Consider the following 65,633-nt stretch of genomic DNA (forward strand, 5'->3'; position numbering starts at 1 on the left):
CTCAGTGTAAATCTAACTGTGAGAGAGGAGGGGGGGGGGCAGCACCAGATGGGAACAGCTCAGTGTAAATCTAACTGTGAGAGAGGAGGGAGGGCAGCACCAGATGGGAACAGCTCAGTGTAAATCTAACTGTGAGAGAGGAGGGGAGGCAGCACCAGATGGGAACAGCTCAGTGTAAATCTAACCGTGAGAGAGGAGGGGGGGCAGCACCAGATGGGAACAGCTCAGTGTAAATCTAACCGTGAGAGAGGAGGGGGGGCAGCACCAGATGGGAACAGCTCAGTGTAAATCTAACCGTGAGAGAGGAGGGGGGGCAGCACCAGATGGGAACAGCTCAGTGTAAATCTAACCGTGAGAGAGGAGGGGGGGGCAGCACCAGATGGGAACAGCTCAGTGTAAATCTAACCGTGAGAGAGGAGGGGGGGGCAGCACAAGATGGGAACAGCTCAGTGTAAATCTAACCGTGAGAGAGGAGGGGGGGGCAGCACCAGATGGGAACAGCTCAGTGTAAATCTAACTGTGAGAGAGGAGGGGGGGCAGCACCAGATGGGAACAGCTCAGTGTAAATCTAACAGTGAGAGAGGAGGAGGGGCAACACCAGATGGGAACAGCTCAGTGTAAATCTAACTGTGAGAGAGGAGGGGGGGGGGCAGCACCAGATGGGAACAGCTCAGTGTAAATCTAACCGTGAGAGAGGAGGGGGGGCAGCACCAGATGGGAACAGCTCAGTGTAAATCTAACCGTGAGAGAGGAGGGAGGGCAGCACCAGATGGGAACAGCTCAGTGTAAATCTAACTGTGAGAGAGGAGGGGGGGGGCAGCACCAGATGGGAACAGCTCAGTGTAAATCTAACTGTGAGAGAGGAGGGGGGGCCAGCACCAGATGGGAACAGCTCAGTGTAAATCTAACCGTGAGAGAGGAAGGGGGGGCAGCACCAGATGGGAACACCTCAGTGTAAATCTAACCGTGAGAGAGGAGGGGGGGCAGCACCAGATCGGAACAGCTCAGTGTAAATCTAACTGTGAGAGAGGAGGGGGGGCCAGCACCAGATGGGAACAGCTCAGTGTAAATCTAACCGTGAGAGAGGAAGGGGGGGCAGCACCAGATGGGAACAGCTCAGTGTAAATCTAACCGTGAGAGAGGAGGGGGGGCAGCACCAGATGGGAACAGCTCAGTGTAAATCTAACCGTGAAAGAGGAGGGGGGGCAGCACCAGATGGGAACAGCTCAGTGTAAATCTAACTGTGAGAGAGGAGGGGGGGGGGGGCAGCACCAGATGGGAACAGCTCAGTGTAAATCTAACTGTGAGAGAGGAGGGGGGGGGGCAGCACCAGATGGGAACAGCTCAGTGTAAATCTAACTGTGAGAGAGGAGGGAGGGCAGCACCAGATGGGAACAGCTCAGTGTAAATCTAACTGTGAGAGAGGAGGGGAGGCAGCACCAGATGGGAACAGCTCAGTGTAAATCTAACTGTGAGAGAGGAGGGGGGGCAGCACCAGATGGGAACAGCTCAGTGTAAATCTAACCGTGAGAGAGGAGGGGGGGGCAGCACCAGATGGGAACAGCTCAGTGTAAATCTAACCGTGAGAGAGGAGGGGGGGCAGCACCAGATGGGAACAGCTCAGTGTAAATCTAACCGTGAGAGAGGAGGGGGGGGCAGCACCAGATGGGAACAGCTCAGTGTAAATCTAACCGTGAGAGAGGAGGGGGGGGCAGCACCAGATGGGAACAGCTCAGTGTAAATCTAACCGTGAGAGAGGAGGGGGGGCAGCACCAGATGGGAACAGCTCAGTGTAAATCTAACTGTGAGAGAGGAGGGGGGGCAGCACCAGATGGGAACAGCTCAGTGTAAATCTAACTGTGAGAGAGGAGGGGGGGCAGCACCAGATGGGAACAGCTCAGTGTAAATCTAACCGTGAGAGAGGAGGGGGGGCAGCACCAGATGGGAACAGCTCAGTGTAAATCTAACCGTGAGAGAGGAGGGGGGGGCAGCACCAGATGGGAACAGCTCAGTGTAAATCTAACTGTGAGAGAGGAGGGGGGGCAGCACCAGATGGGAACAGCTCAGTGTAAATCTAACAGTGAGAGAGGAGGGGGGGCAACACCAGATGGGAACAGCTCAGTGTAAATCTAACTGTGAGAGAGGAGGGGGGGGGCAGCACCAGATGGGAACAGCTCAGTGTAAATCTAACCGTGAGAGAGGAGGGGGGGCAGCACCAGATGGGAACAGCTCAGTGTAAATCTAACCGTGAGAGAGGAGGGAGGGCAGCACCAGATGGGAACAGCTCAGTGTAAATCTAACTTTGAGAGAGGAGGGGGGGGGCAGCACCAGATGGGAACAGCTCAGTGTAAATCTAACTGTGAGAGAGGAGGGGGGGGCCAGCAACAGATGGGAACAGCTCAGTGTAAATCTAACCGTGAGAGAGGAAGGGGGGGCAGCACCAGATGGGAACACCTCAGTGTAAATCTAACCGTGAGAGAGGAGGGGGGGCAGCACCAGATCGGAACAGCTCAGTGTAAATCTAACTGTGAGAGAGGAGGGGGGGCCAGCACCAGATGGGAACAGCTCAGTGTAAATCTAACCGTGAGAGAGGAAGGGGGGGCAGCACCAGATGGGAACAGCTCAGTGTAAATCTAACCGTGAGAGAGGAGGGGGGGCAGCACCAGATGGGAACAGCTCAGTGTAAATCTAACCGTGAAAGAGGAGGGGGGGCAGCACCAGATGGGAACAGCTCAGTGTAAATCTAACTGTGAGAGAGGAGGGGGGGGGGGCAGCACCAGATGGGAACAGCTCAGTGTAAATCTAACTGTGAGAGAGGAGGGGGGGGCAGCACCAGATGGGAACAGCTCAGTGTAAATCTAACTGTGAGAGAGGAGGGAGGGCAGCACCAGATGGGAACAGCTCAGTGTAAATCTAACTGTGAGAGAGGAGGGGAGGCAGCACCAGATGGGAACAGCTCAGTGTAAATCTAACTGTGAGAGAGGAGGGGGGGCAGCACCAGATGGGAACAGCTCAGTGTAAATCTAACCGTGAGAGAGGAGGGGGGGGGCAGCACCAGATGGGAACAGCTCAGTGTAAATCTAACCGTGAGAGAGGAGGGGGGGCAGCACCAGATGGGAACAGCTCAGTGTAAATCTAACCGTGAGAGAGGAGGGGGGGGCAGCACCAGATGGGAACAGCTCAGTGTAAATCTAACCGTGAGAGAGGAGGGGGGGGCAGCACCAGATGGGAACAGCTCAGTGTAAATCTAACCGTGAGAGAGGAGGGGGGGCAGCACCAGATGGGAACAGCTCAGTGTAAATCTAACTGTGAGAGAGGAGGGAGGGCAGCACCAGATGGGAACAGCTCAGTGTAAATCTAACTGTGAGAGAGGAGGGGGGGCAGCACCAGATGGGAACAGCTCAGTGTAAATCTAACCGTGAGAGAGGAGGGGGGGCAGCACCAGATGGGAACAGCTCAGTGTAAATCTAACTGTGAGAGAGGAGGGGGGGGGCAGCACCAGATGGGAACAGCTCAGTGTAAATCTAGCCGTGAGAGAGGAGGGGGGGCAGCACCAGATGGGAACAGCTCAGTGTAAATCTAACCTGTGAGAGAGGAGGGAGGGCAGCACCAGATGGGAACAGCTCAGTGGTAAATCTAACCGTGAGAGAGGAGGGGGGGCCAGCACCAGATGGGAACAGCTCAGTGTAAATCTAACCGTGAGAGAGGAAGGGGGGGCAGCACCAGATGGGAACAGCTCCAGTGTAAATCTAACCGTGAGAGAGGAGGGGGGGCAGCACCAGATGGGAACAGCTCAGTGTAAATCTAACCCGTGAGAGAGGAGGGGGGGCAGCACCAGATGGGAACAGCTCAGTGTAAATCTAACCGTGAGAGAGGAGGGGGGGGCAGCACCAGATGGGAACAGCTCAGTGTAAATCTAACCGTGAGAGAGGGAGGGGGGGCAGCACCAGATGGGAACAGCTCAGTGTAAATCTAACTGTGAGAGAGGAGGGGGGGCAGGCACCAGATGGGAACAGCTCAGTGTAAATCTAACCGTGAGAGAGGAGGGGGGGCAGCACCAGATGGGAACAGCTCAGTGTAAATCTAACTGTGAGAGAGGAGGGGGGGGCAGCACCAGATGGGAACAGCTCAGTGTAAATCTAGCCGTGAGAGAGGAGGGGGGGCAGCACCAGATGGGAACAGCTCAGTGTAAATCTAACCGTGAGAGAGGAGGGAGGGCAGCACCAGATGGGAACAGCTCAGTGTAAATCTAACCGTGAGAGAGGGGGGGGGGGCCAGCACCAGATGGGAACAGGCTCAGTGTAAATCTAACCGTGAGAGAGGAAGGGGGGGCAGCACCAGATGGGAACAGCTCAGTGTAAATCTAACCGTGAGAGAGGAGGGGGGGCAGCACCAGATGGGAACAGCTCAGTGTAAATCTAACTGTGAGAGAGGAGGGAGGGCAGCACCAGATGGGAACAGCTCAGTGTAAATCTAACCGTGAGAGAGGAGGGGGGGGGCAGCACCAGATGGGAACAGCTCAGTGTAAATCTAACTGTGAGAGAGGAGGGGAGGCAGCACCAGATGGGAACAGCTCAGTGTAAATCTAACTGTGAGAGAGGAGGGGGGGGCAGCACCAGATGGGAACAGCTCAGTGTAAATCTAACCGTGAGAGAGGAGGGGGGGGCAGCACCAGATGGGAACAGCTCAGTGTAAATCTAACCGTGAGAGAGGAGGGGGGGGGCAGCACCAGATGGGAACAGCTCAGTGTAAATCTAACCGTGAGAGAGGAGGGGGGGGCAGCACCAGATGGGAACAGCTCAGTGTAAATCTAACTGTGAGAGAGGAGGGGAGGGCAGCACCAGATGGGAACAGCTCAGTGTAAATCTAACTGTGAGAGAGGAGGGGAGGGCAGCACCAGATGGGAACAGCTCAGTGTAAATCTAACTGTGAGAGAGGAGGGGGTGGCAGCACCAGATGGGAACAGCTCAGTGTAAATCTAACCGTGAGAGAGGAGGGGGGGCAGCACCAGATGGGAACAGCTCAGTGTAAATCTAACCGTGAGAGAGGAGGGGGGGGGGCATCACCAGATGGGAACAGCTCAGTGTAAATCTAACTCATACCAGATATAGTAAACAGTAGTGAAAAGGAAGAGAGTGATAAATGAAATATGTGATATTGTTACATTTTATTATAGTCACAAAACACCTGTGTGTCAATTCACCAGGAAAAACTCGTCATCAAATTCCACTCCAGCGATTCCAAATGTCTCAGCGGAGAGACACTGTTCCACACAGAGACAGTTACTGCAGTGAATCTGACAGCAACTGAAAGCCAAAGCCTCCGCATCCTCACGAGACAAACGAGACTGACATAGCTCAGGTCACAGACTGCTATTTGTGACTTACCAAGCAACAAATAAATAAACAGAGAGAAAAAAGACAGAAATAAAAAGCCAAATCTTTATTGATCTCTCTCTCCGGCCCCAGAATCTGTCCAGTCATCAAACATGAACATCTGTCTGGATGAATTTTAATTTTTTTTAAAAAGGCCCTAAACTTCAACTCAACACCACAAATCATGTGACAACAAACTTTGAAATATATGCAAATATAATAATCTTATCATGTATCTTTAACGCTGATGATTTCCGTATGTTTTGCGTTCTGCGTTATGTAAGCCATGTAATTGGACAAGCTCTTGGCTCGACCCTGCTGTGAACGATCTCTCCGCTTACGTCCCAGATGGAACCCTATTCCCTATGTAGTGCACTACTTTTTTTTTGGGGGGGGGGGGGGACCAGAAGCCCTATTATGTGGGACCTGCTCAATAAGTAGTGTACTGTAAAAAAGGGGGGATAGTGCTCCGTCTGGGACGGAGCCTAGTGTGTAGGGGGATAGTGCTCCGTCTGGGACGGAGCCTAGTGTGTAGGGGGATAGTGCTCCGTCTGGGACGGAGCCTAGTGTGTAGGGGGATAGTGCTCCGTCTGGGACGGAGCCTAGTGTGTAGGGGGGATAGTGCTCCGTCTGGGACGGAGCCTAGTGTGTAGGGGGATAGTGCTCCGTCTGGGACGGAGCCTAGTGTGTAGGCGTTATGTTGGAGAGATGCATCATGGGTTTTTTTTTCCTTTCTTCTTCTTTTCTTTCTAGGGACCATAACCTATGACCTTTCTAAGTGTGCTGTTCTCTTGGCTGTCCTCTTCCTGCTCCCCCACCTCCCCTCGGCAGCGGGAGCAAGACTGAAGAGCCTCACGTTACCCCGCGGTTACCGGCAGATTATGAGCCTGCCAGTCAAACTTCACTTCATATGAGGTCTTGATCCATTTTCCCAAAAACCAAACGGGACGACGGGGACAGGGACAAAATAACAAAACTTATCTCCCACTCCACTTTCTCCTTCTCCATCTTTTACTGAATTCCCTACTATCCCCTCAAGTGGAAAGCCCCCCCCCCCCCCCCCCCCTTCTGCTTCTCCACATGCAGGGGAAGTTAATGACCAATGAATGCACTCTGGAGGATTCTCCCAATCCAATTTTTAGAGAGATTTACTGTTTAGAGAGGGGGAGAGGGGTGTATGTTGGGGGGAGAGGGGTGTATGTTGGGGGGAACAGGGTTGGAGGGAGACGAGATAGAGGGGGTGTATGTATTGAGGGTGATATGGGGAGAGGGGTGTGGGAGAAGGGATGTGAGGAGGGAGTTGGTTTGGTCCAACAGGGTGATATGGGGAGAGGGGTGTGGGAGAAGGGATGTGAGGAGGGAGTTGGTTTGGTCCAACAGTATACTGAAGACAGATCAATAGACATGCCTTCAGTGTTGGACTAGTTTGGCCAGGTCCAGACTTTACTAGAGTTGCGCAAAAATAAAACATTTGGACACATATGGGCCCAAATCACAGCCTGAATCCTGGGAGGCATGGCATAATTAGGGACCATGTTTACTCTTCAGCTCCATCATGAAGCAAAGTTTGAGGAAAAGCTACCAGTCCTCCAAGTGTCTGCTAGCAATCAAGGTCTGCATGATTGACTTTGCTGAAGTGAAACACATCTTAACGGATGTCAAAGTGAATTATGTTATTGGGAGGGGGGGAAACCCCTACATCTGATTGATGGTTGGGTTGATACCGTGGCTTGGAGTTTGGCCTGCTCAGTGGAGAAACCAGTCTTCTTCACTTAGCAAGGATGGTTAGAGATTTATTCATTGTTTCACAACACCAAAAAAACACTCAAGATGTTGTTCCAGTCTTGGGTAGGTACGTAAAAATGACCTCAAATGAAGGAAACGCATCTCTGTATAGACCTAGGCCTTACATACGTAAACACACATGATCCTGACCTGTCCAGTCAAAGACCTGATGAAGACATGAATTAGTCAAGATATCTCCTGTCCAGTCAAAGACCTGATGAAGACATGAATTAGTCAAGATATCTCCTGTCCAGTCAAAGACCTGATGAAGACATTATTAGTCAAGATATCTCCTGTCCAGTCAAAGACCTGATGAAGACATTATTAGTCAAGATATCTCCTGTCCAGTCAAAGACCTGATGAAGACATGAATTAGTCAAGATATCTCCTGTCCAGTCAAAGACCTGATGAAGACATGAATTAGTCAAGATATCTCCTGTCCAGTCAAAGACCTGATGAAGACATTATTAGTCAAGATATCTCCTGTCCAGTCAAAGACCTGATGAAGACATTATTAGTCAAGATATCTCCTGTCCAGTCAAAGACCTGATGAAGACATGAATTAGTCAAGATATCTCCTGTCCAGTCAAAGACCTGATGAAGACATGAATTAGTCCAGATATCTCCTGTCCAGTCAAAGACCTGATGAAGACATTATTAGTCCAGATATCTCCTGTCCAGTCAAAGACCTGATGAAGACATGAATTAGTCAAGATATCTCCTGTCCAGTCAAAGACCTAGTGAAAACATGAATTAGTCCAGATATCTCGTGTCCAGTCCAGTGTGTTGAGGGTAACTGGATTAGTCCAGATATCTCCTGTCCAGTCCAGTGTGTTGAGGGTAACTGTATTAGTCCAGGTATCTCCTGTCCAGTCCAGTGTGTTGAGGGTAACTGTATTAGTCCAGATATCTCCTGTCCAGTCCAGTGTGTTGAGGGTAACTGTATTAGTCCAGGTATCTCCTGTCCAGTCCAGTGTGTTGAGGGTAACTGTATTAGTCCAGGTATCTCCTGTCCAGTCCAGTGTGTTGAGGGTAACTGTATTAGTCCAGGTATCTCCTGTCCAGTCCAGTGTGTTGAGGGTAACTGTATTAGTCCAGATATCTCCTGTCCAGTCCAGTGTGTTGAGGGTAACTGTATTAGTCCAGGTATCTCCTGGCCAGTCCAGTGTGTTGAGGGTAACTGTATTAGTCCAGATATCTCCTGTCCAGTCCAGTGTGTTGAGGGTAACTGTATTAGTCCAGGTATCTCCTGTCCAGCCCAGTGGTTTCCAGTGTGTTGAGGGTAACTGTATTAGTCCAGATATCTCCTGTCCAGTCCAGTCTGTTGAGGGTAACTGTATTAGTCCAGATATCTCCTGTCCAGTCCAGTGGTTTCCAGTGTGTTGAGGGTAACTGTATTAGTCCAGGTATCTCCTGTCCAGTCCAGTGTGTTGAGGGTAACTGTATTAGTCCAGATATCTCCTGTCCAGTCCAGTGTGTTGAGGGTAACTGTATTAGTCCAGATATCTCCTGTCCAGTCCAGTGTGTTGAGGGTAACTGTATTAGTCCAGGTATCTCCTGTCCAGTCCAGTGTGTTGAGGGTAACTGTATTAGTCCAGGTATCTCCTGTCCAGTCCAGTGTGTTGAGGGTAACTGTATTAGTCCAGATATCTCCTGTCCAGTCCAGTGTGTTGAGGGTAACTGTATTAGTCCAGATATCTCCTGTCCAGTCCAGTGTGTTGAGGGTAACTGTATTAGTCCAGATATCTCCTGTCCAGTCCAGTGTGTTGAGGGTAACTGTATTAGTCCAGATATCTCCTGTCCAGTCCAGTGTGTTGAGGGTAACTGTATTAGTCCAGGTATCTCCTGTCCAGTCCAGTGTGTTGAGGGTAACTGTATTAGTCCAGGTATCTCCTGTCCAGTCCAGTGTGTTGAGGGTAACTATATTAGTCCAGATATCTCCTGTCCAGTCCAGTGGTTTCCAGTGTGTTTATAGCTAGAGATCAGTTTAGTCCAGGTATCTCCTGTCCAGTCCAGTGTGTTGAGGGTAACTGTATTAGTCCAGATATCTCCTGTCCAGTCCAGTGTGTTGAGGGTAACTGTATTAGTCCAGGTATCTCCTGTCCAGTCCAGTGTGTTGAGGGTAACTGTATTAGTCCATATATCTCCTGTCCAGTCCAGTGTGTTGAGGGTAACTGTATTAGTCCAGGTATCTCCTGTCCAGTCCAGTGTGTTGAGGGTAACTGTATTAGTCCAGATATCTCCTGTCCAGTCCAGTGTGTTGAGGGTAACTGTATTAGTCCAGATATCTCCTGTCCAGTCCAGTGTGTTGAGGGTAACTGTATTAGTCCAGATATCTCCCGTCCATTCCAGTGTGTTGAGGGTAACTGTATTAGTCCAGATATCTCCCGTCCAGTCCAGTGTGTTGAGGGTAACTGTATTAGTCCAGGTATCTCCTGTCCAGTCCAGTGTGTTGAGGGTAACTATATTAGTCCAGATATCTCCTGTCCAGTCCAGTGGTTTCCAGTGTGTTTATAGCTAGAGATCAGTTTAGTCCAGGTATCTCCTGTCCAGTCCAGTGTGTTGAGGGTAACTGTATTAGTCCAGATATCTCCTGTCCAGTCCAGTGTGTTGAGGGTAACTGTATTAGTCCAGGTATCTCCTGTCCAGTCCAGTGTGTTGAGGGTAACTGTATTAGTCCATATATCTCCTGTCCAGTCCAGTGTGTTGAGGGTAACTGTATTAGTCCAGGTATCTCCTGTCCAGTCCAGTGTGTTGAGGGTAACTGTATTAGTCCAGATATCTCCTGTCCAGTCCAGTGTGTTGAGTGTAACTGTATTAGTCCAGATATCTCCTGTCCAGTCCAGTGTGTTGAGGGTAACTGTATTAGTCCAGATATCTCCCGTCCATTCCAGTGTGTTGAGGGTAACTGTATTAGTCCAGATATCTCCCGTCCAGTCCAGTGTGTTGAGGGTAACTGTATTAGTCCAGGTATCTCCTGTCCAGTCCAGTGTGTTGAGGGTAACTGTATTAGTCCAGGTATCTCCTGTCCAGTCCAGTGTGTTGAGGGTAACTGTATTAGTCCAGATATCTCCTGTCCAGTCCAGTGGTTTCCAGTGTGTTTATAGCTAGAGATCAGTTTAGTCCAGGTATCTCCTGTCCAGTCCAGTGTGTTGAGGGTAACTGTATTAGTCCAGATATCTCCTGTCCAGTCCAGTGTGTTGAGGGTAACTGTATTAGTCCAGGTAACTCCTGTCCAGTCCAGTGTGTTGAGGGTAACTGTATTAGTCCATATATCTCCTGTCCAGTCCAGTGTGTTGAGGGTAACTGTATTAGTCCAGGTATCTCCTGTCCAGTCCAGTGGTTTCCAGTGTGTTGAGGGTAACTGTATTAGTCCAGATATCTCCTGTCCAGTCCAGTGTGTTGAGGGTAACTGTATTAGTCCAGGTATCTCTTGTCCAGTCCAGTGTGTTGAGGGTAACTGTATTAGTCCAGGTATCTCCTGTCCAGTCCAGTGTGTTGAGGGTAACTGTATTAGTCCAGATATCTCCTGTCCAGTCCAGTGTGTTGAGGGTAACTGTATTAGTCCACATATCTCCTGTCCAGTCCAGTGTGTTGAGGGTAACTGTATTAGTCCAGATATCTCCTGTCCAGTCCAGTGTGTTGAGGGTAACTGTATTAGTCCAGATATCTCCCGTCCAGTCCAGTGTGTTGAGGGTAACTGTATTAGTCCAGGTATCTCCTGTCCAGTCCAGTGTGTTGAGGGTAACTGTATTAGTCCAGATATCTCCCGTCCAGTCCAGTGTGTTGAGGGTAACTGTATTAGTCCAGGTATCTCCTGTCCAGTCCAGTGTGTTGAGGGTAACTGTATTAGTCCAGGTATCTCCTGTCCAGTCCAGTGTGTTGAGGGTAACTGTATTAGTCCAGGTATCTCCTGTCCAGTCCAGTGTGTTGAGGGTAACTGTATTAGTCCATATATCTCCTGTCCAGTCCAGTGTGTTGAGGGTAACTGTATTAGTCCAGGTATCTCCTGTCCAGTCCAGTGGTTTCCAGTGTGTTGAGGGTAACTGTATTAGTCCAGGTATCTCCTGTCCAGTCCAGTGGTTTCCAGTGTGTTGAGGGTAACTGTATTAGTCCAGGTATCTCCTGTCCAGTCCAGTGTGTTGAGGGTAACTGTATTAGTCCAGGTATCTCCTGTCCAGTCCAGTGTGTTGAGGGTAACTGTATTAGTCCAGATATCTCCTGTCCAGTCCAGTGTGTTGAGGGTAACTGTATTAGTCCAGGTATCTCCTGTCCAGTCCAGTGTGTTGAGGGTAACTGTATTAGTCCAGATATCTCCTGTCCAGTCCAGTGTGTTGAGGGTAACTGTATTAGTCCAGGTATCTCCTGTCCAGTCCAGTGTGTTGAGGGTAACTGTATTAGTCCAGGTATCTCCTGTCCAGTCCAGTGTGTTGAGGGTAACTGTATTAGTCCAGGTATCTCCTGTCCAGTCCAGTGTGTTGAGGGTAACTGTATTAGTCCAGGTATCTCCTGTCCAGTCCAGTGTGTTGAGGGTAACTGTATTAGTCCAGGTATCTCCTGTCCAGTCCAGTGTGTTGAGGGTAACTGTATTAGTCCAGGTATCTCCTGTCCAGTCCAGTGTGTTGAGGGTAACTGTATTAGTCCAGGTATCTCCTGTCCAGTCCAGTGTGTTGAGGGTAACTGTATTAGTCCAGGTATCTCCTGTCCAGTCCAGTGTGTTGAGGGTAACTGTATTAGTCCAGGTATCTCCTGTCCAGTCCAGTGTGTTGAGGGTAACTGTATTAGTCCAGGTATCTCCTGTCCAGTCCAGTGTGTTGAGGGTAACTGTATTAGTCCAGGTATCTCCTGTCCAGTCCAGTGTGTTGAGGGTAACTGTACTAGTCCAGGTATCTCCTGTCCAGTCCAGTGTGTTGAGGGTAACTGTATTAGTCCAGGTATCTCCTGTCCAGTCCAGTGTGTTGAGGGTAACTGTATTAGTCCAGGTATCTCCTGTCCAGTCCAGTGTGTTGAGGGTAACTGTATTAGTCCAGGTATCTCCTGTCCAGTCCAGTGTGTTGAGGGTAACTGTATTAGTCCAGGTATCTCCTGTCCAGTCCAGTGTGTTGAGGGTAACTGTATTAGTCCAGGTATCTCCTGTCCAGTCCAGTGTGTTGAGGGTAACTGTATTAGTCCAGGTATCTCCTGTCCAGTCCAGTGTGTTGAGGGTAACTGTATTAGTCCAGGTATCTCCATGTCCAGTCCAGTGTGTTGAGGGTAACTGTATTAGTCCAGGTATCTCCTGTCCAGTCCAGTGTGTTGAGGGTAACTGTATTAGTCCAGATATCTCCCGTCCAGTCCAGTGTGTTGAGGGTAACTGTATTAGTCCAGGTATCTCCTGTCCAGTCCAGTGTGTTGAGGGTAACTGTATTAGTCCAGGTATCTCCTGTCCAGTCCAGTGTGTTGAGGGTAACTGTATTAGTCCAGGTATCTCCTGTCCAGTCCAGTGTGTTTATAGCTAGAGATCAGTTTAGTCCAGGGGCTTTAGATAACTGTAGAGGTTTGTATAGAAAATAATTGGGTTTACGTCCCCAAATAGCACCCTATTCCCTATATAGTGCACTACTTTCGACCAGGGTCCACAGTGCTCTGGTCCAAAGTAGTGCACCATATCGAAAATATATGGGGAATAGGGTTCCATTTGGGACGTATATTGGAGGGATTAGTAGACCTGTCCTCAGATGGATCAGTAATTACCTCAGTATTTAACACCAGACTGATGGGCTGTTGGAGTAGAGGGGTTAGTAGACCTGTCCTCAGATGGATCAGTAATTACCTCAGTATTTAACACCAGATTGATGGGCTGTTGGAGTAGAGGGGTTAGTAGACCTGATGGATGATGGATCAGTAATTACCTCAGTATTTAACACTAGACTGATGGGCTGTTGGAGTAGAGGGCTGGAGTAAACAAACAAATGTGTAGGGAATAGGGTGCCATTTTGGGATGCACTTAGAGGGTTCTAATAATGGTATTAGTTGTGGTGGTAGAGTAATGAGACTATGAAACGTTTGACAGCAGGGAGGGACGAGGAGTAAACAGCCTCGACATACCTTACATTCCTCATAGACAGGTTCATCGCTCAGACAGACACCACACCTTCAGTACATTCTACCATAACATGGGTTCAGGTTCATCACTCAGAAACACCTTCAATACATTCTACCATAACATGGGTTTAGGTTCAACGCTCAGACAGACACCACACCTTCAGTACATTCTACCATAACATGGGTTCATCGCTCAGAGAAACACCTTCAATACATTCTACCATAACATGGGTTCATCGCTCAGAGAAACACCTTCAATACATTCTACCATAACATGGGTTCATCGCTCAGAGAAACACCTTCAGTACATTCTACCATAACATGGGATCATCGCTCAGAGAAACACCTTCAATACATTCTACCATAACATGGCTTCACCAGGACTTCACTAGGACTTCACCAGGACTTCACTAGGACTTCACCAGGACTTCACTAGGACTTCACCAGGACTTCACTAGGACTTCACCAGGACTTCACTAGGACTTTATTAGGACTTTACTAGGACAGACCATCTGGAGACGCTTTCCAGTCTATCAGTAACATTTCAACTAACTACTAACCCTAACTACTAACCTTAACTACTAACCCTAACTACTAACCCTAACTACTAACCTTAACTACTAACCTTAACTACTAACCCTAACTACTAACCTTAACTACTAACCCTAACTACTAACCCTAACTACTAACCTTAACTACTAACCCTAACTACTAACCCTAACTACTAACCCTAACTACTACTAACCCTAACTACTAACCCTAACTACTAACCTTAACTACTAACCCTAACTACTAACCCTAACTACTAACCCTGACTACTAACCCTAACTACTAACCCTAACTACTAACCTTAACTACTAACCTTAACTACTAACCCTGACTACTAACCCTAACTACTAACCCTGACTACTAACCCTAACTACTAACCCTGACTACTAACTCTAACTACTAACCCTAACTACTACTAACCCTAACTACTAACCCTAACTACTAACCTTAACTACTAACCCTAACTACTAACCTTAACTACTAACCCTAACTACTAACCCTAACTACTAACCCTAACCTTAACTACTAACCTTAACTACTAATCCTAACTACTAACCCTAACTACTAACCTTAACTACTAACCCTAACTACTAACCTTAACTACTAACCCTAACTACTAACCCTAACTACTAACCTTAACTACTAACCCTAACTACTAACCTTAACTACTAACCCTAACTACTAACCCTAACTACTAACCTTAACTACTAACCCTAACTACTAACCTTAACTACTAACCCTAACTACTAACCCTAACTACTAACCCTGACTACTAACCCTAACTACTAACCCTAACTACTAACCTTAACTACTAACCTTAACTACTAACCCTGACTACTAACCCTAACTACTAACCCTGACTACTAACCCTAACTACTAACCCTGACTACTAACTCTAACTACTAACCCTAACTACTACTAACCCTAACTACTAACCCTAACTACTAACCTTAACTACTAACCCTAACTACTAACCTTAACTACTAACCCTAACTACTAACCTTAACTACTAATCCTAACTACTAACCCTAACTACTAACCTTAACTACTAACCCTAACTACTAACCTTAACTACTAACCCTAACTACTAACCTTAACTACTAACCCTAACTACTAACCCTAACTACTAACCTTAACTACTAACCCTAACTACTAACCTTAACTACTAACCCTAACTACTAACCCTAACTACTAACCCTAACTACTAACCCTAACTACTAACCTTAACTACTAACCCTAACTACTAACCCTAACTACTAACCCTGACTACTAACCCTAACTACTAACCCTAACTACTAACCTTAACTACTAACCTTAACTACTAACCCTGACTACTAACCCTAACTACTAACCCTGACTACTAACCCTAACTACTAACCCTGACTACTAACTCTAACTACTAACCCTAACTACTACTAACCCTAACTACTAACCCTAACTACTAACCTTAACTACTAACCCTAACTACTAACCTTAACTACTAACCCTAACTACTAACCCTAACTACTAACCCTAACCTTAACTACTAACCTTAACTACTAACCCTAACTACTAACCCTAACTACTAACCTTAACTACTAACCCTAACTACTAACCTTAACTACTAACCCTAACTACTAACCCTAACTACTAACCTTAACTACTAACCCTAACTACTAACCTTAACTACTAACCCTAACTACTAACCCTTACTACTAACCTTAACTACTAACCCTAACTACTAACCTTAACTACTAACCCTAACTACTAACCCTAACCTTAACTACTAACCTTAACTACTAACCCTAACTACTAACCTTAACTACTAACCTTAACTACTAACCCTAACTACTAACCCTAACTACTAACCTTAACTACTAACCCTAACTACTAACCCTAACTACTAACCTTAACTACTAACCCTAACTACTAACCTTAACTACTAACCTTAACTACTAACCCTGACTACTAACCCTAACTACTAACCCTGACTACTAACCCTAACTACTAACCCTGACTACTAACTCTAACTACTAACCCTAACTACTACTAACCCTAACTACTAACCCTAACTACTAACCCTAACCTTAACTACTAACCCTAACTACTAACCCTAACTACTAACCTTAACTACTAACCCTAACTACTAACCTTAACTACTAACCTTAACTACTAACCCTGACTACTAACCCTAACTACTAACCCTGACTACTAACCCTAACTACTAACCCTGACTACTAACTCTAACTACTAACCCTAACTACTACTAACCCTAACTACTAACCCTAACTACTAACCCTAACCTTAACTACTAACCTTAACTACTAACCCTAACTACTAACCTTAACTACTAACCTTAACTAGTAACCCTAACTACTAACCCTAACTACTAACCTTAACTACTAACCTTAACTACTAACCTTAACTACTAACCTTAATTACTACTAACCTTAACTACTACTAACCCTAACTACTAACCCTAACTACTAACCCTAACTACTAACCTTAACTACTAACCTTAACTACTAACCTTAATTACTACTAACCTTAACTACTACTAACCCTAACTACTAACCTTAACCCTTTTTGTATGTACCAGGTCATTGTTCTTAAAAAATTTCCTATCTGACATACCTGCTTATTATGCAGAACATTCAGAAAGTATTCTGACCCCTTGACCTTTTCCACATTTTGTTACCTAAAATTGGGTTAGGTTTTTTTTTCTCATCAATTTACACACAATACCCCATAATGACAGAGCAAAAACAGGTTTGTAGAAATGTTTTCACCTTTATGAAAATAAAAAAACTGAAATATAACATTTACATAAGTATTCAGACCCTTTACTCAGTACTTTGTTGAAGCACTTTTGGCAGCGATTACAGCCTCAAGTCTTCTTGGGTATGACGCTACAAGCTTGGCACACCTGCGTTTGGGGAGTTTCTCCCATTCTTCTCTGCAGATCCTCTCAAGCTCTGTCAGATTTGATGGGGAGTGTCGCTGCACAGGTATTGTAACGTTCGTCGCCTGGTGACGAGGAAGCGGACCAAAACGCAGCTGGGAGCGAACACATGTTTATTCAACACACTGGAATTAAACATGTACACAAAAATCAAGAAAAAAGCAGATACGTTACGTGCTCAAACAAAGAGACAACACCCCACCAACAGCGTGGGGAAAACAGCAACTTAAATGTGATCCCAATCAGAGACAATTAGCGACAGCTGTCTCTGATTGGGAATCAACAGAACCCAACATAGAAATAACCCACCTAGAGCCTACACAAGGCTAAAACGTAAACCAAACACAAACCAATGAAAAATACCTAACATGACACACCCTGACCCAATATACCCGAGTTCACCTGGTCAGGGCGTGACAGGTATTGTCTCCAGAGATGTTCGATCAGATCTGGGCTCTGGCTGGGCCTCTCAAGGACATTCAGAGATACTTGTCCCGAAGCTTCTCCTGCGTTGTCTTGGCTGTGTGCTTAGGGCCGTTGTCCTGTTAGCCCCAGTCTGTACTAGGTTTTCATAAAGGATCTCTCTGTACTTTGCTCCGTTCATCTTTCCCTCGATCCCGACTAATCTCCCAGTCCCTGCCGCTGAACAACATCCCCACAGCATGATGCTGCCACCGCCATGCTTCACCGTAGGGATGGTGCCAGGTTTCCTCCAGACGTAACACTTGGCATTCAAGCCAAAGAGTTAAATCTTGGTCTGAGAGTCTTTAGGTGCCTTTTGGCAAATTCCAAGTGGGCTGTCGTGTGTCTTTTACTGAGGAGTGGCTTCTGTCTGGCCACTCTACCATAAAGGCCTGATTGGTGGAGTGCTGCAGAGATGGTTATCCTTCTGGAAGGTTCTTCCATCTCCAAAGAGGAACTCTGGAGCTCTGTCAGAGTGACCATCGGGTTCTTGGTCACCGCCTCAGATCTGTGCCTTGACACAATCCTGTCTCGGAGCTCTACGGACAATTCCTTCGACCTCATGGCTTGGTTTTTGCTCTGACATGCACTGTCAACTGTGGGACCTTATATTGACAGGTGTGTGCCTTTCCAAATCATGTCCAATCAATTGAATTTACCACAGGTGGACTCCAATCAAGTTGTAGAAACATCTCAAGGATGATCAATGGAAACAGAATGCACCTGAGCTCAATTTCAAGTCTCATAACAAAGGATCTGAATACTTATGTAAATAAAGTATTACTGTATTATTATTTTAAAAAAAATTTAAACATTTGCACAAATTTCTAAAAAACTTGTTTTCACGTTGTCATTATTGGATATTGTGTGTAGATTGACGAGGAAATTATTATATTTAATCCATTTTAGAATAACGTAACAGAATGTGGAAATGGGAAAGGTGTCCGAACGCACTGGAAGAACAAATTCTAAAAGTTACATAGAAAGTCTGGGGGTTTTTTTGTAGCAGGTTTCTATTGTAAAATGCCTGACATAGCCGATTTATATAAGCGCACCTTTTAAAAAAAAACGTGAAATTGAAGTTAATCAATAGGTAAAGTTCTGTGTTTCCAGATCCTGCCTTATCTACGTTAAGTCGTAGTAATAAACACCCAGCTAACTCCTTGTTAAACACAGTTATCGCTGGACAGACATGGATAAGGCAAGCAAGCGGGAAGCAAACGTCACATCTACGTCCAGCGCATGTTTACAAGGTCTACGTCCCAAATGGCACCCTATTCCCTACGTAGTGCACTACTTTAGACCAGAGCCCTATGGCACCCTATTCCCTATATAGTGCACAACTTTAGACCAGAGCCCTATGGCACCCTATTCCCTATATATAGTGCACTACTTTAGACCAGAGCCCTATGCCACCCTATTCCCTATATATAGTGCACTACTTTAGACCAGAGCCCTATGCCACCCTATTGCCTATATAGTGCACTACTTTAGACCAGAGCCCTATGGCACCCTATTCCCTATATATAGTGCACTACTTTAGACCAGAGCCCTATGGCACCCTATTCCCTATATATAGTGCACTACTTTAGACCAGAGCCCTATGGCACCCTATTCCCTACATAGTGCACTACTTTAGACCAGAGCCCTATGGCACCCTATTCCCTATATAGTGCACTACTTTAGACCAGGATCCATAGGGCTCTTTTCAATTTTAAAATGTAATTAAAAAAGTATAAAAGTAATGTTCTCTGTTTTAAAGAACACCTATTCCCTACGTAGTGCCCTACTTTTGGGTCCTGGTCAACAGTAGGGCACTAAATAGGGAACAGGGCGGCATTCAGGACACTGTCAAGGAAACATTCTTCTGAGGGGAAAAACAATGATAAAGCACGTTTTATTTTTAGATTCGATGTTGAAAGATCTGGTCAGGATATTTATAGTACCAATGGTACATGGGAGGATGGGTGTGTGTGTGTGTGTCTATGTGTGTGTGTGTGTGTGTGTGTGTGTGTGTGTGTGTGTGTGTGTGTGTGTGTGTGTGTGTGTGTGTGTGTGTGTATGTGTGTGTGTGTGTGTATGTGTGTGTGTGTGTGTGTGTGTGTATGTGTGTGTGTGTGTGTGAGTGTGTGTGTGTGTATGAGAATGGGTGTGTGACAGATAGATCGAGAGAGAGAGGTTTTTTCTCTTCAATTCACATTTATGACAGGTTAGTTAGTGGTTAGTTAGTGGTTAGTTAGTGGTTAGTTAGTGGTTAGTTAGGGGTTAGTTAGTGGTTAGTTAGTGGTTAGTTAGTGGTTAGTTAGTGGTTAGTTAGGGGTTAGTTAGTGGTTAGTTAGTGGTTAGTTAGTGGTTAGTTAGGGGATAGTTAGTGGTTAGTTAGTGGTTAGTTAGGGGTTAGTTAGTGGTTAGTTAGGGGTTAGTTAGTGGTTAGTTAGTGGTTAGTTAGGGGTTAGTTAGTGGTTAGTTAGGGGTTAGTTAGTGGTCAGTTAGTGGTCAGTTAGGGGTTAGTTAGTGGTTAGTTAGTGGTCAGTTAGTGGTTAGTTAGGGGTTAGTTAGGGGTTAGTTAGTGGTTAGTTAGTGGTTAGTTAGGGGTTAGTTAGTGGTTAGTTAGGGGTTAGTTAGTGGTCAGTTAGTGGTTAGTTAGTGGTTTAATGACATGGCTCCATTGTTCTCCGCTGACCTTAAATAAAACACCTGACAGGTTAGTTAGTGGTTAGTTAGTGGTTAGTTAGTGGTTAGTTAGGGGTTAGTTAGTGGTTAGTTAGTGGTTAGTTAGTGGTTAGTTAGTGGTTAGTTAGGGGTTAGTTAGTGGTTAGTTAGGGGTTAGTTAGTGGTTAGTTAGTGGTTAGTTAGGGGTTAGTTAGTGGTTAGTTAAGGGTTAGTTAGTGGTCAGTTAGTGGTTAGTTAGGGGTTAGTTAGTGGTTAGTTAGGGGTTAGTTAGTGGTTAGTTAGGGGTTAGTTAGTGGTCAGTTAGTGTTCAGTTAGGGGTTAGTTAGTGGTTAGTTAGTGGTTAGTTAGGGGTTAGTTAGTGGTTAGTTAGTGGTTAGTTAGGGGTTAGTTAGTGGTTAGTTAGGGGTTAGTTAGTGGTTAGTTAGGGGTTAGTTAGGGGTTAGTTAGTGGTTAGTTAGTGGTTAGTTAGGGGTTAGTTAGTGGTTAGTTAGTGGTTAGTTAGGGGTTAGTTAGTGGTTAGTTAGTGGTTAGTTAGGGGTTAGTTAGTGGTTTAATGACATGGCTCCATTGTTCTCTGCTGACCTTAAATAAAACACCTGACAGGTTAGTTAGTGGTTAGTTAGTGGTTAGTTAGTGGTTAGTTAGGGGTTAGTTAGTGGTTAGTTAGTGGTTAGTTAGTGGTTAGTTAGTGGTTAGTTAGGGGTTAGTTAGTGGTTTAATGACATGGCTCCATAGTTCTCCGCTGACCTTAAATAAAACACCTGACAGGTTAGTTAGTGGTTAGTTAGTGGTTAGTTAGTGGTTAGTTAGGGGTTAGTTAGTGGTTAGTTAGTGGTTAAACGCCCCATATCGTTCCAGTAACCACTAGGTTGTGATGTCACAGCCATGTTACTCATTAACAGTCTGACTGACTATGTCAGACTTCATTTGATATACATAATCAAAGCAAAGTGGACACCTCTGTAATACCTGGGGACCATCAGGTGAAAGGACACCTCTGTAATACCTGGGGGACCATCAGGTGAAAGGACACCTCTGTAATACCTGGGGACCATCAGGTGAAGGACACCTCTGTAATACCTGGGGGACCATCAGGTGAAGGACACCTCTGTAATACCTGGGGACCCTCAGGTGAAAGGACACCTCTGTAATACCTGGGGGACCATCAGGTGAAAGGACACCTCTGTAATACCTGGGGGACCATCAGGTGAAAGGACACCTCTGTAATACCTGGGGACCATCAGGTGAAGGACACCTCTGTAATACCTGGGGGACCATCAGGTGAAGGACACCTCTGTAATACCTGGGGGACCATCAGGTGAAAGGACACCTCTGTAATACCTGGGGGACCATCAGGTGAAGAACACCTCTGTAATACCTGGGGACCATCAGGTGAAAGGACACCTCTGTAATACCTGGGGACCATCAGGTGAAAGGACACCTCTGTAATACCTGGGGGACCATCAGGTGAAAGGACACCTCTGTAATACCTGGGGACCATCAGGTGAAGGACACCTCTGTAATACCTGGGGACCATCAGGTGAAAGGACACCTCTGTAATACCTGGGGACCACCAGGTGAAAGGACACCTGTCACGTCCTGATCAGTAAAAGGGGTTATTTGTTATTGTAGTTTGGTCAGGGCGTGGCAGGGGGTGTTTGTTTTATGTGTTTCGGGGTTTTCGGTTTATGTTTTCTATTTCTATGTGGGTTTTCTAGTTTGTCTATTTCTATGTTAGTTTTGGGAAACGACCTCCAATTAGAAGCAGCTGGTTGTCGTTGCCTCTAATTGGAGGCCATATTTAGGTGGGTTTATTTTCTCTCTTGTGTTTGTGGGTGGTTGTTCCATGTATAGTCTATGTACCTTACAGGACCCGTTTTTTTCGTCGTGCTTTTTCTTCAGCGTTCATTTCTTTAATAAATCAAGAAGATGATTCACATCCCCGCTGCAGTTTGGTCCGATCATTGCGACGCTTATGACAACACCTCTGAAATAGCAGGTTTCAATAGTCATTCATCTATTATCATGTAATCAGAAACAGACACCTCATCTCTCTGTAATACCTAGGAAACTGGCAGCTAGTCAACATCCTGGTCCCAAGGGACAACCTATTCCCTATCTAGTTCACTAGTTTTGATCAGAGTCCATAGGGTGAGTGATATTTGGTACACACCTTATCTATGATCTAGAACCCTAGACTGGCAGCTATTCAGAAGCCTGGCTGTCGTGGCAATGAGACACAGCTAGTCGACTGGAAAGGACAACGGTGTATTGTCCTGGAGGTGACGTCATCATTTCTTATCTCCTGTACAGAACTCTTCCACACAGCAGCAGGTGACCTGGTTTGTCTGTCTCTGGGGGAAGACTGTTTCAGCAGGTGACCTGGTGTGTCTGTCTCTGGGGAAGACTGTTTCAGCAGGTGACCTGGTGTGTCTGTCTCTGGGGGAAGACTGTTTCAGCAGGTGACCTGGGAAGACTGTTTCAGCAGGTGACCTGGTTTGTCTGTCTCTGAGGAAGACTGTTTCAGCAGGTGACCTGGTGTGTCTGTCTCTGGGGAAGACTGTTTCAGCAGGTGACCTGGTTTGTCTGTCTCTTGGGAAGACTGTTTCAGCAGGTGACCTGGGAAGACTGTTTCAGCAGGTGACCTGGGAAGAGTGTTTCAGCAGGTGACCTGGTGTCTCTGTCTCTGGGGAAGACTGTTTCAGCAGGTGACCTGGTTTGTCTGTCTCTGGGGAAGACTGTTTCAGCAGGTGACCTTGTTTGTCTGTCTCTGGGGAAGACTGTTTCAGCAGGTGACCTGGTTTGTCTGTCTCTGGGGAAGACTGTTTCAGCAGGTGACCTGGTGTGTCTGTCTCTGGGGGAAGACTGTTTCAGCAGGTGACCTGGTGTGTCTGTCTCTGGGGGAAGACTGTTTCAGCAGGTGACCTGGTGTGTCTGTCTCTGGGGGAAGACTGTTTCAGCAGGTGACCTGGTGTGTCTGTCTCTGGGGGAAGACTGTTTCAGCAGGTGACCTGGTGTGTCTGTCTCTGGGGAAGACAGGTGACCTGGTTTGTCTGTTTCCAAGCTAGGTATTTGACCAGGCATGCATCTCTCTCTTTCTCACCCTCCCTCTCTCCCTCCCTACCTCCATCCCTCTCTTTCTCACCCTCCCTCTCTCCCTCCCTACCTCCATCCCTCTCTTTCTCACCCTCCCTCTCTCCCTCCCTACCTCCATCCCTCTCTTTCTCACCCTCCCTCTCTCCCTCCCTACCTCCATCCCTCTCTTTCTCACCCTCCCTCTCTCCCTCCCTACCTCCATCCCTCTCTTTCTCTCTCTCTCTCTCCCACACGTTGGCCAGGAGAGTGTAGCTGTTTGTCACGTCTGCAGTCAGTCAGTCAGTCAGTCAGTCAGTCAGCCAGTCAATCACACCACTGAAGCTTTCGGGGTAAGAGAGAAGACACCTGAACACGCAGCACGAATCACTGAACAGCAGCAGAACCTGTTCAACAGCTGCTTGAAGAGGGTGGGGAGAGAAGTAGTTCACTACATTTAGTAGATTATTGAGAAGAAGTCCACTACATTTAGTAGATTTACAGGAGAGAAGTAGTTCACTACATTTAGTAGATTTAGAGAGAAGAAGTTCACTACATTTAGTAGATTTAGAGAGAAGTAGTTCACTACATTTAGTAGATTATTGAGAAGAAGTCCACTACATTTAGTAGATTTACAGGAGAGAAGTAGTTCACTACATTTAGTAGATTTAGAGAGAAGAAGTTCACTACATTTAGTAGATTTAGAGAGAAGTAGTTCACTACATTTAGTAGATTTAGAGGAGAGAAGTAGTTCACTACATTTAGTAGATTTACAGGAGAGAAGTAGTTCACTACATTTAGTAGATTTACAAGAGAGAAGTAGTTCACTACATTTAGTAGATTTACAGGAGAGAAGTAGTTCACTACATTTAGTAGATTTACAAGAGAGAAGTAGTTCACTACATTTAGTAGATTTAGAGGAGAGAAGTAGTTCACTACATTTAGTAGATTTACAAGAGAGAAGTAGTTCACTACATTTAGTAGATTTACAGGAGAGAAGTAGTTCACTACATTTAGTAGATTTAGAGGAGAGAAGTAGTTCACTACATTTAGTAGATTTACAGGAGAGAAGTAGTTCACTACATTTAGTAGATTTACAAGAGAGAAGTAGTTCACTACATTTAGTAGATTTACAGGAGAGAAGTAGTTCACTACATTTGTTGTATTCCTAGTTGTTTGGTCCAGTACCCAGGGTTCTGTATGATTTAATGGTTAACAAGGTGACTGTCTTAACTAGAGCGTTATCTCTGTCCTGTTCACTATATCATGTATGAGGGTTTTGTGTGGGAAGCATTTACAGTAGAGGGTGTTGTACGGATTCCAGGAGTTTTTAGTTACTGGGTATCTCTGGAGTTTCCAACATTGTGCAGGCCTATGAATGGGTTGTTGTTGGGGAAGGCTAGTACAGGCTAGTTGCTGGGTAGAATTGAATATTGGGATATATTGTATATCAGGGCTTCTGAGAAAAGCGTTTACGTTAGCGAGTGAGTTAGGATTTCAGGAGTTTTATTGCAGAAGTGTTAGCTTGTTGCTGGGTAGATTCTTGTCTTGTGACGGCCTCGGGTAAAGCAGGGATACCCCTCCCCCTTCCCTTCCCTTCCCTCCATCTAACCCAGAAACAAAACACTTCAGGGACTACAGCACCGCTATGAATATTCATAAACACGTGCTTAGCATGCATCTTATTACTGTACTTCTGTATTCATCGTATGCTAATTTTTACCTAGAGAGAGTCAGGATTAACCTTGTGTTTATGGGTAACAAGTGTATGAATCAAGTGTTTCAGAGAAGGAATTCTGATTTAGGGTCAGGTCTAGGATCAGGTCCTCAGGGTAGGAGTGGTGGTCTAGGATCAGGTCTCAGAGTAGGAGTGGTGGTCTAGGATCAGGTCTAGGATCAGGTAACAGGGTAGGAGTGGTTGTCTAGGATCAGGTCTAGGATCAGGTCTAGGATCAGGTCTCAGGGTAGGAGTGGTGGTCTAGGATCAGGTCTCAGGGTAGGAGTGGTGGTCTAGGATCAGGGCTCAGGGTAGCAGTGGTGGTCTAGGATCAGGTAACAGGGTAGGAGTGGTGGTCTAGGATCAGGTCTCAGGGTAGGAATGGTGGTCTAGGATCAGGTCTTAGTGTATGAGTGGCGATCTAGGATCAGGGTTCAGGGTAGAAGTGGTGGTCTAGGATCAGGTCTAGGATCAGGTCTCAGGGTAGGAATGGTGGTCTAGGATCAGGTCTCAGGGTAGGAATGGTGGACTAGGATCAGGTCTAGGATCAGGTCTCAGGGTAGGAATGGTGGACTAGGATCAGGTCTCAGGGTAGAAGTGGTGGTCTAGGATCAGGTCTAGGATCAGGTCTCAGGGTAGGAGTGGTGGTCTAGGATCAGGTATCAGGGTAGGAGTGGTGGTCTAGGATCAGGTCTAGGATCAGGTCTCAGGGTAGGAGTGGTGGTCTAGGATCAGGTCTCAGGGTAGGAGTGGTGGTCTAGGATCAGCCTCAGGGTAGGAGTGGTGGTCTAGGATCAGGGCTCAGGGTAGGATTGCTGATCTAGGATCAGGGCTCAGGGTAGGAGTGCTGGTCTAGGATCAGGGCTCAGGGTAGGAGTGCTGGTCTAGGATCAGTTCAGCCTTTTAGATCATCGTTAATAGATTAAACAGACCAGGGGAGACCTGATCCCAGATCAGCAGCACTGTTCTGAGATGCTTCATATTGTATATCCAGTCCCAGCCATGTGTCCAGTTATTCTGCAGGGTGTGGGTTATACAGGTATTCTGACTCATAACTCATAACATTAAATGGGCCCTCCAAGTCCAATAACTGGTTTGACTATTGAAGATGCACAGTTCCTTTGATTCATACTCTGGTCTGAGAGCCTGAGATTTGTCCTCCACTCCTTAAAGGAGACTTATCAGCTCAGCTGTGAGAACACACCAGGAGGGAGGGAGGGAGGGAGGGAGGGAGGGAGGGAGGGAGGGAGGGGGAACGGGAGGGGGAACGGGAGGGAGAACGGGAGGGAGAACGGGAGAGAGGGAGGGAGGGAGAACGGGAGGGAGGGAGAACGGGAGGGGGAACGGGAGGGAGGGAGAACGGGAGGGAGAACGGGAGGGAGGGAGGGAGGGAGGGAGGGAGGGAGGGAGGGAGGGAGGGGGAACGGGAGGGAGGGAGGGAGGGAGGGAGGGAGGGAGGGAGGGAGGGGGAACGGGAGGGGGAACGGGAGGGAGAACGGGAGGGAGGGAGGGAGGGAGGGAGGGGGAACGGGAGGGGGAACGGGAGGGGGAACGGGAGGGAGGGAGAACGGGAGGGAGAACGGGAGGGAGAACGGGAGGGAGAACGGGAGGGAGAACGGGAGGGAGGGAGGGAGGGAGGGAGAACGGCAGGGAGGGAGGGAGGGAGGGAGAACGGCAGGGAGGGAGGGAGAACGGCAGGGAGAACGGGAGGGAGGGAGAACGGCAGGGAGGGAGGGAGAACGGGACGGAGGATGATACTGGCAGGATAGATCTCTCTCCTTGGCAGGACCCACTGAGGAGAGATGCAGAGACACGTAGAGGTAGAGACAGAGGTAGAGACAGAGGTAGAGACAGAGACAGAGGTAGAGACAGAGACAGAGGTAGAGACAGAGGTAGAGACAGAGACAGAGGTAGAGACAGAGACAGAGGTAGAGACAGAGACAGAGGTAGAGACAGAGGTAGACAGAGACAGAGACAGAGGTAGACAGAGATAGAGACAGAGATAGAGACAGAGGTAGAGACAGAGGTAGAGATAGAGACATAGTGGAACCATCATCCATGTATATAACAGACAGTAATACACAGTGGAACCATCATCCATGTATATAACTAACAGTAATACACAGTGGAACCATCATCCATGTAAAAAAGTCAAGGGGTCTGAAAACGTTCTGAATGCACTGTACACCTTACACACCCTAATTGATAAACATGTCCACCAAAAAAAAGGTGACAAATCTTTGCTTGCTTTATTGGCTTTAAAAAGCATTCGATTTTATTTGGCACAAAGGTCTATTCTATAAAATTCTCCAAAGTGGGCTTTGTGGTGAGGTGTGAATGACTTAATAAAATGTATGTACACAGAAAACATATGTGCAATAAAAATTTAAAAAAACATCATTATTTTTGCAACGTCGAGGTGTGAGACAAGGCTGCAGTTTGAGTCCAAACCTTTTCAACATTTATATCAATGAATTAGCAGACATGTTGGAACATTCTCCAGCCCCAGGACTCACACTATTTAACACAGAGGTGAAATACCTGCTATATGCTGATGACTTGGTACTTCTATCACCAAACACAGAAGATCTTCAACAGAACCTTAACATTCTAGAGCAATATTGCTATAATTGGCCCCTGGCAGGAAATTTAAAAAAAAACTCAAATCATGATTTTCCAAAAGAATCCAAATGTCAGGAACACAAATATGAATTCACCTTGAACAACACCATAATTGAACATACAAAAAATTGACTCATACCTTGGTCTGACCATATCTGCATGTGGAAACTTTAATATGGCAGTGAACGCACTCAAAGACAAAGCCTGCAGAGAATTGTACGCAATAAAAAATCAAATGATCCAAAATCAACATTCCACCAAAAATATTTGACAGCGTAAACCTACCAATAGCTCTTTACGGAAGTGAGGCTTGTGGGCCAATCAAAAAAACTGGACTTGAAAATGTGGGACAAATTGAAGCCCTTACATGCAAAATTCTGTCTTAAAATTTTACAAGTCCAAAGAAATACACCAACTAATGCATGTAGGGCAGAATTGAGCCGCTTTCCAGTGGTGATGAAAATGCTAAAAAATATATTTAAATTTTGGCTGCACCAAAAAAAATTCAAGTCCAAATTCAAGTCTCCAATTTAAAGCAGTTCAAACCCAAGAGCAGAGGCCAGAAACAAGACCTCTCAATCAACTGGTGCTTTAAAGAATCCAAGTAAAGAATATCATGAACCAAACAAAGGACATATTTATTTATTGGATAAATTAAACAAAGTCTCAAAATGAACTCAACAGCGTTCTGACCCTAAACAGAGAATATGAATTGGCTGATTATCTCTACTCTGTTCAGAGATACGAAGCAGAGACAGATCCTTACCAAGGACAGGCTGAGTGACCACCGATTGGCAATACAAACCGGCAGACATAAAAAGACATGGCTACCCAAAGAGGAGTGTGTATTTTTTATTTAACTAGGGCAAATCAGTTAAGAACAAATTGTTATTTACAATGACAGTCTAGGAACAGTGAGTTAACTGCCTTGTTCAGGGGCAGAACGACTGATTTTTACCTTGTCAGCTCAGGGATTCGATCAAGCAACCTTTCGGTTATTGGCCCTCCACTCTAACCACTAGGCTACCTGCTGGTTACTGGCCCAATGCTCTAACCACTAGGCTACCTGCTGGTTACTGGCCCAACGCTCTAACCACTAGTCTACCTGCTGGTTACTGGTCCAACACTCTAACCACTAGACTACCTGCTGGTTACTGGCCCAACACTCTAACCACTAGGCAACCTGCTGGTTACTGGCCCAACGCTCTAGCCACTAGGCTACCTGCTGGTTACTGGCCCAACGCTCTAACCACTAGTCTACCTGCTGGTTACTGGCCCAACACTCTAACCACTAGACTACCTGCTGGTTACTGGCCCAACACTCTAACCACTAGGCTACCTGCTGGTTACTGACCCAACGCTCTAACCACTAGGCTACCTGCCACCCCTCCACTCTAACCACTAGTCTACCTACTGGTTACTGGCCCAACGCTCTAATCACTAGGCTACCTGCTGTTTACTGGCCCAACGCTCTAACCACTAGGCTACCTGCTGGTTACTGGCCCAACGCTCTAACCACTAGGCTACCTGCTGGTTACTGACCCAAAGCTCTAACCACTAGACTACCTGCTGGTTACCGGCCCTATGCTCTAACCACTAGGCTACCTGCTGGTTACTGGCCCAACACTCTAACCACTAGGCTACCTGCTGGTTACTGACCCAAAGCTCTAACCACTAGGCTACCTGCCACCCCTCCACTCTAACCACTAGGCTACCTGCTGGTTACTGGCCCAAAGCTCTAACCACTAGGCTACCTGCTGGTTACTGGCCCAACGCTCTAACCACTAGGTTACCTGCTGGTTACTGGCCCAAAGCTCTAACCACTAGGCTACCTGCTGGTTACTGGCCCAACGCTCTAACCACTAGGCCACCTGCTGGTTACTGGCCCAACGCTCTAACCACTAGGCTACCTGCTGGATACTGGCCCAAAGCTCTAACTACTAGGCTACCTGCTGGTTACTAGTCCAACGCTCTAACCACTAGGCTACCTGCTGGTTACTGGCCCAACGCTCTAACCACTAGGCTACCTGCTTGTTACTGGCCCAACGCTCTAACCACTAGGCTACCTGCTGGTTACTGGCCCAACGCTCTAACCACTAGGCTACCTGCTGGTTACTGGCCCAACGCTCTAACCACTAGGCTACCTGCTGGTTACTGGCCCAACGCTCTAACCACTAGGCTACCTGCTGGTTACTGGCCCAACGCTCTAACCACTAGACTACCTGCTGGTTACTGGCCCAACGCTCTAACCACTAGGCTACCTGCTGGTTACTGGCCCAACGCTCTAACCACTAGACTACCTGCTGGTTACTGGCCCAACGCTCTAACCACTAGGCTACCTGCTGGTTACTGGCCCAACGCTCTAACCACTAGGCTATCTGCTGGTTACTGTCCCAACGCTCTAACCACTAGGCAACCTGCTGGTTACTGGCCCAACGCTCTAACCACTAGGCTACCTGCTGGTTACTGGCCCAACGCTCTAACCACTAGGCTACCTGCTGTGTATGTGATCGCTGCACGACGGGAGGTAGAAACAGAGATGCACATTTTCCTTTACTGTGAGAACTATTGCTCACCAAGAGATACATTATTCACAGAAATTACTACATTTATTCAAAATTGTATCTTATAAATAAACCCAGAGGTAAAACTATAAATAGTCGATGGGCGAAAGAGCAATGGCTCCTCTTGAAGCCAGATAGTTACTTGCCTGCCATAGCCTGAGTTACACTAAATAACAACATATGCAATTTATGCAGTCATTTACTTACCATTATTAGTATTACTGTTGTTATTATTATTGTCTTGATTATTATTAAAAAATTATAGTCGAATGGGTAGTAGAGGAGAGAGAGAAAGAGAGAGAGAGAGAGAGAGAGAGAGAGAGAGAGAGAGAGAGAGAGAGAGAGAGAGAGAGAGAGAGAGAGAGAGAAGAGGAGAGAGAGAGCGAGAGGAGAGAGAGAGAGAGAGAGAGAGAGAGAGAGAGAGAGAGAGAGAGAGAGAGAGAGAGAGAGAGAGAGAAAGAGAGAGACCATTTAAATTGAATTGAAAGACAGAGACCGAGAGTTTTTTAATTATTTTTTATTAAACCTTTATTTAGTCTAGGCAAGTCAGTTAAGAAAAAAATATTATTTATAATGACGGCCTACTGGGGGAACAGTGGGGTGACTGCCTTGTTCAGGGGCAGAACGACAGATTTTTACCTTGTCAGCTCGGGGATTCAATCCAGCAACCTTTTGGTTACTGGCCCAACGGTCTAACCACTAGGCTACCTGCTGGTTACTGGCCCAACGCTCTAACCACTAGGCTACCTGCCGCCCCTCCACTCTAACCACTAGGCTACCTGCCGCCCCTCCACTCTAACCACTAGGCTACCTGCCGCCCCTCCACTCTAACCACTAGGCTACCCTGCCGCCCCTCCACTCTAACCACTAGGCTACCTGCCGCCCCTCCACTCTAACCACTAGGCTACCTGCCTCCCCTCCACTCTAACCACTAGGCTACCTGCCTCCCCTCCACTCTAACCACTAGGCTACCTGCCTCCCCTCCACTCTAACCACTAGGCTACCTGCCGCCCCTCCACTCTAACCACTAGGCTACCTGCCGCCCCTCCACTCTAACCACTAGGCTACCTGCCGCGCCTCCACTCTAACCACTAGGCTACCTGCCGCCCCTCCACTCTAACCACCAGGCTACCCTGCCGCCCCTCCACTCTAACCACTAGGCTACCCTGCCGCCCCTCCACTCTAACCACTAGGCTACCTGCCGCCCCTCCACTCTAACCACTAGGCTACCTGCCTCCCCTCCACTCTAACCACTAGGCTACCTGCCGCCCCTCCACTCTAACCACTAGGCTACCTGCCTCCCCTCCACTCTAACCACTAGGCTACCTGCCGCCCCTCCACTCTAACCACTAGGCTACCTGCCTCCCCTCCACTCTAACCACTAGGCTACCTGCCGCCCCTCCACTCTAACCACTAGGCTACCTGCCTCCCCTCCACTCCACTCTAACCACTAGGCTACCTGCCGCCCCTCCACTCTAACCACTAGGCTACCTGCCTCCCCTCCACTCTAACCACTAGGCTACCTGCCGCCCCTCCACTCTAACCACTAGGCTACCTGCCGCCCCTCCACTCTAACCACTAGGCTACCTGCCGCCCCTCCACTCTAACCACTAGGCTACCTGCCGCCCCTCCACTCTAACCACTAGGTTACCTGCCGCCCCTCCACTCTAACCACTAGGCTACCTGCCGCCCCTCCACTCTAACCACTAGGCTACCCTGCCGCCCCTCCACTCTAACCACTAGGCTACCTGCCGCCCCTCCACTCTAACCACTAGGCTACCTGCCGCCCCCCCACTCTAACCACTAGGCTACCTGCCTCCCCTCCACTCCAACCACTAGACTACCTGCCTCCCCTCCACTCTAACCACTAGGCTACCTGCCTCCCCTCCACTCTAACCACTAGGCTACCTGCCTCCCCTCCACTCTAACCACTAGGCTACCTGCCTCCCCTCCACTCTAACCACTAGGCTACCTGCCTCCCCTCCACTCTAACCACCAGGCTACCCTGCCGCCCCTCCACTCTAACCACCAGGCTACCCTGCCGCCCCTCCACTCTATCCACTAGGCTACCCTGCCGCCCCTCCACTCTAACCACTAGGCTACCCTGCCGCCCCTCCACTCTAACCACATGGCTACCTGCCGAGAGAGTAGAGGCAACACCACTACCATTATCTGACACACTTCTGCCTTTTGATTTCTTCTCTTAAACCGTTAAAGCTATCAACACCAATCAAATGTGAAAAATGTGCAAACAGTCCACATGGCTGACAATATGTTTTTCATGAGATTTCTTCAACCTTGTAAAACTCACACTCTAGTCCAAAAACATTAATAAACAAGTGACAACGTCCAACATTTTATCCACTGTAAAAACACTGTGATTTCACACACAAATCAACTATTTTGACCACAACAAGTCAGACAATAATAGGAGCACATCAAATCTTCTCTGCTATTTAAAATCAGCTATCAAAACAGAAATATCTTCTACCAATCAAAAAATATAGCTATTTCAGTAACCACACTAATTATTATTTTTTTTATCTCAACTTTTAAAGAAAAACCAACTGTAATTTTAACGACTTCAACCACTTTCACGACAATACAAGAACAGCCTCTGACAATTAACACAAATCAACTATTTCAACAAAATATATAAAACCTCCCAAATCTAATCGTCCGTGTCCACACACATCGCCGGGCCGGCAGTGACGGACGGATCGCTGACCGATCCAGCTGCATTTTTCGCCGCGACTCTGAATTCATAAACCACACCCTCGTTCAGCTCTGTAACCGTATAGTGTGTGTCAGAAACGTTGGTGAGGTTGACCTTCGTCCACCTGTCTCTTTCGCCCTCTTTCTTCTCAATCAGGTAACCTGTGACCTTGCTACCACCGTCGTAAGAAGGTTTCAACCATTCAAGTCTGATGGAAGACTTTCTGATGTGAGTGATCCGGACGTTGGTTGGAGGCTCTGCAACAACGACAACAAAGATTTAGAGGTTCAGATACAGTTGTTGTTACATAGAAAGTTTAAAGGAAGTACACAGTGATATTGTTAATACATAGAAAGTTTAAAGGAAGTACACAGTGATATTGTTAATACATAGAAAGTTTAAAGGAAGTACACAGTGATATTGTTAATACATAGAAAGTTTAAAGGAAGTACACAGTGATATTGTTAATACATAGAAAGTTTAAAGGAAGTACACAGTGATATTGTTAATACATCGAAAGTTTAAAGGAAGTACACAGTGATATTGTTAATACATAGAAAGTTTAAAGGAAGTACACAGTGATATTGTTAATACATAGAAAGTTTAAAGGAAGTACACAGTGATATTGTTAATACATAGAAAGTTTAAAGGAAGTACACAGTGATATTGTTAATACATCGAAAGTTTAAAGGAAGTACACAGTGATATTGTTAATACATAGAAAGTTTAAAGGAAGTACACAGTGATATTGTTAATACATAGAAAGTTTAAAGGAAGTACACAGTGATATTGGGAGAATTATTATTTTTTTTAATTATAAAGGAAGTGTAACGTGAGGTTTTAATGATAAATAGATATAACTCAATCCCGCTGACTACGCCACACTGTGATGGACAACCACTAGGTGATAAATAAATGTGATGGACAAACCACTAGGCGATAAATAAAATGTGATGGACAAACCACTACTGAAAGTAACCAAGTCTCCTTACCGCAAGCATCAATCGCCAGTACAGCGTCTGAGATCTTGCTGAGGGGACTGCACCCAGCTGCGTTTTCTGCTGCCACCTTGAACTCGTAGATGAGACCAGCGACGATGACGTTCGTCACTTTGAAGTGCGCGGCGCGGATAACGGTTTTGTTAACCGTCTGCCACAGGATGCTGTTCTTATCCTTCATCTGAAGATGATATCCGACTACTGGTCTTCCTCCGTTCCAGTTCGGCTCCGTCCAGGCGACGGTGATGCTTTCTCCGGTTACAGACGTTACGATCGGAGGTGACGGAGCTTCGGGAACGGCTGTAGACGGACGAAAATAACATTTAGAAATTAATCTAAGTATGTTACTTTTACCCTGTACAATAACACGTTGTCAGGTATTCGTTATCAGTTCAAGGGGTGTCATAGTACAGCGCCCCCTAGTGGTCTGTCACAAGTATATATATGTTACATATACACATGTATATACAATACAAACATAAAACATGAATAGAGTAGTATATAACTTACTGTAGTTAAGATCCACTTTGACGGTTGCAGAGTCGATGTACTCACTGATGCCGTAGCGATTTTCAGCCCTGATCCTGAACTGGTACTCCAGTCCCGTTATGAGCTTCATGATTTTCATTGTGCATTTCACAACGACTGAGGAGACTTCAGTCCAGTCGGCGTTTCTCGTTTCTCGTTTCATTATTATGTAGTTTGTGACGGGGCTTCCGCCGTCATAACGAGGAGGAAGCCAAGTCAGACTCACACTGTCCTCTGTCACTTCAGACATTCCAATAGGACCGACTGGGGCGCTGGGTCTATCCAGGACCACAATGGTCACAAAAGACCTGGAAGCTCCGCTGGCGTTGGAGGCACATATGTCGTACCTTCCCGAATCAGTAGCGGTGCTCTCACGAAGACTGATGATAAGATATTCAGAAGTTACTTCAGAGTTGAATCTCATCGTTGACTTCAACACAACATCGTCCTTTGAAAGAGAAATCTTTGGCGCAGGTTTCCCGGTAAGTGGGATCTGGCATTTCAGATTTGATCCTGCTCTGACGTAGACTATATTGTCAGGGAACTTGTTCATGTTCATCTCAGGAGGTTCTGTTGAAAGATAGATGAAGACTTGTTATTTCATTGAGGATATCAGATCAAAATGAAACAATCTACATGTAAGAATTTGTTTTTTCCAGAATGTAGTAAACTATCTATCTTGGGTTATGAATGTAGTAAACTATCTATCGTGGGTTATGAATGTAGTAAACCATCTATCTTGGGTTATACTCAGCAATTCTCTACCCTTAGTAACTGTAAATGAAGGACTGGGCAACAACTCACCAAGTTGCCCTTTAACTAACACAGGGAGAGCCATTTCAGTAGGGTCACTGAATCCAGCGTGGTTTTCAGCACGAACTCTGAAAAAGTACTGAGTAGCTTCCTTCAGGTCGTACACCACAAAGTGGACGGTCTTGGTGACGCCACACTTCACCCATTTATCCTGACCCTTCTCGAGAGCGTCGACCCGATAACTGGTGATTCTGCTTCCGCCGTCATTCTCAGGTTTGGTCCATGACAGGGACACACTTTCCTTGGTGATCTCGGTGACTTCGATGGTTTGTGGTGGGCTGGGTTTTTCTGAAATCAAGGGGGGGGAAAAAACGACCGTTTAAAAAAAATAAAATACTAAAATGAAATTAGAAAAATATATATTGTAAAGCTTACATTTGGATCTTCCGTTCAAGCATACCTGTAATCATTGCTCCATATTTGGTCTCAGCTGGCAAGCCGATTCCATACTGGTTTTCACCAGTGACTCTGAAGTAGTACACTCCTCCCTCTTGTAGGTCTGACACTCTGTAGGTCAGACGAGGACATGAATCTGTGACTCTGGTCCATCCCTTGTTGCTCACCTCACGAATATCAACAAGGTAGTTGGTGACAGCAGCACCACCTTCGTTTTCTGGGGTATCCCAGGCAACTGTTGCAGAGCTCTTGGTAACATCCTTGACCCCAACACGGCACGGTGGACCAGGAGAGTCAAGAACCCTGACATTTAATGTACATGTGACTTTTCCAGCAACGTTTTGTAAAGTCACTGTATATTTTCCAGAGTCATCTCTTGTTGCTTGTTCCACTGTGATAGACGTGACGGTATCAGTGGTATGAATACTGGCCCTAACTCTCAGGTCAACATCTGCCTTGTCCCACATAACGTTAGGAACAGGCTTGCCCCTGAATGGCACAGTTAAGGTGAATGAACTGCCGTCCTTTACAAGAAGAGTCTTTCGCATCTCATTGCTGATATTAAACTGTGGTTCCTCTTCTCTGTCCTCAGCTGCTTGTGGATCAGTAGGAAGGCTTGGCTCACTGACACCAATCTTGTTGATGGATTTGACAACAAATACATATTCTGCTCCAGATGTCAATCCAACGACAGTGAATTCAGTGTTCTCTGTGTTTGAAACACCGACGCACCAGTCCTCTTCATCTGTTCTCTTATATTCAACACAGTATCCTGTTACAGCAGCTCCCCCATCAAACAATGGCTTATTCCATGAAAGAGTTACAGAAGTCTTGGTTGAGTCAATGACTTTGGGTTTAGCTGGTGGTGATGGCAGGAATTGTGGATCCTCCGCTTTTGTCAGTTTGCAAGGAATACTTGGGGGACTCAAGCCTGCAACATTTTCTGCATAGACTCTGTACTCATACTCACATCCCTCACAGAGATTGGATGCCTTGACCCTAAGGTCATTCACAGGCTTTGTGTTCACCTGTACCCAGCGCAATCCAGATTTCTCTCGTTTTTCAATAACATAGCCAGAAATGCTGCTTCCTCCATCGGACTCAGGTCTTTTCCAGCAGATTGTCATCGTCTCACTTGTTACACAGGTGATTTCAACATCTGTTGGTGCAGCGGGGACAGTGAATGGATCTGTGGCCTTGGTTGGCTCACTCTCCAAGGCTTCGCCTTCTCCATATTCATTCACTGCCTTTACTCTGAAGATGTATTCATTTCCTTTACGCAGACTGGTGACCTTGCATGTTGTAGCCTTCACGTCTTCATATACTGAAGTCCAGGTGACACGACTGGTTTCACATTTCTCAACTATATAGCGTATGATTTCTGCACCACCATTTTCTTGAGGTGGTCCCCAGGTCAAAGTGCATTTCTCTGCGGTCAGACCAGTCACATCCAATGGCCCAGTGGATGGTCCAGGGCGGTCAAGAACCTTACAGTTTACAGACAGGGATCTTGTACCAGCAACGTTCTGCACTGTTACAGTGTACTGACCCGAGTCTCTTCGAATAGTGTCTCTGACTAGTAATGTGGTGGTAGCGTGTGTTGAAGTGATCTCTATTCTTGCCTTGACCTCAATCCTTTCACCATCCTTTGACCATGAAATGACTGGACGTGGGCACCCAGAAATATCTGCATCGATTCTCAAAACATCTCCAGCTTTGACAATGACTAATTTCTTATACTTGTTATCCAAGACAATACGAGGTAGAACCACGTTATCCTTGACTGTGATGCCACCTGTACATTGTGATGGCTCACTGAGTACTCCAGCAGAGTTCTTTGCAATGACACGGAAGTCATATTGAATATCCTCCGTAAGGCCTTCGATGTCATAGCAAGTTTCCTGGAGATTGGTGAAATTGCACTTCAACCAACAACCATCTGGCAGTTCCCTGTGTTCAACAATGTATCCAGTCACCTTGGCTCCACCGTCATTCTCCGGCTTGGACCAAGTAAGAGAAATTGAAGTCCTTGTGATGTCCGTAACTGTAAGGTTAGCAGGAGGATCACATGGATCTCTCGCAGCTATAGGCTCAGTGGCTTTGCTGTACGGTCCAACGCCAGCGATATTCTCAGCAGAAACACGGAATTCATACTGCAAGCTTTCCTCAACGCCATTCACTTTAAATTCTGTTTCAGCAATGAGACGTCCTCTGTTAGTCTTTGTCCAGCGAATACTGCTATAGTCCTTCATTTCCAGGTGATAGCCGATGATTGGACTTCCACCGTCACTGGCCGGTTCATTCCACGTAACCAACATGAAGGACTTTGTAGCTTGAGCAACATGGAGGGTAGTGGGAGGACCAGGTGTCTCGAAGGGGTACTGTGCAACAACTGAAGCGGACTCCACAGCACGGCTGACGCCGTAGCGGTTTTCAGCTGCAATACGGAACTGATATTCAGTGCCTTGTGTCAAACGAGGAACTTTAATAGATGTTCTGGCAACTGTGGCTGAAACAGTCTTCCATGTTGTAGTGGTAGTATCTCTCTTCTCTACTACGTAGTTGCTGATTGGACATCCTCCATCGTAGAGTGGGGGATCCCAAGACAGTGAAATATAGTCAGCGTTGACTTCATCTACCTTGATTGCACCAGGAGGGCCAGGTTTATCCAAGATGGTAACAGCTATTATGGCTGATTTTCTACCAACTGTGTTGGTTAAGGTGATCTCATAGTTCCCCGATTCCTCCCGCGTTGTGTTTCTGATAGTGATTTTTGATGAGTTATTAGATGTAAGAAAGCTAACCTTGGTTGTCTCCTTCAATTCAACACCATCTTTCTTCCATGAAACCTCAGGTTCAGTTCTGCCTCTAAATGGAACATCGATTTTCAGATCGTCTCCTGCCTTGACACTGAATGAGTTGCACATTAGATCTATGATAGGTTCCATTGTGTCGTCGTTTACTACGACAGCCTCTGCCAGTAGCTTGGGTTCACTCTTGCCTGTTTCATTGACTGCACTAATCCTAAATGAATATTCCTCACCTGTTAAGAGCCCATCAATAGTTGATCTCAATCCCCTTATCTCAGAACACACAGTCCATTTGTCATCGCTCTTGGTTTGCATTTCCACTACGTAGCATTTGATTCTGTTACCACCGTCATCGTCAGGCTTTTCCCATGACAGACTCACGCTGTCGTGAGTAACATCTACAACGGTAACTTTACCAGGAGGCAAAGGAGCTTGTGATACCTTGATTGGTTCTGGTGTTTCTGCTGGCAAACCCACACCGAGCTCATTAACAGCTAGTACACGGAAATAGTAAAGTCCCCCTTCTATAAGGTTGTCGATCTTCATTCTATTTCTTCCACAGTTATCTGAAACACTGGTAAAAGCCCGTCTTTGAGCTTCTCTTTTCTCCACGATGTAATGTGTGATCTTAGCTCCGCCGTCAATCAGTGGAGGCTCCCAGGATAGTGATACAGAATCTCTGGTGATGTCCTTGACTTCAAAGTGCTCAGGGGCACTTGGTGAATCCAACACTGTGACGTTAATGAAAGCAGACTTCATACCGCCGACGTTCTCAAGAGTCAAAGCATACTTGCCAGTGTCGAGTCTGTTGACAGTGTGGATGACAAGGACTGTGTAGGTGCTTGTGACCTCAATGTGTGCACGCTCAGTAAGAGGTCCTTCCATCTTGGACCACTTGACTACAGGTTCAGGTCTTCCACTGAATGGGACAAACAGACGTAGTGTTGAACACGCCCGAACTGACACCATTTTCCTAAGGTCTGAATCTAGTTCAATCTCAGGGGCCTCAAGTCTTTCGGATGTAACTACAGTCCCTGGGACATCAGCTGGTTCCCCAACTCCTTCAGTGTTAATCGCACAGATGTGGAAGTTATATTCTCGATTTTCCTTCAGTGTTTTCACCGTGAAGTGTGTTTCTTCTACACCAGTTGGTGGTGTACAGGTTGTCCACTCTTCCTCCGTTACTTCCTTCATCTCAACAACGTATCCTTTGATGGCTGCTCCACCATCATAGATGGGTTTCGTCCATGAGATAGACACGGTTGTGGTTGAATGGTCTGTCACTCTAGGGTTGTATGGAGGACCTGGTGGATATAAAGGGTCACAAGCTTTGATATATCCTGTTGGCTCACTTGGCACTCCGAGACCAGCAGAATTCTCAGCAGATACTCTGAACTCATAGGAATGTCCCTCGGTGAGTCCGGTGCATCTGAACCGGATATCGTTAAGTCTTCTCTTGTTACACTTTGTCCATCTAACACCGTCTTTATCACGTTTTTCAACGATATAGCCATCTATTTCTGAACCACCGTCGTTTTCTGGTCGATTCCATGTAAGGACCATTGAGTCGCTTGTTATAGCACTTGCTTCAGGTGTGGAAGGAGCGCTGGGCGGCTTGAACGGACAACATGCAGTAACCGGGTCTGATTCAAGAGGTTCACCAGTGCCAAACCTATTCACCGCTTTAACTCTGAAGATGTACTCAGTGCCAGGTACAAGTTTAGTCACTTTGTAGCTGACTGCTTGGGTTTCCGGTTCGACTACAGTCCATGACACGCGGTTGGTTACCCTTTTTTCAATGATGTAATGGGAAACACTGGCACCGCCATCTTGTAACGGATGACTCCAGTGAAGCGTGGCTTTCTCTGCAGTCACACCGGTTATCTTCATTGGACCGTCAGGTGGACCAGGTCTATCGAGAACTTTAACATTGACAGGTATGTCTTTCTTTCCAGCCACATTGCTGAGACTCAGGACGAACTGTCCACCATCTATTCTGATGCAATCTAGAACTGTTAGAACGGTGCGTTCAAACGTTTTTACGACCTCCATTCTCGGGGAAGTTTTATCAATTTCTTTCCCGTCTTTTAACCACTTGACTCTGGGGAGTGGCGTCCCCAGAATATCCGCTCCGATAACAAACGTTTCGCCAGCACGGACGACTAGACCGTCCTTAAACTTGGGATCCATCGATGCTGTCGGTGCCTCGATTTCCATGGTGGCTCTTGTTACTGATGACAGAAATGGAATACCAGGTGCAAAAGGTTCACTAAGAGAGAGAGAGAGAGAGAAATGGAAGGAGAAAGAAAGATAAATATGTATAATCAGATGTGACACATTATTAATAAAACCTTATTTATTGATTGATTATCTTCATTCAATTGAAGAAGGCGTATATGTTTTGGAGTTCCCCTTGGCTCCTCATCAGTTCAAGTGGTGGCATAGTCTAGCACCACCTAGTGGTCTGTCACACAGAGCTAGTCTATAATGTTGAGATATGCTATTGGGATTGATTTACAAGGGTTTTACAGGTGAAGATGGCAATAGTCCCACATGGGTCTACCACTTCTGACCAATCATATTAGCCAAACTAATCACTACCTCTGATACGTGTATTAAAACTATATACTTTTATGGTCTGTTGTTCACAGGAATATACTGAACAGGAAGGAGAGAGGGAAAGAGAGAGGGAAAGAGGGAAAGAGAGAGAGGGAAAGAGAGAGAGAGAGAGAGAGAGAGAGAGAGAGAGAGAGATGTGTGTAATGAGAAAGCTAGAATCTATGCTTCCCGACGTGATTTGAAAATTATTTGTTTTAGTTGAAGTTTTAGTTGAAGGCTACTTTAAGAATCTGTGTGTGTGTGATAGGCTGCACAATGTGGATGATCCAAGATGATGCTACAACACCAAAGATAAGGAGATCACACATGGCAGGCTCTTTACACGCACAACTGTGTTATCACATGATATATCAAGAGCAATTTTGTATATTTATTTTTTTATTTTTTTATAATTGAACTAAATTTAAAAAAATAACTCATGTCAAATGTTGGAAATTTTACGCCTCTTCCCCGAAACAGGTCATTAAGCAATGAACTAATTCATTGTGTGAACTCATGACATCATTTTTCATATGACATAAATAACCCTAATAACTAAAGTGCAAACACCGTTCTCCCATTGGTTGTTCAACCTATCAATCAAGCAGTTTATTGCGTCACCCATCCTCACCGGCGCCGTTGATTGGCTGAGCTGGTAGATTTCCCTACATGGTCAAAAGGATTTCGCAATACTTCGAGTAGCTCTAGGTACATGATCTAAACAAACAAAACAGACTCCATCAACTAACTTATGGTCAACGGACATTTACTCCTAACTTTTTATACTTTGATGGGCAATTGACGACACATAAAAAGCAGACAAGGTACGTCGTTGGTTTTTTTTTTTTGGCAATGTTTTCCAAGTCATCTTCTATGGAAAAGGTATAGCTAGCTAGGCTAACTGGCTAGCTAGGCTAACTGGAATCACACAAGCTGTAAGTCAATCGTGCTAAATTACACAACAACTCAAAAATGTAAACTTTAGTTTGGTTTATCACACCGCTGTTTAGTAAACAACAAAGTATATAGTGATGGTGCGTCCAAAGTGTGTGGTTTTTTTTTGACGTTAGGTGGTGTTATTTTCGGGTTGTTGGAAATGCTGCTAGCTTGTGTTAGCCAGTTGTCTAGCTAGCTAACAAACTAAAGCGTTAGCAAGCCAAGCTCCACGCCTCCTGCTATTGCCAAATCACTCACTCTCTCTTATTGAGCTTTTTGTGTATTTCCATAAAACATTCTAGCTACTTTAACTAGTTAGTCTCACGTCAAACGTTGTTTGTTAGTGTTTAGTGAATTCACCGGCACAATATTATTTTTTTTAATCCCAAAAACGTCCGTTGCTTACCACTGCATGGCTACGGAGTTCCCCCTTTCTCTCTCTCTCTCTCCGGTAGCACAAAGACTATCTGCCATGTACGGAGGGAGGTATGAGGTGATGCAACAACAGGCAACACTAACTAGCAGACAGCTGAACGGACCGACGGAGAGACATGTCACATACACCCAACTCTCTCTCCCTGTGTCACTTTATCACACTGATGTTAGCTAGGATTTTAACATGCTGGTGATTCTAGCTAAATGTTTTGGTGGGTGAATTCCCTCAAGGAGAATAACATGCTGGTGATTCTAGCTAAATGTTTTGGTGGGTGAATTCCCTCAAGGAGAATAACATGCTGGTGATTCTAGCTAAATGTTTTGGTGGGTGAATTCCCTCAAGGAGAATAACATGCTGGTGATTCTAGCTAAATGTTTTGGTGGGTGAATTCCCTCAAGGAGAATAACATGCTGGTGATTCTAGCTAAATGTTTTGGTGGGTGAATTCCCTCAAGGAGAATAACATGCTGGTGATTCTAGCTAAATGTTTTGGTGGGTGAATTCCCTCAAGGAGAATAACATGCTGGTGATTCTAGCTAAATGTTTTGGTGAATTAATGCAAATTGAGGGAGGGGCTTAACCTCTCTTGGGCAGGTGGGGCGCTACCGTCCCCCCACGGTTCACACTATTCAACAGCCAGCGAAAAATCAGAGCGCCAAATTCAAAACAACAAAATGTCATAATTCAAAGTTCTCAAACATACGACTATTTTACACCATTTTAAAAGGTACACTTCTCCTTAATGTAACCACATTGTCCGATTTCAAAAAGGCTTTACGGCGAAAGCATAAAGTTAGATTATGTTAGGACAGGTACAACACAAGAAAAACCACACAGCCATTTTCCAAGCAGGAGAGGTGTCACAAATACCAGAAATTCAGCTAAAATTAAGCACTAACCTTTGACGATCTTCATCAGATGACACTCCTAGGACTTCATGTTACACAATACATGCATGTTTTGTTCGATAAAGTTCATATTTATATCCAAAAACAGCATTTTACATTGGCGTGTGACGTTCAGAAAATATTTGCCTCCAATACTGCCGGTGAATCAGCACAACAATTTACAAAAATACTCATCGTAAACGTTGATAAAATATTAAACTGTTATTCAAAGAATTATAGATGAACATCTCCTTTATGCAACCGCTGTGACAGATTTCAAAAAAGCTTCACGGGAAAAGCACACTTTGCAATAATCTGAGTCCTGCGCTCAGAAACATACACCAGGCAATACAGATACCCGCCATTTTGGAGTCATCTAAAATCATAAATAGCATTAGAAATATTCACTTACCTTTTTGATCTTCATCAGAAGGCACTTCCAGGAATCCCAGGTCCACAATAAATATTGTTCGATAATGTCCATAGTTTATGTCCAAATAACTCCTTGTTGTTCGCACGTTCAGTAAGCTACTCCAAATGTAGGAAGCGCGGCCAAAATTTCTTGATGAAAAGTAAAAAAATAAAAAAAATATTATTTCCGTTCGTTGAAACATGTCAAATGTTGTATAGCATCAGTCTTTAGGGCCTTTTTAACATAAAACTTAAATATTATTCCAACCGGACGATTCCAATGTCTTGAAAAACGTTATGGAACACAGCTACCTCATCACGTGAACGCGCGCCAATGAACTCATGTCATTTCCTGAGTCACCAACTTCCCTGCCTTCTTGTTCGCTCTCTGTTCACTGCAAAAGCCTGAAACTAGGTTCTAAAGACTGTTGACATCTAGTGGAAGCCTTTGGAAGTGCACAATGAACCCCTAAGTCACTGTGTTTTATATATATATATATATATATATATATATATATATATATATATATATATATATATATATAGGCAGTGACTTGAAAAGACTACAAGCACCACATTTCCCACTTCCTTGTTGGATTTTTCTCAGGTTTTCTGCCTGCCATTTGAGTTCTGTTATACTCACAGACATTCAAACAGTTTTAGAAACTTCAGTGTTTTCTATCAAATCTACTAATAATACGCAGATTCTAGTTCCTGGGCCCGAGTAGTAGGCCGTTTTAATTTGGATACGTTTTGCATCCGGCCGTGAAAATACTGCCCCCTTACCCAAGAGAGGTTAACCAAAACCATCTGTTTTACACCAAAAATTCCCATCAACATTTTAATGTCAATACGAAATACACAATATTATAAAGTTACATATTCTAGATATGTTTTTTTTTTTGGCATCAATGTGTTTTACAATAAAAGTAATCTCTGATGTGGAAGACTGTGAACATACATGGGACTATAGATCTGTCTTCATACTATGGGCACCAATAGCAAACAAGCAGAAATAGTTCCAGTGCTTGGATTTTTTTCCCTCACTGGTTATTTGGACAAATCACGATTTTTTTTGCAGGTGGATAGAAGATTCATATGAAAGACATGCCTATACACAATCTATATACACACACCATTAACCACATAGATTTTTTGCAGGTGGATAGCATATTTTGAATTTCTGATTCGGGGGGACCTTGTCCTTAACTTGTAAATAGAGATGGTGGGGTTCTAGCATCTCTTCTCATAACTGATAAGGACACAGATCTTAATTGAACAGCTGACCAATTACACAAAGACTTTTTATTTCTGGTGAAATCAAGATTCATAGAAATGATATGGGACTCCCGTGTAGCGCAGCGGTCTAAGGCACTGCGTCTCAGTGCTAGAGGCGTCACTACAGACCCTGGTTCGATTCCAGGCTGTATGACCAGGGTAGGCCGTCACTGTAAATAATAATTTGTTCTTAACTGACTTGCCTAGTTAAATAAAGATTAAATTAAAACAAGTTGTGCTACTGAGGTTGAGTCCTGCTGTATCCATGACTACTCTGACTCAAGTAGATCTGACTAAAAGTGTTGTATCCCTGACTACCCTGACTCAAGTAGGTCTGACTAAAAGTGCTGTATCCCTGACTCAAGTAGGTCTGACTAAAAGTGCTGTATCCATGACTACCCTGACTCAAGTAGCTCTGACTAAAAGCTCATAGTCTAGAATGTTCTTAGCTGTCACCTGTGTGTAACCTATTTTTTTTTTTTACATTAATTAATCCCTATCAACATGTGTATCTTACCTTCTTCTCGGGGCAAAGTGAAAGACTAACATATTTCCGTTGTCCTTCCAGACTCCAGTAAAACTCCCCGGTGTACAGGAGTGTATCCAGACAGCGCCGAGCCCATTCATCCAGACAGCGCCGAGCCCATTCATCCAGACAGCGCCGAGCCCATTCATCCAGACAGCGCCGGGGCCCATTCATCCAGACAGCGCCGAGCCCATTCATCCACAGTGGCGCCCCAACCAGCACGCCAGTCATAGCAGACGCACAGTGAGACTAGTGGTCAGCAGATACGAACCAAATGAGCGAGGGGTCGCAGCAGAAGATAAACACGGAGCAAAACAGAGGGACTGTTAGTGTGATCCAGAGCCAGGCTAGTGCACCACCAGGAGGAAGCTTACAGCAGGTACCCCAGCTAGTCCCTGTGACCCCAGCCGGAGGAGGAGGAGGAGGAGGAAGCAGCAAGGCCACTCCACCCGGTAAGATGAAGAAGACGTCGGGGGACAAGGACAGTGACGAGTACCGTCAGAGGAGAGAGCGGAATAACCTGGCGGTGAAGAAGAGCAGAATGAGATCTAAACAGAAGGCCCAGGACACGCAGCAACGCGTCAACGAGCTGAAAGAGGAAAACGAGAGGTTGGAAGCTAAGATCAAGCTGCTCAGCAAGGAGCTGTCTGTCCTCAAGGACCTCTTCCTGGAGCACGCTCACAACCTGGCCGACAACGTCCAAGCGCCAGGCGTAGAGGGGGCCAGCCCCGCCCACAACAACAACAACAATGGGGTGTGTAACAACAACAATAACAGCAGCCAGTGAGAAGAGGGCAGGGACATGAGAGTGCTTCCCAAATGGCACCCTATTTTCCCCATAGGGCTCTGGTCTAAAGTAGTGCACTATATATAGGGAATAGGGTGCCATAGGGCTCTGGTCTAAAGTAGTGCACTATATATAGGGAATAGGGTTCCATAGGGCTCCGGTCTAAAGTAGTGCACTATATATAGGGAATAGGGTGCCATAGGGCTCCGGTCTAAAGTAGTGCACTATATATAGGGAATAGGGTGCCATAGGGCTCCGGTCTAAAGTAGTGCACTATATATAGGGAATAGGGTGCCATAGGGCTCCGGTCTAAAGTAGTGCACTATATATAGGGAATAGGGTGCCATAGGGCTCTGGTCTAAAGTAGTGCACTATATATAGGGAATAGGGTGCCATAGGGCTCTGGTCTAAAGTAGTGCACTATATATAGGGAATAGGGTGCCATTTTGAGTCAACCAGGGTGATGATAGACAGCTCGCCACAGCTTCTTAATAATCCTACTGGAGTTTCTTCCTTTCTCTCCTCCCAGAGATGATATATACTGTCAGAGAGATTTCACTCTTGTCTTCTTTGTGCGTTCAGATTGGTTCATATGATGGAGATTATTATAATTTTATTATTTTTTTTTAAAGAGTTTCAGGTCAGGAATTGTCCACTTTAATAAAATAATAATAATAATTGTTTTTGGGGGGACTATTTGGATACATTTCTAAAAGAGACCTGTTGTGTCACAAGATTAAACTATTCACTAGTTAGGATGATGTGATCCCTTTTTGGTTTCTTGTTCCTTATTAAAGAGTCTTTGTTGAACTCGCTAACGGTTCGTCTGGCATTTAGTATTGTCAGTACATTCACTACGTTTGGACTTAATCAGAATGATGTATGCTTGTTTTTATTTTGGATGTCTGGCGGCGTCAGATATACACACGTTGTACATATTTTTTTTTTCTTTTATTATAATTTTTTTTTTTTAAATATATATATATATATATATATGTGTGTATATTTCTTTGTGTCCTAATCGAATGGCTTTACTTCTGCTTTGAGCTGTTTTGGGTAGAAGGGGAATGTAAATATCAAGAGTTAAATACAAAGAGGTAGGATAGGCTTTGGGTCCAAAGCCTAACTTAAGATCAGAAACGCTTAACACAGGTTTTTGTTTTGCGCAAGACGTGTAGTTGTCGACGTCAAATGGGAGCTTTGCACGATCTCGAGTTAGGTTTCAGGCCTGTGTTGAGATACAGTTAGTCCACTGTATTTATTTACCCATAGTTCCATAGGTCTCAGACCAGCCCTCTTCAGTCAGAGACCCAGACAGACAGAGGCGGCGTCTCAAATAGGACCCTGTTCCCTAGATGGTGCACTAGTTTTGACCCCCTATGTGGCGCTGGTCCAAAAATTTCACTAAGTACAGAATAGGGTGCCATTTGGGATGCATACGGGACAGAGTTGTGTTCACGTTTTAAGGCGTGGCCCCCAGCCCAGACTATCACGCACCTTCCGTGGGATTAAACTCCCAGACGTTTCGCCATGGCGTCACAGGCTACCGCTAAATCAAAGTTAAGCCTTTCTCCATAAACACCAAACCCTAAAAACCTGGAGAGAGAGAGATAGAGAATGGCTCATTGTCCTGTTGTTGTTCTGTCTGTCTCTCTGTCTGTCTGGGCGTTGTGGAGATGCTAAATTAACTCCTAATTAGCCCGGCTAGCTAGAACAGAGCGAGGCATGTTGGCTTCCGTCTCCAACGCTGTCAGGCTCAGTCACCGCGATATCACAATGTATACAAAGGCAGACACTGATTTTTCTGTGTTGTTGTATGTTTCTGTTGTCAAACTGAGATGTTATCCAGCATCGTGAGCATCATTGTTTTACCGTAGGATTGTCTTCTCTGAAGACAAACGGCATATTCTGATGTTGTCAGGATAACGACGTGTATTTGCCCAGAGGAGATCAACGTTGTCTGTTGAGTGTCTGTGATTTTTTTTATATATTTTTTTTAATTTTATTTTCTTCTCCAGGATGCGTCCCCAATGGCACCCTGTTCCCTATATAGTGCACTACTTTTTTTGTTGTTGTTGTTGAGTAGAGCCTTGTCAACACTATATAACATCTAGGGTGTCTTTTGGAGCGCTGCTGTAGACTTCTGTACCTCAGGCTACCAGTATTAGCCTCACCAAACAGGGCCTTTTTAAAAAATATATTTTTCCCTTTTTCTCAACAAGACCTCTGAAGCATCTTTTCTTCTTTGTTTTTCTACAACTTGGATTTTTTAAAAGCAGCATGATGGAGGCGGTTTGCATGAGGGTGGGTGGGAGCACTGTTGAAATATCTTATGTAAGAGAGAGAGGATAGCAAATACGGGCATATTGAAACCGTTCTCTTCAACATGTTGTTCAGTGTTGTTGTTGTTGTTGTTGTTGAGCAGAAGGTCACACTAAATTGAAAAAAATAATGTCTGAATTCAATAGAAAAAAATATTTTGTAAAAAAAAATTTAAAAAAAAATTGTGACAAATTTGTTAAATATTTCCATTAATATTTGTTTTGGTATGAATGTTGCTGGGCAGCATTTTCTCTTAGCTAGACTTGCTCTTTTTTTTATAAGATTATATTGGGGTAACGTGCATTGTAAATTAAAATTGAGTACAAACTTTCAACCAAGCATTTTGTTTTTGTGTGTGTGTGTGTGTGTGTAATCAATGTTTTATGGGAATTGTAAACACAAACTAGGCTGCATCTCAATTGAATTTAGCATATGAATGTATGTATGTATGTAATGTAATGTAATGTTATGTATGTGTGTGTATATGTATGTATGTGTGTGTGTGTGTGTGTGTGTGTGTGTGTGTGGTCAGCAGCTGGTCAGGAACACAAGAAGCCCAAACAGATCATGTTTGACTAAAACATATTCATTTCAAACCTTGCTTACATTTGTGTACAGTGGCATGCAAAAGTATTCAATCCCCCTTTGGCTTTTTGTCCTATATTGTTCCCTTACAACCTGGAATTAAAATTGTTTTTTTTTTTTTGGGGGGGGTTGTATAATTTGATTTACACAATATGCCTACCACTTTGAAAATGCAAAATATATTTTTTTTATTGTGAAACAAACAAGAAATAAGACAAACAGAACTTGAGCGTGCATAACTATTCAACTCCCCCAAAGTCAATACTTTGTAGAGCCACATTTTGCAGCAATTATAGCTGCAAGTCTCTTGGGGTATGTCTCTATAAGCTTGGCACATCAAGCCAGTGGGATTTTTGCCCATTCTTCAAGGCAAAACTGCTCCAGCTCCTTCAAGTTGGACGGGTTCCGCTGGTGTACAGCAATCTATGAGTCATACCACAGCTTCTCAATTGGATTGAGGTCTGGCCTTTGACTAGGCCATTACAAAACATTTAAATGTTTCCCCTTAAACCACTCGAGTGTTGCTGTAGCAGTATGCTTAGGGTCATTGTCCTGCTGGAAGGTGAACCTCCGTCCCAGTCTCAAATCTCTGGAAGACTGAAACAGGTTTCCCTCAAGAATGTCCCTGTATTTAGTGCCATCCATCATTCCTTCAATTCTGACCAGTTTCCCAGTCCCTGCCGATGGGGGGAAAAACAAATATCCCCACAGCATGACGCTGCCACCACCATGCTTCACTGTGGGGATGGTATTCTCGGGGTGATGAGAGGTGTCGGGTTTGCGCCAGACAGTGTTTTCCTTGATGGCCAAAAAGCTTAATTTTAGTCTCATCTGACCAGAGTACCTTCATATGTTTGGGCAGTCTCCCACATGCCTTTTGGTGAACACCAAACGTGTTTGTATATTTTTTTTATATATATATATAATTTTTTGCTCAGAGAACTTGGGGGAGCAAAATAAAATCCCCCTTGTGGCCGACCAGTTGGAATAGAGGTTAATTTCATTGTGGACAGTCCTGTTTGAGTGATATGGATGGTCATTCTACAGATCTAGATATAAAGGATTGATTTACATGTCTCTTCACATTAGAACTACTGGTTCAGTAAGCTCAGCTTCTAGACTTATCTATGATCCATTTAATGGACTGTCTGATTCCAAACAATTACAAAACAGGAAATGGATGAGAAATGACGGATAAACCTGGTTACCAATATGACCATCTATTTCCCCCCCCCCCCCCCCCCCCAAAATACAGAACAAGGTGTTCAACTGGACTCATAACACATTGAAATGGCACCCTACACCCTAAGTAGTGCACTACTTTAGACCAGAAACCTATGGGTTTCCCTATATGCTTTGGTCAAAAGTAGTGCACTATAATAGGGATAAAGGCGGCCATTTTGTGTACTTATCCGGTGGGGACTTGGTTATCGAACTCAATGTTCCAACCAGAGCAACTCTGTATGGGAGAGGGGAGAGCAAAGCTAGCTTTGATTAGCTAGCTCGTCATTCTGTCACTAGGTGAGCACAGAGCCAAGTTCTATTTTCTGATTGGCTTGATTCCCGAAGGCTGAGTCAAGGAACACAGCTTATTTAAGGGCTTGTGCAAACACCCAGAGAGAGAACAGGATGGGGCCAACACTCGGGGGCAATAGGGAGGGACACCACCATCTTACCTTACAGCCATCGACACAAAGCAAACATTCATTGCGGTAGTTCACCTCTCACTCCTCTACCGTACTCTGTATCTCTTCATGGTGAGCCCTGTCAAGATCTACTTGCCAATAATTACCCTTCCCTCCCTCCCTCTCGGTGCCCCTCCCTACCTCCCTAAACTTATAAATCACGTTTAAGGAATGGAGAACAAAATCTTTAGCTCTCAGTCGAGATAATGAATTGAATCATTGACGCAGAGATATTCAGACCAACCCTAAATAGATTTTGGGGAGAGATATGGTTTAATTCTGTCTGTTACTAACAGCGGTGTAGAGAACGTGCCTGCAGGCGCCCAGTGTCCATTTGGGAAAGTCTTCCATCCATGTTCCTGCTCAGAGGGATGACTTGTATCTTCCGTTTAGAGATGTAGATTGAGATGTGTATAGCAGACATTGGGGAGGCAGGTAGCCTAGTGGTTAGAGTGGAGGGGAGGCAGGTAGCCTAGTGGTTAGAGTGGAGGGGAGGCAGGTAGCCTAGTGGTTAGAGTGGAGGGGCGGCAGGTAGCCTAGTGGTTAGAGTGGAGGGGAGGCAGGTAGCCTAGTGATTAGAGTGGAGGGGAGGCATTTAGCCTAGTGGTTAGAGTGGAGGGACGGCAGGTAGCCTAGTGGTTAGAGTGGAGGGGCTGCAGGTAGCCTAGTGGTTAGAGTGGAGGGGCGGCAGGTAGCCTAGTGGTTAGAGTGGAGGGGCGGCAGGTAGCCTAGTGGTTAGAGTGGAGGGGCGGCAGGTAGACTAGTGGTTAGAATGGAGGGACGGCAGGTAGACTAGTGGTTAGAATGGAGGGACGGCAGGTAGACTAGTGGTTAGAGTGTTGGGCCAGTAACCAGCAGGTAGCCTAGTGGTTAGAGCGTTGGGCCAGTAACCAGCAGGTAACCTAGTGGTTAGAGCGTTGGGCCAGTAACCAGCAGGTAGCCTAGTGGTTAGAGCGTTGGGCCAGTAACCAGCAGGTAACCTAGTGGTTAGAGCGTTGGGCCAGTAACCAGCAGGTAGCCTAGTGGTAAGAGCGTTGGGCCAGTAACCAGCAGGTAGCCTAGTGGTTAGAGCGTTGGGCCAGTAACCAGCAGGTAGCCTATTGGTTAGAGCGTTGTACTTGTAACCGAAAGGTTGAAGATCGAATCCCTGAGCTGACAAGGTAAAAATCTGTCATTCTGCCCCCTGAACAAGGCAGTTAACCCCACTGTTACCGGTAGGCCGTCATTGAAAGTAAGAATTTGTTCTTAACTGACTTGCCCAGTTAAAAAAAAATTAGCTTGCTGTACCTGGCCTTCAATTGGTCTAATTTCAGTTTTTTTCACTGGTATTAAAGATGTAGGTTATTTTGAAAAACCTTTAATGTGTAGAAGGTATAGAGTACCAAGCCAAGGCATTACAAGTAGGCTAGACGTATTGAGTATAATATATATATAACGTAATGCCTATGGTGTTGCCTTTGATTCGTTATATGCGACTGCTAGAAATACCTAGCTCTGGTCCATGGTGTTTACGTGCGGCTCGCCTGTCGCTGAGCCTTCAGCGAGCTGCACGTATAAACGCCCTGGACCAGAGCTAAGAAATACCGCTCTCCGTTTTGTGCTCAAGTGGAGAGGTGGGGTTTTCCCCTGCTGCGACAACAGAGGGAGCTCCCAGCCCGTTGACATGAGTCTGGCTGGTGCTTCCTGACGTGGTTCCTCTGTGCCTTGGTTAATATTGCACGCTCACACAACCATGACACGCTATTACACGGCGGCTTCTTCCGCTAGAGTAGCCTACTTCATTCCGCCTAACATTACATTGCATGAACAAGTTTATGATGAAAATGAAAGTATGCCACATAAACCACATTATTGACGAGGTTCAGATCTGACTCCAAGCACAGGGGGGGTACTAACACCTTAATTAGGGAGGACGTGCTCGTGGTGACGGCTGGAGCAGAATTAGGTGGAATGGTATCAAACAAGCCGTTCCATTAATTCCGTTCCAGCCGTTATTATGAGCCGTCCTCCCCTCACCAGCCTCCAGCTGGACTCGCACCGTCAGGCGTCTCTTTACTTATGGAATGTTAACGATCTGACTAAAGAGAGTCATGAGTCTTGTTAAAAACCAGGGCGATCTATCGCTCCCTCCCATTTTATCAGGTCTTTATCCGTTATGGAGCGAGGCAAGCCCCCCCCCCCCCCCCCCAGATAGTAAACTCACGACGCCGGGTGACGAGCGTCCCCCCCAATCCGGTGTGTTGGCTAATCCCCAAATCTATCGAAAAGCGGCGCGGCGCAACAGGTTGCCGAGTCCTGGTCTTCCGCAGAGGAAAGCAGCCAGTCGCAAAGTGCGCGCCGTGCTGCGGACACTGTCAGTTGATAGTCTCAGGTATCTCGTCTGTTACAGCAGAGAGAGATTACTGCTCCGTGGATTATCATGCACGATTCTCATCCGTGCACCTTTTTTGTTGTTGTTGCACAAATTGATAAATGATAGGCACGTACACATGTATTTGCATACTGACCTGTTTAGTTTGACTATTAGGCTTATTATTATTACCTTATTATTTGCCCAATATTTATTGTGTTTCTACCAAATCTGTTGTGAAACTGGCGTTAGACGTCCACCTCCATCGTATTGATACATATGAAAGAGAAAGAGAATATGTAGGTAAATTAAAATAAAATGTATATATTTTAATTAAATACATTATGAAATAACTTATGTTTAAATAGTAGATATATTATTAAAGTCACATCCGCTTTACCGTTAGTAGAAGCGTCGATGGAACAGGACTCAATTATGAAAATAACTTGTCTTATATTGAAACGATGCAGTTGCATGACTCTGCTGGGAACATTTGGTGTTCAAATGCAAAAGGTGAAACTGTTCGGATGAGATTATATATTATTACAAAATAAATCAATTTGTTATACAAGTTACCAAACATATTTAAATCATGTCAAAATCAAATGTTTTTGCAATTATATATATTATTCATATTTCAAAAGCATTTTTAAGTGATCCCATTTATTATGTTCAATACATATTCTCCAGGTCTAAAATGATTTGTCCTTGTATCACCAGTCTCGCCCTACTATAACCTACTGCTGCGTGAGGCGCGCAATAGGACCCTGCATGCTGCGCGTCCGCCCCCTTCACTCTGTGTATATATAGGAGAGAGGAGAGTAGTTTGACAGTTGTGAGGTTCAGCAGCGTGGAGTAGTTCAGCCTTGCAGCTAAAACACTGTACTTTTGAACTATAGTCTCGAGGAAACCAGTCGTACCAGGGAGAATCACTAGGCTTTATTCAAGACATTTAGCCTATAGCTTTCCTCGTGGCGAGTTTAGAGATTTCACTTCATACGTGGAGAGCGCACCTGTGAAGGAGCTATCCTGTTTATTCGTTTTAGCCAGTGCGGCTTCTTCCGGTACTGTGAGCAAGCTGGATTCCCGCAGCTCCTCACCATGTCTGGCAGGTTATAGATATTCCATGGAGCAACCAAATCTCTATGAGGTCGCCCCACGACCCCCGATGACAAGCCTAGCCCAGAGTCAGAGTCAGCAAAACGCCTACTGCTACAAAGACCCCTCCGCTTCTGGACCCGTGTCCGGAACAGGAGGAGACCTCGGCGAGATTTGTGAGAACGAAAACTCCATTGATATCAGCGCTTACATCGACCCTGCAGCCTTTAACGACGAGTTCCTGGCTGATCTATTCCACAACAGTTCGAAGCAAGAGAAACTCAAGCTGGCGAACAGTGAGTACGAATCCTACCCCCACGGGGTGAGCTCTGGCTCGGGGGCGCACCACCAACAGCACCAACAGCACCCGCAGCAGCAAGGCTATGGTTCTATCCCCGGGTATATGGACACATCTAAACTTGAACCTATTTACGACACCCAGTCGACGAGAATCAGACCCGTGGCGATAAAACAAGAGCCCAGAGAAGAAGATGAAATGAGGCATTCTATGCCTCCCACCTATCACCATTCCCACCAGCATCTCCCACAACACCTATCCCATCTCCAGTACCAAATTGCGCACTGCGCTCAGACGACCATGCATCTCCAACCCGGACACCCGACGCCTCCACCTACTCCCGTTCCGAGCCCACATCACAGGGATGGCAGCATGTCCTCCGTTGGATCCATGAAGATGATGGGACGCGACGACCGAGATCGGGACCGGGGTAAATCTAAAAAGCGCGTCGACAAAGCTAGCACGGAGTACCGGTTGAGGCGGGAGAGGAACAACGTCGCGGTGAGGAAGAGTAGAGACAAGGCGAAAATGCGTAATGTTGAGACGCAGCAGAAAGTGATAGAGCTGGCGTCGGACAACGAAAGACTGCGGAAGAGAGTGGAACATCTTACCCGAGAACTGGACACATTAAGGGGCATCTTCAGACAACTTCCCGATGGATCTTTCAAACCCATGGCCAACTGCCAGTGAACACGGACTTACAAGTGGCTTTTACATTGGACTTTTATTAAACACTTACTTGTAGACGTCTGCTGGATATAGCCTACCGCGCTATAGATTCATCTGACAGATCGTGACTGCAACAGTTTGTTTCTTATTAAGGAGAGACAGGGCAGCTGAGGTATACATGCCTTCTGTACAAAACAATAAGCTCATTTCTCCACGTTTGAACAGTGGACCTGTGTTTTGTGTGTGTGTGTGTGTGTGTGTGTGTGTGTGTGTGTGTGTGTGTGTTTTATTATATAACATTGTGTGTTTAGCCACGCAAAAACAACATATCAGTGCAGCTGAAGGTATCGGGGCATGATTTTTCACAATAATCACTAGCCTGCTCGATGTTCATGTTTTAACGTTAACATCTCAATACCGTATTCTTGTCTTACTAAACTAAACATTTGTGCATTTGACTTATAGAGCTTACAGTATATTATTAAACTGCAAAGTGCACACAGCTTTCCAAATATTTTTTTCTTCTTAAATTTTTTTTTTTTTTTTGAAAAGCAAAAAAAAATCTGATCGGTGATCAGAATGTTTTTCATTTATTGCCGTTCAGACAGAAAAGCCCATATAAAAAGGTACAGAGCTAGAACGTATATCCTGCTGCTGTCTGCTGTGTCAGGATTCACACATTCTATGGCTCTGAATTAAAATGCCACAGCAAACGACTGCAAACGTGTAATACTGTGGTACCTGCTTCTGCACAAGCAGTTCGTTGTGTGCGCTATAAATGTCTTCAAAATACAACCGAATGAAGCACATTGTATCTCATTCATATGTTTGGGTACTAATCTGAACACGCCTCTCAGTGTAAATAAAACTCTTTATAAACTAAAAGTATAGCTTTTGTATTTATGTATAATTGATAAAAAAAAAAAAAAAAATCCTCTTTGCTCTTAGATAAAAGGTGTTCTTCGGCTGTCTCCATAGGAGAACCATTTTTGGTTCCAGGTAAAAAAAAAACGTTTGTGTTCCATGTACTGTAGAACCCTCTGTGGAAAGAGTTCTACATGGAACCCAAAACGGTTCTAATTGGAACCAAAAGGGTTCTACCTGGAATCAACAAGGGTTCTTCAAAGGGTTCTAGATAGCAACTTTTTTATTATTTTTTTTTCTTCAAAGAAAGTATAACTATGCAATGTTTTGTTGCCCTCGTCTTCTGTCTGAAGATTTCACATGAAGAAGATCAACCCTTTGACCTGTTTTGTCACTGGTTTAGCTGTGAAATACTGTTTGAAGCTCGCTTCTTCTCCACAGTGTTAACTTAACTGTCACTGTTGCTTTCCCTGAGCAGCCTTCCTACAAGCCTGATGTCATCCGTCAGTGCCTTTTGACTTCTCTCTCTGTGTAAAGTAAGACTTTGGACTTTACCACTGGCTGAGACGTCTTGGATTCTATAACATGTTCTAGAAATGTTCTAGACTCTTCTTGGATTCTATAACATGTTCTAGAAATGTTCTAGACTCTTCTTGGATTCTATAACATGTTCTAGAAATGTTCTAGACTCTTCTTGGATTCTATAACATGTTCTAGAAATGTTCTAGACTCTTCTTGGATTCTATAACATGTTCTAGAAATGTTCTAGACTCTTCTTGGATTCTATAACATGTTCTAGAATGTTCTAGACTCTTATTGGATTCAGTTAAACAAATGTTAAGATATAGAGACTTTACATTAAGGAAAAGGAAGCACTTTTTTTTTTTTACAAACTCCTATTGCCAATGTTATAGAAAAATGTTTAAATTGTAAAATTAACCTATATGATAAATGCCTCAAAACCATCTGAAATATAATAAAATAGCATTGTCTCATATGAACATTTCGTCTTTGGTTTGATGTGTTTTACACAAAGGGATTTTCATTTTCCACATTTTCTTTGAATCTGCATTTAGGATAAGGCTATATAATTCATTGGATACCAGTCTACATTCCACAGACCACAGCATTCCCTACAGGATTCATTCAGGACAACTCAGTGGACCCTTGGACCCTCTGCCGTTAATGATTGAAAGTAGGTTATTATCAAGTTAAGTAAAACGATTGGATACCGATAAGAAGCTAGAATACCACTTTTAGACTACAGATCTCACTGTCACACTTATCTCTCATCACGTCGTTTAGCTCCACGATAGATTACACTCTCCGGGAGATTATCGTCGGTAGATGGCGCTTATCAAGCACTACTGATAGTTCTATTAAATCATTAATATTTAGGATTTTAACAAATGGACAAAACATAAACCCCTTGTAAAATCCCCCTCTAAAAACGAAAACAAATACAACTCTACAGCAGCAAACATTTGAAGTGACAAATAATATAACATGACATAAAATAACATATAACTATTTCAATTGGGCCTATTTAGAATAATACATTATATGCATGATAGATTAGGTGACACACAGACACACACACACACACACACACACACACACACACACACACACACACACACACACACACACACACACACACACACACACACACACACACACACACACACACACACACACACACACACACACACACACACACACACACACACACACACACACACACACACACACACACACACACACACACAGGAAGAAATATAGATGTGTTTGTTTTTTACCAGTTAGTGATATCATCTCGTTCGTTAACGGAGATGCTCACTTTCTAAACACTGGCTCATCTTTATAAATAGTTCCTTTACAATTCACGCCCTCCGTCGTCGGTGCAATTCATCAGTGTACAAACACATCAATCAACCCCCTAATCAATCAGTCCGGTAATCACTCTGATCCCTTAAATACAACACTCCTTTAAAAGACTGTTTGAGAGATACTGTGATCCTTCTCAGTCAGTCACTCGTTGAGAATAACAGCAAGTATTCATCTTGATGTAAATTACAATACCCCGTCACGTATCTGTGTGAAGGGCCTTTGTTTTTGCCCTGTTATTCCAGCTCACCGTACTGATAACTACTGGCCTGTTATTCCAGCTCACCATACTGATAACTACTGGCCTGTTATTCCAGCTCACTGTACTGATAACTACTGGCCTGTTATTCCAGCTCACCATACTGATAACTACTGGCCTGTTATTCCAGCTCACCATACTGATAACTATTGGCCTGTTATTCCAGCTCACTGTACTGATAACTACTGGCCTGTTATTCCAGCTCACCATACTGATAACTACTGGCCTGTTATTCCAGCTCACCATACTGATAACTACTGGCCTGTTATTCCAGCTCACCATACTGATAACTACTGGCCTGTTATTCCAGCTCACCGAACTGATAACTACTGGGCCTGTTATTCCAGCTCACCGAACTGATAACTACTGGCCTGTTATTCCAGCTCACCATACTGATAACTACTGGCCTGTTATTCCAGCTCACTGTACTGATAACTACTGGGCTGTTATTCCAGCTCACCATACTGATAACTACTGGCCTGTTATTCCAGCTCACCATACTGATAACTACTGGCCTGTTATTCCAGCTCACCATACTGATAACTACTGGCCTGTTATTCCAGCTCACTGTACTGATAACTACTGGCCTGTTATTCCAGCTCACCATACTGATAACTACTGGCCTGTTATTCCAGCTCACCATACTGATAACTACTGGCCTGTTATTCCAGCTCACTGTACTGATAACTACTGGCCTGTTATTCCAGCTCACTGTACTGATAACTACTGGCCTGTTATTCCAGCTCACCGTACTGATAACTACTGGCCTGTTATTCCAGCTCACCATACTGATAACTACTGGGCTGTTATTCCAGCTCACTGTACTGATAACTACTGGCCTGTTATTCCAGCTCACTGTACTGATAACTACTGGCCTGTTATTCCAGCTCACTGTACTGATAACTACTGGCCTGTTATTCCAGCTCACCATACTGATAACTACTGGCCTGTTATTCCAGCTCACTGTACTGATAACTACTGGCCTGTTATTCCAGCTCACCATACTGATAACTACTGGCCTGTTATTCCAGCTCACCATACTGATAACTACTGGCCTGTTATTCCAGCTCACTGTACTGATAACTACTGGCCTGTTATTCCAGCTCACCATACTGATAACTACTGGCCTGTTATTCCAGCTCACCATACTAGTGATAACTACTGGCCTGTTATTCCAGCTCACCATACTGATAACTACTGGCCTGTTATTCCAGCTCACCATACAGTGATAACTACTGGCCTGTTATTCCAGCTCACCATACTGATAACTACTGGCCTGTTATTCCAGCTCACCATACTGATAACTATTGGCCTGTTATTCCAGCTCACCATACTGATAACTACTGGCCTGTTATTCCAGCTCACCATACTGATAACTATTGGCCTGTTATTCCAGCTCACCGTACTGATAACTACTGGCCTGTTATTCCAGCTCACCATACTGATAACTATTGGCCTGTTATTCCAGCTCACCATACTGATAACTATTGGCCTGTTATTCCAGCTCACCATACTGATAACTACTGGCCTGTTATTCCAGCTCACCATACTGATAACTATTGGCCTGTTATTCCAGCTCACCGTACTGATAACTACTGGCCTGTTATTCCAGCTCACCATACTGATAACTACTGGCCTGTTATTCCAGCTCACCATACTGATAACTACTGGCCTGTTATTCCAGCTCACTGTACTGATAACTATTGGCCTGTTATTCCAGCTCACCATACTGATAACTATTGGCCTGTTATTCCAGCTCACCATACTGATAACTACTGGCCTGTTATTCCAGCTCACCATACTGATAACTACTGGCCTGTTATTCCAGCTCACTGTACTGATAACTATTGGCCTGTTATTCCAGCTCACCATACTGATAACTATTGGCCTGTTATTCCAGCTCACCATACTGATAACTACTGGCCTGTTATTCCAGCTCACCATACTGATAACTACTGGCCTCTTATTCCAGCTCACCATACTGATAACTACTGGCCTCTTATTCCAGCTCACCATACTAGTGATAACTACTGGCCTGTTATTCCAGCTCACCATACTGATAACTACTGGCCTGTTATTCCAGCTCACCATACTGATAACTACTGGCCTGTTATTCCAGCTCACTGTACTGATAACTATTGGCCTGTTATTCCAGCTCACCGTACTGATAACTACTGGCCTGTTATTCCAGCTCACCGTACTGATAACTACTGGCCTGTTATTCCAGCTCACCGTACTGATAACTATTGGCCTGTTATTCCAGCTCACCGTACTGATAACTACTGGCCTGTTATTCCAGCTCACTGTACTGATAACTATTGGCCTGTTATTCCAGCTCACCATACTGATAACTACTGGCCTGTTATTCCAGCTCACCATACTGATAACTACTGGCCTGTTATTCCAGCTCACCATACTGATAACTACTGGCCTGTTATTCCAGCTCACCATACTGATAACTACTGGCCTGTTATTCCAGCTCACTGTACTGATAACTACTGGCCTGTTATTCCAGCTCACCATACTGATAACTACTGGCCTGTTATTCCAGCTCACCATACTGATAACTACTGGCCTGTTATTCCAGCTCACCATACTGATAACTACTGGCCTCTTATTCCAGCTCACCATACTAGTGATAACTATTGGCCTGTTATTCCAGCTCACCATACTGATAACTACTGGCCTGTTATTCCAGCTCACCATACTGATAACTACTGGCCTGTTATTCCAGCTCACTGTACTGATAACTACTGGCCTGTTATTCCAGCTCACCATACTGATAACTACTGGCCTGTTATTCCAGCTCACCATACTGATAACTACTGGCCTGTTATTCCAGCTCACTGTACTGATAACTACTGGCCTCTTATTCCAGCTCACCATACTAGTGATAACTATTGGCCTGTTATTCCAGCTCACCATACTGATAACTACTGGCCTGTTATTCCAGCTCACCGATACTGATAACTATTGGCCTGTTATTCCAGCTCACCGAACTGATAACTATTGGCCTGTTATTCCAGCTCACCGAACTGATAACTACTGGCCTGTTATTCCAGCTCACCGAACTGATAACTACTGGCCTGTTATTCCAGCTCACTGTACTGATAACTACTGGCCTGTTATTCCAGCTCACCGATACTGATAACTACTGGCCTGTTATTCCAGCTCACCATACTGATAACTACTGGGCTGTTATTCCAGCTCACCATACTAGTGATAACTACTGGCCTGTTATTCCAGCTCACCATACTGATAACTACTGGGCTGTTATTCCAGCTCACCATACTAGTGATAACTACTGGCCTGTTATTCCAGCTCACTGTACTGATAACTACTGGCCTGTTATTCCAGCTCACCGTACTGATAACTACTGGCCTGTTATTCCAGCTCACTGTACTGATAACTATTGATCTGTTATTCCAGCTCACCATACTGATAACTACTGGCCTGTTATTCCAGCTCACCGAACTGATAACTACTGGCCTGTTATTCCAGCTCACTGTACTGATAACTACTGGCCTGTTATTCCAGCTCACCGAACTGATAACTATTGGCCTGTTATTCCAGCTCACCATACTGATAACTACTGGCCTGTTATTCCAGCTCACCATACTGATAACTACTGGCCTGTTATTCCAGCTCACTGTACTGATAACTACTGGCCTGTTATTCCAGCTCACCATACTGATAACTATTGGCCTGTTATTCCAGCTCACCATACTGATAACTATTGATCTGTTATTCCAGCTCACCATACTGATAACTATTGATCTGTTATTCCAGCTCACCATACTAGTGATAACTATTGGCCTGTTATTCCAGCTCAACATACTGATAACTACTGGCCTGTTATTCCAGCTCACCGTACTGATAACTACTGGCCTGTTATTCCAGCTCACTGTACTGATAACTATTGATCTGTTATTCCAGCTCACCATACTGATAACTACTGGCCTGTTATTCCAGCTCACCATACTGATAACTACTGCCCTGTTATTCCAGCTCACTGTACTGATAACTACTGGCCTGTTATTCCAGCTCACCATACTGATAACTACTGGCCTGTTATTCCAGCTCACTGTACTGATAACTACTGGCCTGTTATTCCAGCTCACCATACTGATAACTACTGGGCTGTTATTCCAGCTCACCATACTGATAACTACTGGCCTGTTATTCCAGCTCACCATACTGATAACTACTGGCCTGTTATTCCAGCTCACCATACTGATAACTACTGGCCTGTTATTCCAGCTCACCATACTGATAACTACTGGCCTGTTATTCCAGCTCACCGTACTGATAACTACTGGCCTGTTATTCCAGCTCACTGTACTGATAACTACTGGCCTGTTATTCCAGCTCACCGAACTGATAACTACTGGCCTGTTATTCCAGCTCACTGTACTGATAACTACTGGCCTGTTATTCCAGCTCACTGTACTGATAACTACTGGCCTGTTATTCCAGCTCACTGTACTGATAACTACTGGCCTGTTATTCCAGCTCACCATACCGATAACTACTGGCCTGTTATTCCAGCTCACTGTACTGATAACTACTGGCCTGTTATTCCAGCTCACCATACCGATACCGATAACCAATCCCTCATCTCTCTTCTTCCTGGTAATCAATAATGACTTTGCTCAGCTCCTCCATGAGTAACGATAACATGGCTATATACAGGAAGTACCAGGTAATAACATGGCTATATACAGGGAATACCAGGTAATAACATGGCTATATACAGGAAGTACCAGGTAATAACATGGCTATATACAGGAAGAACCAGGTAATAACATGGCTATATACAGGAAGTACCAGATAATAACATGGCTATATACAGGAAGTACCAGGTAATAACATGGCTATATACAGGAAGTACCAGGTAATAACATGGCTATATACAGGAAGTACCAGGCAATAAAATGGCTATATACAGGAAGTACCAGGTAATAACATGGCTATATACAGGAAGTACCAGGTAATAACATGGCTATATACAGGAAGTACCAGGTAATAACATGGCTATATACAGGAAGTACCATGTAATAACATGGCTATATACAGGAAGTACCATGTAATAACATGGCTATATACAGGAAGTAAGAGTACTGAGGAAATAACATGGCTATATACAGGAAGTACCAGGTAATAACATGGCTATATACAGGAAGTACCAGGTAATAACATGGCTATATACAGGGAGTACCAGGTAATAACATGGCTATATACAGGAAGTACCAGGTAATAACATGGCTATATACAGGAAGTACCAGGTAATAACATGGCTATATACAGGGAGTACCAGGTAATAACATGGCTATATACAGGGAGTACCAGGTAATAACATGGCTATATACAGGAAGTACCAGGTAATAACATGGCTATATACAGGAAGTACCATGTAATAACATGGCTATATACAGGAAGTACCATGTAATAACATGGCTATATACAGGGAGTACCAGGTAATAACATGGCTATATACAGGAAGTACCAGGTAATAACATGGCTATATACAGGAAGTACCAGGTAATAACATGGCTATATACAGGAAGTACCACGTAATAACATGGCTATATACAGGAAGTACCACGTAATAACATGGCTATATACAGGAAGTACCAGGTAATAACATGGCTATATACAGGAAGTACCAGGTAATAACATGGCTATATACAGGGAGTACCAGGTAATAACATGGCTATATACAGGGAGTACCAGGTAATAACATGGCTATATACAGGAAGTACCAGGTAATAACATGGCTATATACAGGGAGTACCAGCTAATAACATGGCTATATACAGGAATTACCAGGTAATAAGATGGCTATATACAGGAAGTACCAGGTAATAACATTGCTATATACAGGAAGTACCAGGTAATAACATGGCTATATACAGGAAGTACCAGGTAATAACATGGCTATATACAGGAAGTACCAGGTAATAACATGGCTATATACAGGAAGTACCAGGTAATAACATGGCTATATACAGGAAGTACCAGGTAATAACATGGCTATATACAGGGAGTACCAGGTAATAACATGGCTATATACAGGAAGTACCAGGTAATAACATGGCTATATACAGGAAGTACCAGGTAATAACATGGCTATATACAGGAAGTACCAGGTAATAACATGGCTATATACAGGAAGTACCAGGTAATAACATGGCTATATACAGGAAGTACCAGGTAATAACATGGCTATATACAGGAAGTACCAGGTAATAACATGGCTATATACAGGAAGTACTAGGTAATAACATGGCTATATATAGGGAGTACCAGGTAATAACATGGCTATATACAGGAAGTACCAGGTAATAACATGGCTATATACAGGAAGTACCAGGTAATAACATGGCTATATACAGGAAGTACCAGGTAATAACTTGGCTATATACAGGAAGTAAGAGTACTGAGGAAATAACATGGCTATATACAGGAAGTACCAGGTAATAACATGGCTATATACAGGAAGTACCAGGTAATAACATGGCTATATACAGGAAGTACCAGGTAATAACATGGCTATATACCGGAAGTACCAGGTAATAACATGGCTATATACAGGAAGTACCAGGTAATAACATGGCTATATACAGGAAGTACCAGGTAATAACATGGCTATATACAGGAAGTACCAGGTAATAACATGGCTATATACAGGAAGTACCAGGTAATAACATGGCTATATACAGGAAGTACCAGCTAATAACATGGCTATATACAGGGAGTACCATGTAATAACATGGCTATATAAAGGGAGTACCAGCTAATAACATGGCTATATACAGGGAGTACCATGTAATAACATGGCTATATACAGGAAGTACCATGTAATAACATGGCTATATACAGGAATTACCAGGTAATAACATGGCTATATACAAGAAGTACCAGGTAATAACATGGCTATATACAGGAAGTACCAGCTAATAACATGGCTATATACAGGGAGTACCATGTAATAACATGGCTATATACAGGGAGTACCAGCTAATAACATGGCTATATACAGGAAGTACCAGGTAATAACATGGCTATATACAGGAAGTACCATGTAATAACATGGCTATATACAGGAAGTACCATGTAATAACATGGCTATATACAGGAAGTAAGAGTACTGAGGAAATAACATGGCTATATACAGGGAGTACCATGTAATAACATGGCTATATACAGGGAGTACCATGTAATAACATGGCTATATACAGGGAGTACCAGGTAATAACATGGCTATATACAGGAAGTACCATGTAATAACATGGCTATATACAGGGAGTACCATGTAATAACATGGCTATATACAGGGAGTACCAGGTAATAACATGGCTATATACAGGGAGTACCAGGTAATAACATGGCTATATACAGGGAGTACCAGGTAATAACATGGCTATATACAGGAAGTACCAGGTAATAACATGGCTATATACAGGGAGTACCATGTAATAACATGGCTATATACAGGGAGTACCAGGTAATAACATGGCTATATACAGGAAGTACCAGGTAATAACATGGCTATATACAGGAAGTACCAGGTAATAACATGGCTATATACAGGAAGTACCAGGTAATAACATGGCTATATACAGGGAGTACCAGGTAATAACATGGCTATAT

General features: G+C 44.8%; 3 protein-coding genes across 4 annotated transcripts; 2 read left to right on the top strand and 1 right to left on the bottom strand.

Annotated features, from left to right (window-relative positions):
- Positions 1-30,345: 30,345 nt before the first annotated feature.
- Positions 30,346-42,168, bottom strand: LOC106588037 (titin). Its single transcript, XM_082969858.1, has 6 exons — positions 42,046-42,168; positions 35,300-40,374; positions 34,891-35,187; positions 34,069-34,656; positions 33,553-33,858; positions 30,346-32,817 (listed from the first exon to the last, which is right to left on the bottom strand). The coding sequence occupies exons 1-6, from the start codon at positions 42,111-42,113 to the stop codon at positions 32,516-32,518; spliced, it is 6,636 nt and encodes a 2,211-aa protein (XP_082825984.1). The 5' UTR covers positions 42,114-42,168; the 3' UTR covers positions 30,346-32,515.
- Positions 41,362-48,619, top strand: LOC106588039 (CCAAT/enhancer-binding protein gamma). 2 transcript variants are annotated; one of them, XM_082969860.1, is made up of 2 exons: positions 41,362-41,638; positions 45,219-48,619. In XM_082969860.1, exon 2 carries the CDS (start codon positions 45,451-45,453, stop codon positions 45,961-45,963), a length of 513 nt encoding a protein of 170 aa, XP_082825986.1. In that variant the 5' UTR covers positions 41,362-41,638; positions 45,219-45,450; the 3' UTR covers positions 45,964-48,619. The 2 variants fall into 2 exon arrangements, with proteins under 2 accessions (XP_082825986.1, XP_082825985.1); XM_082969859.1 differs by having other exon boundaries at positions 41,363-41,527.
- Positions 48,620-53,765: 5,146 nt separating this feature from the next.
- On the top strand, positions 53,766-55,885 carry cebpa (CCAAT/enhancer binding protein (C/EBP), alpha). Its single transcript, NM_001139931.1, is given in 1 exon segment — positions 53,766-55,885. A coding segment is annotated over 1 exon segment (960 nt). The 5' UTR covers positions 53,766-54,031; the 3' UTR covers positions 54,992-55,885.
- Positions 55,886-65,633: the final 9,748 nt, after the last annotated feature.

Source organism: Salmo salar, chromosome 26, assembly GCF_965601325.2.
Source record: "Salmo salar chromosome 26, fSalSal1, whole genome shotgun sequence".
NCBI classification, from domain to species: Eukaryota; Metazoa; Chordata; class Actinopteri; order Salmoniformes; family Salmonidae; genus Salmo; species Salmo salar.

Coding starts and splice junctions, on each gene's coding strand:
- LOC106588037 (XM_082969858.1), bottom strand. CDS start 42,113: ATGGCAGATAGTCTTTGTGCTACCGGAGAGAGAGAGAGAGAAAGGGGG. Junction 40,375..42,045: donor AACTCCGTAGCCATGCAGTG/GTAAGCAACGGA, acceptor TCTCTCTCTTAG/TGAACCTTTTGCACCTGGTA. Junction 33,859..34,068: donor CAAAGTGGATCTTAACTACA/GTAAGTTATATA, acceptor GTCCGTCTACAG/CCGTTCCCGAAGCTCCGTCA.
- LOC106588039 (XM_082969860.1), top strand. CDS start 45,451: ATGAGCGAGGGGTCGCAGCAGAAGATAAACACGGAGCAAAACAGAGGG.